General features: G+C 39.4%; 2 protein-coding genes and 2 long non-coding RNA genes across 4 annotated transcripts in view; 1 reads left to right on the plus strand and 3 right to left on the minus strand.

Moving 5' to 3' along the window:
* The first annotated feature begins 21,918 nt into the window (after window positions 1–21,918).
* Window positions 21,919–25,481, plus strand: LOC127082173 (uncharacterized). The gene is made up of 9 exons (XM_051022398.1): window positions 21,919–22,381; window positions 22,463–22,529; window positions 23,000–23,028; window positions 23,118–23,326; window positions 23,711–23,829; window positions 23,978–24,073; window positions 24,159–24,234; window positions 24,702–24,855; window positions 25,030–25,481. Exons 1-9 carry the CDS (start codon window positions 22,166–22,168, stop codon window positions 25,168–25,170), a joined length of 1,107 nt encoding a protein of 368 aa, XP_050878355.1. The 5' UTR covers window positions 21,919–22,165; the 3' UTR covers window positions 25,171–25,481.
* A 4,882-nt stretch (window positions 25,482–30,363) lies between these two features.
* On the minus strand, window positions 30,364–30,803 carry LOC127082174 (uncharacterized). The gene is made up of 3 exons (XR_007788157.1): window positions 30,787–30,803; window positions 30,510–30,617; window positions 30,364–30,432 (listed from the first exon to the last, which is right to left on the minus strand). It is a non-coding gene; the product is annotated as an uncharacterized LOC127082174 (long non-coding RNA).
* A 1,252-nt stretch (window positions 30,804–32,055) lies between these two features.
* On the minus strand, window positions 32,056–32,694 carry LOC127082175 (uncharacterized). Its single transcript, XR_007788158.1, has 3 exons — window positions 32,592–32,694; window positions 32,240–32,450; window positions 32,056–32,126 (listed from the first exon to the last, which is right to left on the minus strand). It is a non-coding gene; the product is annotated as an uncharacterized LOC127082175 (long non-coding RNA).
* A 36,569-nt stretch (window positions 32,695–69,263) lies between these two features.
* The window catches only part of LOC127079606 (zinc finger BED domain-containing protein RICESLEEPER 2-like), a 3,342-nt gene continuing 516 nt past the window's right edge, over window positions 69,264–72,089 (minus strand). The window contains exons 2-3 of the mRNA XM_051019985.1: window positions 69,436–71,484; window positions 69,264–69,349 (exon numbers count right to left, since the gene is read on the minus strand). Of these exons, the coding sequence (XP_050875942.1) occupies window positions 69,264–69,349; window positions 69,436–71,434 (2,085 nt within the window). The 5' untranslated portion in view covers window positions 71,435–71,484. The remainder of the gene's footprint in view (window positions 69,350–69,435; window positions 71,485–72,089) is intronic.

A 72,089-nucleotide genomic window follows, 5' to 3' on the forward strand; every position in this document is an offset into this window, starting at 1 on the left:
CTGAGCCCCAATTCTCTGATGAAATGGCTCAAGGATGAAACCCTAGCTTCCATAAGCTCAATAAAACCATATGATGATCCCCATATCCATTGTAGACCCCATCTCCTTGCTATGCCCTGATTGGCCCAATGTAACTGATTAGGGTTGACCAGTGGTCAAAACCCTAATCTCAAGGTATATGATCAAACTCTTGAATCTTCTGGATGATAACAAGACCATGATGATGATGATGTATCATTTCAACCAAGATAAAGATCAATCTCCTTGAGAAATCATGAAACCCTAATTCATAGCCCAATCCTCAGATGGCTAATGATCAGTCAATAAAACCCTAGGCTTGCATCTCCACCTCTTATCTTCTGACCAAGACTTAGGAGGATGATTTGCACAATGTAACCACATGATATGCAATATGCAATGACTAATGCCTTAAAATGATATGCAATATGTTAAGCTAGTCCCAAGAGAGGAGGGCAAATTTTGAGGTGTTACAGATGCAAACAAGCATCTGCAGAGGTTTCTGACTATGACTACATCATTGAAAATTGATGGGCATTCTGAAGAGGCAAAGAGATTGGTCATGTTCCCATTCACGTTATCTGAGGACGCTGAGGAATGGTTCTATTCCCTACCCGCAGGAAGCATTACTACATGGCAACAAATGGAAACAACATTCTTGAACGAGTATTTTCCTGCTTCTGTGTATATCCGTAAGAGGTATGACATTGTGAATTTTAAACAGAAAGACGGAGAGACACTTGGAGATGCATACAAAAGATTCAAGAGATGTTTAGTTGCATGTCCTACACATAATCTGGATGAAACTGAACAAATGCAGAATTTTGTAAACGGGCTGAAGATGAGAACTAAGCAACTCATTGATACAGCTGCTGGTGGCTCGTCTAATTTTTCAACAGCAACCGGTATCAAAAAAATCATCGAAGCTATTGCAGCGAATGAGCATTTGGAATTATATGACCGTACTGTAAATCAGCCGGAGGGAAAAATTGACTTGAAATTAGCAAATCAGGTAGTGAAAATGGAAGACCAGATTGCAGCTGAGGTTGAAAGAAGATTGAAAGCTATGGATTTAGGTACCCAGACTGTTGCTCAAGTTCAACCGGTTCCGACCATGATTTGTGAGATTTGTAGTGGACCACACTTTGCCATGCATTGTGTTGTAACCGCAGAACAAGTGCAAGCTATAAATTACCTGAGGCAGAATAATCCCTACTCAAATACATATAATCCGGGGTGGAAAAATCATCCTAATTTCTCTTGGAAAGATCAGCAAGGTAATGTTCAGAAGCAAGGACCTCCACAACAACAACCACCTTACCAACCACAATATCAGCCGCAACAACAACATTATCAGCAACAAGTACCAAAGAAAGCGGATTGGGAGATTGCTATAGAGAAGATGGAAACTCAGAGTATGCAATTTCAGGAAGAAACCAGGAATAATCAGAAGAGCACAAATGCATCCATTAAAAATCTGGAGATTCAATTGAGTCAGATAGCACAACAGATAACAAATTCCCAAACACCAGGCGCATTACCTAGTGCAACAGTGACAAATCCGAGGGAGCACAATAATGTGAGTGCGGTAACAACACGAAGCGGAAAATATGTTGAAGATCTTAAGAAGAAGGATGAAGAAGAAGATAAATTGCTTGAAGTGGACCTGGAAATCTTAGAAAACAAGACACCACCTGAGGAAGAAAGTGTGATACTGCCGGTGGTACAAGAAAAGCTACCTGAACCAAAACCCATCATTAAGCTTCCATTCCCACAAAGAAACAAAAAGAAGAAGCAAGATGAGAAAAAATTTCAGAAATTCATGGAGTTGTTCAGGAAATTAGAAATCAATATTCCATTCTCTGAGGCACTCGAGCAGATGCCTATCTATGCGAAATTCATGAAAGACATCATCTCCAAGAAGCGCACCACTGACACTGACCCTGTTATACTAACTGAAACTTGTAGTGCTATTTTGCAGGGTATGAAGATTCCAGTGAAGAAGCTAGATAGAGGTTCTGTGACCATCCCGTGTACCATTGGAGATAGGTCCTTTAAAAGGGCGCTGATTGATTTAGGGGCTAGTGTTAGCCTTATGCCTTTGTCTATTTACAGGAAGCTAGGAATTGGAAATGTTCAAGATACCAGAATGACACTTCAATTTGCTGACCACTCAGTGAAGAGACCTTTTGGGGTAGTTGAGGATGTTCTGGTCAAAGTTGATAAATTCGTTTTTCCTGTTGATTTTGTAATTTTGGAAATGCCAGAAGATGAAGAGATACCTCTGATTCTGGGCAGACCTTTCTTAGAAACAGGTAGATGCATGATAGACATTGAGGGAGGTACCTTGACCCTAAAGGTATATGATGAAGAGCTCAGAATTGATGTCCGAGATACTATGAAACATAAAGAGGATATGTGTACAAACCACTCTGTGGAAGTAATTGATCAAATGGTAACTAGCACAATGCAAAGAAAGTTTCCTGAATTACCGTTGGAAAGAGTTCGTAGTCTGTCGGTCAGAGAAGATGAAGAGAATGATGATGAAAAAGAAAAAGAAGTGCTTGCCATGCTGGATACACAACCCCTTTGGATGAAATCCAAACCACGCAGGTGGGAGGATCTGAGAACCTCACCGGAATTAGAAGATGAAAAGGTAAGTAAACCAGGTATAAATTTTGAATTAAAACAATTATCGGTAAACCTCAAATATGTATTTCTAGGATCTGGAACAAATTGTCCTGCTATTATCAGTTCTGAGCTAAATGCCATAGATGAAGAAAAGTTGATACAGGTACTGAAGAAACATAAAAGTGCTATTGGTTGGACTATTGAGGATTTAAAAGGGATTAGCCCCACAGTATGCATGCATAAGATACTGATAGAGGATAATCAGAAACCAGTAGTACAACCATAAAGGAGGTTAAACCCAACAATGAAAGAAGTGGTAAGGAAAGAGGTTGTAAAGTTGTTAGATTCGGGAATGATTTACCCCATCTCTGACAGCTCGTGGGTAAGTCATGTGCATGTGGTACCAAAGAAAGGAGGAACCACAGTAATTTTAAATGAAAAGAATGAATTGATCCCAACTCGCACAGTGACAGGGTGGCGAGTATGCATCGATTACAGAAGACTGAACACTGCAACAAGAAAGGATCATTTTCCTCTCCCTTTTATTGATCAAATGTTAGAAAGACTTGCAGGTCATGAGTATTATTGCTTTCTGGATGGATATTCGGGATACAATCAAATTGCTGTAGCCCCGGAAGATCAGGAGAAAACTGCATTTACATGTCCTTATGGTATTTTCGCTTACAGACGGATGCCATTTGGGCTATGTAATGCCCCAGCTACTTTTCAGAGGTGTATGACGTCTATATTCTCCGACATGCTTGAAAAGTATATGGAGGTGTTTATGGATGACTTCTCTGTGTTTAGTTCTTCTTTTGATAATTGTTTAGCTAACTTGTCTCTTGTTTTGCAAAGATGTCAGGAAACTAACCTTATTCTCAATTGGGAGAAATGTCATTTCATGGTGCAGGAAGGAATTGTGCTAGGACACAAAATTTCCCACAAAGGAATTGAAGTGGACAAAGCCAAAGTGGAGGTGATAGCTAACCTCCCTCCTCCGGTGAATGAAAAAGGGATAAGGAGTTTTTTGGGTCATGCAGGTTTTTATCGCAGGTTTATTAGAGACTTCTCAAAAGTTGCCAAACCATTGACTGATTTGCTAGTCAAGGACAAACAATTTAATTTTGATAAAAACTGCATGGTTGCTTTCGAGACTTTAAAGAGTAAGTTGATCAGTGCACCTGTTGTAATCGCCCCCGATTGGTCCTTACCTTTCAAAATAATGTGTGATGCAAGTGACCTTGCTGTGGGGGCTGTCCTAGGACAGAGAAAGGACAAATTATTGCATGTGATTTATTATGCTAGTCATGTCCTTAACCGGGCCCAAATGAATTATGCAACTACCGAAAAGGAGTTGTTGGCCGTGGTTTATGCTTTTGACAAATTTAGATCATATTTGCTTGGTTCAAAAGTCATTTTGTATACTGATCATGCTGCTTTAAAGTATTCGTTTGCTAAGCAGGAATCAAAGCCGAGACTTTTGAGATGGATCCTCCTTCTTCAGGAGTTTGATTTGGAAATCAAAGACAAAAAGGGGTGCGAGAACACGGTCGCGGACCACTTATCTCGCATGTCCCCAATCAAAGAAACTGAGGAGGAACATCCTATTCAGGACACATTCGCTGATGAGAAAATACTTGCTGTTTAGGAGATACCATGGTTTGCTGACTATGCGAACTATGTGGTAGGTGGGGTTATACCTGATGATTTTAATTCTCACCAAAAGAAAAAGTTTCTTTATGATTGCAGGTTATACCTATGGGATGATCCATTTCTCTATAAAAAGGGAGTGGATGGTTTGATCAGAAGATGTGTTCCAGAAAGAGAGCAAACCGACATTCTGAAAGCTTGTCATAATTCGGAGTATGGTGGACACTTCAGTGAAGATAGAACTGCAGCAAAAGTCCTCCAATCGGGTTTGTATTGGCCGTCGCTATTCAAGGATGCAAATTCTATAGTCCGAGAATGTGATAGGTGCCAACGAATAGGTAACATTACAAAGCGGAATCAGATGTCGCAAAACTCCATGCTAGAAGTGGAGCTGTTTGATGTGTGGGGTATTGATTTTATGGGACCGTTTCCACCATCATCTGTAAGAATTACATATTGGTTGCGGTCGATTATGTGTCAAAGTGGGTTGAGGCTGTGGCATTACCAACAAATGATGCTAAAGTGGTGGTGAAGTTCTTGAGGCATAACATCTTCTCCAGGTTTGGGGTACCACGGGCTTTAATTAGTGACCAGGGTACGCATTTTATAAATAAACTCATGGAGAATCTGTTGAAGAAGTATAATGTCAAACATAAGATAGCCACACCATATCACCCCCAGACGAGTGGGCAAGTGGAAGTATCCAACCGTCAAATAAAGCAGATCTTAGAAAAGACGGTAAGTGCTTCTCGGAAAGATTGGTCAGTAAAGCTGGATGATGCATTGTGGGCATACAGGACTGCATTTAAAACACCAATAGGTATGTCCCCCTATCAACTAGTTTACGGTAAGGCTTGTCATTTACCACTCGAACTCGAGCACAGAGCCTTCTGGGCCTCCAAATTCCTTAACTGTGATCTTTTCAAAGCTGGTGAGTCCCGAATTCTTCAACTTCATGAGTTGGAAGAGTTCAGGAATCAAGCTTATGAAAATGCCAAAATTTACAAAGAACAAACAAAAAAATGGCATGATCAAAAGATCCAGAAGAGGGAATTTCGGGAGGGACAACTCGTACTGTTGTTTAATTCCAGGTTGAAGTTGTTCCAAGGGAAATTGAGGTCAAGATGGTCTGGACCGTTCGTCATTAACAAAGTACTTCCTCATGGAGCAATAGAGCTTAAAAATGAGAAGAATGACGACACCTTCAAAGTTAATGGTCAGAGGTTGAAACCATACAATCCCGGTGAAGGGGGACCAATTGAAACTGTTAAACTCATCTGAGTATGAGGTGTCCCGTCGAGCCATGCGACGTTAAACGAAGCGCTGCTTGGGAGGCAACCCAAGGGAGGTTTGATTGGTTTTGTTATTTTATTTTTGCCGAGTCAGTTTTTTTTAAAAGAAAAGAAGAAAAAAATAAAATAGAAAAAAAAATGAAAATGAAAAATGAAAAAACTGCCAATACGCGTATGGACCTCATGATACGCGTATTGGACCACAATATTGCGCTCCTCTGGTGAAACGCGTATGATACGCGTACAAGAGAATAATACGCGTATGATACGCGTAGTGGACCAGGCAATACGCGTATCACATTCTGATACGTGATCTGTTACGCAAATCACTTTTTGCACTGGTTTAAGCAACGTATCATACGTGTAAGGCAGATTAATACGCGTATGGTACGCGTATGGGAGCCAGATACGCGTATTGGCTGCGTATCATACGCGTATCATTTTGTGGGCATGCTTATATAGTTTTTGTCCGTACGGACTTCATTTTCTCACTGCTTTCGTTACGTGTTTTGTGCGTATTGCTTTGATTTCTCTCTGTTTTCTTCTCTTTCACTCAGTCTACAGATCCTACAATGTCTCAATCACCAGAAGAGGTCAAGATATTCCGCACCTCCTACCATGAAGAAAGATATGATCAGATCAAGAGCCAAAATGTGGTTGAAGAGAAGCATTGGATGTATCAAAATGAAACATTTCCAGAAGTCACTAATCTTCTCAAAAAGCAGAAGTTAATCTTTTTTAATGATAAAATCCAAACTGTTGCGCTGGATTTGATTTGGGAATTTTATGCAAACGCGCAACGGGTGACCTCCGATGAAGAAGACCCAAAAGGGAATGAAGCTTTCGTTACATGGGTAAGAGGCAAGGTGATTAAATATGATTCGAAAACTATCAACAGTGTCTTGAAATGTAAATTCTATGATTTTGTTTGCCCTTTTGCTGAGTTGAAGCGTTCTGACAAAAACTACTGGCCATACAATGATATGAAAGAGTCACTGATTAGGCCAGGTCATGATTGGGCACCTACTTCAAAAATCTCTCCGGCGAAGATTATGGTTGTTGATCTAGCTCCGATTCCTAAGGCATTGGCATATTTCATTCATCACAATTTGAGCACTAATCGGAGCGGGTCGGAATTGATATCAGAGCGTGCCCTACTTCTTCATCAGATCCTACAAAAGAAGCAGGTGAATATTGGACGAATCATCGCTGCTGATATGGATGAGATTGCTCAGTCGCCAAAGAAATCATTAGGCCATGCGACTGTGATTTACCTGCTGTACAAGAAAGCTGGTGTTCCGGATTTCTCCGATTCACTGATGTTGCGACCGGCTGCACCGCTGAACGCCCATTGGATGAAGGAGAGGACGGTCACAAATGATCCGCCCCGACCTCTGAGGCGACCACATGACAGGGAGGGCAGCACCAGTGCTCCGCGCCAGGAGGCTTAGCCGACTACTACAGAGACACAGCCCCCTCCGATTGATGAGAACTCTCGGGAGTACCGGATGCAGATGTCACAATTTTGTGTTATGCAGGACTTCTGTTTTCAGTATGGACTGTCAGGGAGAGTTCTTACTCATCAGACAGATCTTTGGGAGGAGGCACATCGCTTTAGAGATAGATTCTCCGGACCGCCTCCAGCACCTCACTACGGACAGTTCACCTTTCCTTGGTGGAACCAGCCCGTTCAGATAGGGGGAGAGATTCCGCAGCAGCCACCGCAGCAGCCACCGCACCAGACACCACCTCAGCAGCAGCATACTCCATCGGGCCACACAGAGACGTTGACGCCTATCTCTGCCTTCGCACGGGGGCATACTCTGTTGGATCCGACAGATGAGATTGATTTTGACACTCATATGCAGGACGGTGGACTGGGTGATTGATTATGTTTTTTGTACTTTTGGTTTTCTCTGTGTATTTTTTTGTTTTTTTTAGGTTGATTCAGTTTTTTTTTCTTTTGCTTTGATGTAATCACCTATTATGGGTTGTCTTAATCTAATGAATTTGATTTTGTTTACCTCCAGTTTCCTGTTTATTTCGTTAGATATGTGACTATGTCTGGCTATTGGTTATCTTGATCACTTACACCAAATACTTGGGCGTCCTCTCTTTCAGTCCCCTGACTGTAGATACTGTTGTTTATGATTGGACGCACTGGTTAAGATTAACATCAGAACCACGAGCATGAGCTTTGAACTCAGAGGTATGATAGAACAAGTCAGCTTAACCCGTCCTGGTGAGATCCGAAAAAGCCAAACACTTATCATCATATGAGAGATATCAGGTATGTTTTTATCAATCTTGGTTTGCGTATGTTCTTTTGTTATTATTAGCTGTACGACTACACACACTGAGGCATGTTTTTGTTTATCACCTAGAGCCTTTCTAGCCATCCCATTATTATTATTATCCATTGTTTCACCCTGTTAAGCCTGTTAATCATTTATTTCTGCTATACCCATTTTTTTTCTCAACCCATGACCTTGTAACTATCCTACCCTGTTCAGAGTATGTGAGGATTAATTACGTCTCTACGTTTCTATCTAAGTTTGGGGTTGCTGTTGGAATAGCAACCTTTAAGTTTGGGGTAGCTTTGCAGTAAGTGAATGTAGTAAAAAAAAAAACCTTTGTTCCAATTTCATACCCTACCTAAACCAAAGCCCCGTTACAACCCAAAAGACCTCAAAAAGTGTGTGTGATTGTACATGTTGATAGGATGAGAGAATTTATTCAAACTTCTGATTTGATATTGCATATTGTGATTTGAGAGTGATAACATTTTAACCCAGAGAGACTTGGTGAGAGTGTGATATAAGCTGACAGGTAAAGTCATATCTCTAAGGGAAAGAGTTTCTAGCTCGTTGGCTATGTGGAAAAATCAGAAAACCTGAAAAAAAATCATCAAGAGGTCCAGTGCGAAAGATTTCAGCAGTATTGTGGCAAGAACTGTTTTACAGTAAGTTTAGGGTGACATGATCTTATGGTAATAAAATGTTACTTGAGGACAAGCAACAAGCTAAGTTTGGGGTTGTGATCAGTCACTATTTATGCTAGGTATTTCACTATTTAACCGTAAATAAGTCAGGTAAACTGCGTAAACTGAAGCATTTTTAGTTAGATATAAGCTCAATTCTATAATATGAAGTGTGTTGTTACTTATGAATTTCTTGAGGATATTTTACACTTTTGGGTATGTTAGCAGGTCAAAAAGTAGTCTGGAAGCTCAGGGAATCAAACGTCAGATGCGAAATTAAGCCCGAGCAAGAAAACGGAAGAAAAAACCAAATTCTTGTAGAACTTACTGTCCATACGCGTATGGCCTTACATGATACGCGTATGGACCCTCCCAGTACGCGTAGCATACGTATATGACCAGAGGGATGGAAAATCTAGCAAAAAGACAAGCTTCTGGTGATATGCGTACCAGACTGGGCAATACGCGTACCAGACTGGGCAATACGCGTATCAGAGGTTGTCTTACGTGTAGTACGCGTATCAGACTGGGCAATACGCGTATGGCCCCCAAAATCAGGAAAAGCCCAACTGCATAGCTATTTAGAGGGGAGAACACGATTTTCCGGGGGTGAGACAATTTTTAGAGAAAAAGAGACGCGTTGGAGACCTGGAGACTCTACGATTATCAGAGGATTCATATGTTCAAGAGTTTTCCGACGATTGAAGATTGATTCCTCACGAAATTCTGTAATGACAACACTGTTAATCTTTGTTTTTATTTCGATTATGAGTAGCTAAACCCCCCATTGCTAGGGGGTGACCCTGATTCTGAATGTGATAGATTTTATGTTTATGAGTGCATTGACTATTTCTTCTCTTCCATTGATTTATTCTTATTACCGTTCTTTATGATTTATTCGTCGGACCAACGAATGATGATTAATATGAATAGTTTAAGCTGGACAGCAATTATTCATTGATATGTATAAGAATTTTTGATAGTAAAAATAACCTAGGACTAGGGATTTTCTATCTGACCGGTAATTCTTGATATTCGAATGCTTGAGTATGAACTTAATTATTTATGGACATAGTAATTAGGTTACATAATCAAAGGTCTTTTCACTAAGGAATTAGGAATAGATACCCTTGAGGACCGGAATTAATTGGACAGGAATATTGTCTAAGCCTTCATAAATTATATCTGTTACAGGAAGTTTCATTCACCGAACCCTAGCAATCTTCTCTCATTTGTATCTCGTTCAACCTTTTTACTTGTTTTATTTATTTGCAATTGGTAGTATAATTACTCACAACACAAAAACCAAAGGCTTTTGTCTAATTGAAACAATCTATAAACTCTGTATCGTCAAGCAGTCCTTGAGATCGACAAGCGGGGAATTTCCCTTTTATTACTACAGTGAGAAAAATAGTACACTTGCTATTTTCCCATCATGCCTCTTAGTTTTGACCTAATTTTTATTTACTTTAATGTATGTTTACATGTTTATGTGCTTTGAACTTTTATTACTATGCCATAAACTTTTGTGTGCTTATTTTGCCATTGATCCATGATTCACATGTCATTCTTTCATGTCTTTTTGAACCTTTGTGTGCATGTGTTACCTTGTGTTTGCCTTTGTTTATGTGTTTACAAATGCTTTAAACTAGTAATAACATGTATGTATATGACTTGTATGCTTACATGTTCAAACCTTTTGTATGATGTTGAACCTTTGATTATGATCATATTGAACCATAATATGCATGTCTTGAATACCTTAACTTTTTTTCATGATTAAGTTGATGTTGTGTATAAACCATATCTTACTTCATGCATATACATGTTCATTCATACTTACTATGACATCCATATACATGTTCATGAATTGTTATGACATTCATCTTTGTTTCTTCATGATGATATATCCATGTCATTCATATTCATGTTAACTTTATACATCTTTGATTGATGTTGTTGTATCTTTGTTCATGTTCACATGTTGTACATATGTGTTTACATACCATGCTTGATATTATTATGATCATGCTTCCATATCTTTGTTTATGTCATGTATGAACGTCTTCTTCAGTTGTTTATCTTTGTAGATGTCATGATTGAACATATTATTTATCATGTACATATATTTGTTAATGTCATGTATGAACATCTTCTTCATTTGATTATCTTTGTGGATGTCATGTTTGAAGATCTTCTTCATCCTTGTTTGTCCTTGTTGATGTCATGCTTGAATATCTTCTTTACCATTTGCTTATCTTTGTTGATGTCATGCTTGAACATCTTCTTTATCATGTGCTTATATTTATTGATGTCATGCTTGAACATATTCTTCATTTTCTTATCTTTTGTTTATCTTTTTTCCCAAATCCAAGGTAAAGACCTCTTTATTGATATAATGTCATAGGTAGTTTAGCAATCCATAGTTCCCCTTTGACCTTGTTAGAGTCATTCTCACTTTCAACTTAGATTTAAGTAAGAGTTTTTAACTCTTGTAACTATGTTTGTTATGAACACTTACTTCCCCATTTGGAACCTTGATCACTACCAAGTGTTCTTTCACCCTTAGTTAGGTGAACTTCGGTTGCTTTGATTCCATCCTTATAAGGATACGTAGGCACATGACCGCGAAGTTTTGGCGAGCAAACTTAATAAAACCTTTAGGTCCTTCCCAAAAAATACATTTCCAAAAAATAGAAAACAAACAATAACATAACACAAATGCTTTCAAAAGGTTCCTATATGATACTATATATATTGAGGATGCTAATATCTTCCCTTAGTATAACCAACCCCCGAACTTTAGATCTTTTCGTATTATTTTTACATTGCACAATTAGGGTTTTATTCAATATTTTCCCTTTCCATTGGATAAATTAAAGTTCGGTGGTAAACATTTCAATGTTTTGTGATTCAAGTTAATACAATAGCTTGATATCCGATTCTCATCGCGACACAATCTATCACAAATTGGGTATTAAAAATGTCAGTGATATGAAGATGAATCTGAAGTTTGCGGATCACTCAAGAAAGGATTTATATGGGATAGCAAAAGATGTGCTAGTAAGAATAGAGGACTTGAGTTTTCCTGTTGATTTTGTAATCCTAGACATACCTGAAGATGAAGAGGCACCCATCATTCTGGGTCGACCTTTCATGCAAACAAGTCGATGCAATCTCGACATGGACAAGGTCACATTAACCTTGAAAGTATACAATAAAGAAATAAGACTAAATGCTATTGAAGACCAAGAGCTAGAGGAAGATACATAATCTCACTATCAAGTAGGCTTAATCAGGACAGAGGAGAGAAGGCAAAGTAACATACCAACATCAGATAAAGATACAGGAAAGCCCTCTCGACTCTCACCACTGCCATTAGCCACCCTGAATGGAAAGACTTCCATCTTCATTCCAAAAACCAAGAGAAAGAAAAGAAAACGAAAACAAGGTAAGAAGATGGAAGTTAAAAAGGACTTGTGGCACAAAGGAATCCATACTGATAAAAGAGACAGCTTCCTAGTTTTGAACAAGAGGTGCAACAAGGTTTGGAGGCTAACATACCCCCCATAATACGGGAAATGAATCGTCGAGCCATGCGACGTTAAAAACAACGCTTCGTGGGAGGCAACCCACACGTTTTTTTCTAATTATTGTTTGTGTTTTTATTGTAGGTTTACACAGTGCTCTGCACAAGAAGGGAAAGATACTCAAATAAATACATAAGTCGTATTGAAAGGAAGGACTATATCTAAGGAAAAGAGAATGAAAAGTCTGAAAATCAAGCATAATAGCAGCCTGACACGGTCGCTCGTGTCAGTTGACACGACCCGTGTCAGGGCCATGAAAAATATTGCAAATTGAGAAGAAACAGTATCCTGACACGACCACTCGTCCTAATCACGGTTTCAGTTTTTTCTAATTCCTATTTTGAAATTTCGACTTTTTTTTGCAGGTCCAAAATGCCCCCAAGAAGAATTTTGACAGGAAAGCAACAACTAGCTGAGACATCGAGGTCAAGAAAAAGACCCAATTGAAACCCAAATCCGCACAACATTGTCTTCGACAATCCAGAGCAGGAAAAACAGTATCAAGTGCATAGGAAGTGGAAGCTCACACCCACCAGGTATGTGTACGAGCAAACACTTAATGCTTTAGGTCTGAAAATTGAAGTGGATAGAATGTTTCACGTACTGGGGGTGCTGGAATTCATGAGCCTCGAAGCGTCGACTTATGAGCGCATCACACTCGAATTCCAACTCAAAAAAGTGGATTAACACGCCAAGGTATTATTTTGGTACTCTACGTTTTTGCCTTTTCAATAATTATCATGAACTGTCTGTTGAGGAGTTGGTTGGTATTCTCCGACTCCCGCTGTACGGACCGAGGGCGGTCCCGGATGGGTTTTCTCCAAAAGATTTTTGGATTGCCATTATTGGAAGGAAGGATTACACCTCAAAAGGTGCTAAGGCCTCCAGAATCCATAACCCGTGTTTTCGCTATGCCTAGAAAGGTTTGGCATACACCATGTTCGGACGGGGTGATAGCACAGATGTAACAACTCATCGAGAGTTGTTTTTCATGTACTCGATCGCGCAAAACCAGATCATCAATGTTGCTTCCTTTGCAGCTGATTACTTGGGTAGAGTTGGCCGGGAGGACTCTGAGGGTATCTCAGTTGGAGGCATGATTACCCAGATCGCAGAGCATTCCGGGTATCATGCGGTTTTGCTTGAAGACACCCCGGTGGCAAGTAAGACCAAAATTGATATGGCTGCTCTAATACAGCAAGGTGTGATTTATGTTGCACCGACTTACTATTTTGTTCTAATTCATAAGAGATTATTATTGCATTTCCCGATCCGGACAGACTAAGTATTACTGATTGTGCAATTTGGTTATATGTGAGTGCTGACCCCTATATGGAGGAAGGCTACAACGCTGAGAACTTTGATGCAGATGAGTAGTTTGCAGGTGAATAGGTTTCAGATGAAGCGGTAAACGAAGAGGATAAGCCTCAAGAGCGGTTTGTACCCCCGCCTTAGGAGGATTTCCATCAGGGCGCCCCGTCATCATCCATGCATCCCGACCAATGGACCTGGGTACAAACCGAGCAAACACGGCAAGGCATCGAGCAGGATCGACAAGGGGTGATGTTGGATGAAATGAACCTCATGATGTGATAATTGATGTTGCATTTTCCACCCCGACTCCTCATTAGTGCCGAGTGATAGTGCCTCATTCTACCTTATTCGAAAACATTGGGGCCAATGTTTAGTTCAAGTGGGGGAGGGGGGGTGTTATTTTGCTATTACTTTGCTATTTGTTTTGTTTTTAATTTTTATTATTTTACCATTGATATTGTTTTGCATTTGGTTTGTTTTTGTTTTTAGGATACTATGTGTTGCATGTATTTCAGGTTCTTGGTATCATTGTTGAATAAGGTGATGGCCACTAGTGGGAGTGGATGAAATGATCACTCCACTTACCATTGCTTGTTGTAAAGGATCTTCCCAGGAAGTTGATACTTCTGGAAAAAAAAAAGATCGGACGCAGTGTTTAGAGCTCAACTAGCATAAGTTCCTTGTGCATTTTGAAGTAAGTAAGAAGTCGTACCATGCTCGAAGTACTATGGATGCTATCATGCTTGACCTAATAGGGTGAGTTCATACAAAGCCAAACACATTGATCATCATGAGTGATATTCAGGTATGTCTTTATCACTCTGAATTTGCATAGGTTATCTGGGATTGTCACTACATATATACACACACTGAGACACGTTGTTTGAATATAGTCCTTGAGCCTTTCTAGACATCCCGTTAATTGTATCCTTTATTAACCCCATCTGAGTTTGTACCAATTGTTTGTTTAACCACGTAAATGTAACCCGTGACCCAAACACTTCTTTACCCTGTTCGGAGTCAATGTGATATTATTAAGTTGTGTTAAAATTTTAAGTTTGGGGTAAACCCCATAAGTATTGAAAACCAAGGTGAGTGCGAGAAAAAAATAGAATAAGAAAAAAAAATGATCATCGGAAGAAAAAAAAAAGAGAAAACGTAATGTACTTGATGGTTCGAAAGAAGCACTCACCGAAGGAAGAGCACTCGGTTGAAAAGAAAAAAAAGGAGAATATCAAAGAAAAAAACCGAGCGATTGAAAAAAGAAAAGAAGTAAAATGAGCTAAGTTTAAGGTTGTGATCAGACACCATTTTCACTATATTTTTGTTGCTTAGCTGATAAGAAACCAAGGATTTTGAGGCACTGTGCATGCATTATGGTACCTTTAAAGTCAATTTTCATTTTTGTAAGTTATTTTAGCATTTTTATTAATTGTCAATTTTATTTTATGTTTTCGCAATTTTATGCGTGGGTTGTCTGTGTTTTTGTCCTCCAAGTTCAGGTAGAAGAGCCGGGGGATTCGATGCGAGACCATGAGAAGTTTCGGCAAGCAAGGAAAGGAAGATACTCAACATATGAGGCCTGACACGACCACCCATGTCACCTGACACGACCGTGTCAGGCAAAAGGCAGATCATTTCAGGAAGGAAATAAAGACAGAAGCTTGACACAGTCGGACGTGTCAGATGACACAACCCGTGTCAGGTCAACTAGAGGTTGTGGTGAAGCGCCTTGGACGTGTCAGGCTGGACAAAGAGCTGACACGACCACCCGTGTTAGCTGACACACCCGTGTCAGCCCATGCACAAATTTTTCCTGTTTTTGGGCCTTTCACCGGGCTTGAGCTGCAGAGACGTTTTGGAGATTTACACCTTTTGCTTAGGGATCTTTCACTATATTAGGAGAGTTTCTACATGAGAAGAGATCATCTTGGAACGAGGCGAACACATCATTATTAGATGAGCAAGGATTACAGAGATCAAGGAATTCAGAGAGGGAAATGTTTTCATGAGCGAAAGCGATTGAAGATCCAAGTCATCTAATTACTTGTAATGCATATTTTTATCCTAAACTTGATTTGAACAATATGAGCAACTAAACCCCCATAATGCTAGGGGGTCGCTGATTTAGAATTGTAATGACTATGAGTTTACATTTGCATTTATAACATTATTTTTACGGTAATCTTTTGATGTGTTTAATGCTTTCTCTTTCGGACCAATCGAGATTGTTGTATGATTATCAATTAGGCTGGACCGCCATTGATAAGATTTTCATAACATTACTTTGTAGTAGATATCACCTGGGACTAGGGATATCCTGTATATATCAGAGCATTCTTGATATAATAAAGCTTAACCTCACCCTAATTGCCTATGGACATAGAAATTAGGGTTGACTGATTAAAAGTTTTCTCGCCGAGGACTTGGGATAAAATACCCTTGAGAACTGGTAGTAATTGATATTTGTTGATGCAATAGTGACTTAGAGTTGTTACAGGGACAAATCATACACCTTCCATGTAATTGTTCCTCATACCCTGTAAACCCTTAATTTTACAGTATTATTTTATTTTGCCTTTATTTTTATATATGAATCTAAAAAACCCCAACCATGGTTTTTGTTTAATTGAACGATAATTTGAACTCGATATTGACTTGTAGTCCTTGAGATCGACATTCGGGGAATTTCCCCTTTATTACTATAACATGCAAAATAATACACTTACTATTTTTCTGATCAGTTCAACTGTTTTGTCCCATCTATATAGTTCGTTGTGTAAAAATTCCCCCAAAAAATACTTGTAGGATTTATTCTTGCGCCTATTTTCTACAAGCATGAGATTGGTCAAGAATTTTGTCACTTGCCCCGGTCAACGAGAAGCCATTCACATTTCTCTATGCAACAAAGTAAGTTTATCTTAAATCTTCTAATTTGTTAGACTTTATATTACAACTAACTGTAACTAATATATTTTTAATCTTTTCAATCTAGGTGGTCAGTTAAGGGGATAAACTACACTAGGTGTCCCAAACACGCTGTAGTAGTCTATCGCAATCTTTTAGACCACATTGGATCAGACGATGTATTACTGCTAAACAACTCTACTTTTGATTTAAAAAAATTATCCAAATACATATCCTCTAATCATGTCAAATTCTTATGCAGTTTATCTGGAGGCCGTATCTGGGTCTTGATCATCAGGTTAACCATGATGATGTTGCAGTTTGGACAACAAAAACACCAATCATCTAGTTCACTATTGTGGAGATGCACCAGAGTGACCGTGTAAAACTGCAGTTTGGCATGCAACAATAAATTCCATAAGCTCTGCCGTATTTGGGAGATTGGCATCAACAAAGAGTCGATGGCCAATGGGATTATTCCGATTGGAGAGACTTCGCAAAAGAGATGTGTCGTCATTGGAGGAATCAACGACAACATATCTTAAACGAACCAGTCATACATGATGCTAGACCAACTCAACATTATATGGCATGGTTTAGGTCGGTTACAAATCCACAGTTTGTGTTTGAGCCAAGGTATTTGATTGATCCACTCCAATGAGCTTCGTCATCAAACGCCTAACAACAAATCCCCGCCCAACAACAATATCAACCCACCCAAATCCAACGACCAACCTCACACTATCACCCTACCATATACACATAACCACCAAACACCCAACCTCACAACCAATTCATGCCACACACTCAAACTCAAAATGATGAACCAAACCCTAATCACCAATACCCATACACAGCCACCACATTTGTCTATAGCCTGAATGATTCATTCGATTCAACCTCATGCCATTTTAGCCCCCCATTTTTGAACACTCAAACATCCCATCCCTAAAACATCAAACCATTGTTTGACTTTAATACACCACATGAACCATTTCTTTATTTCCAAAATGATTCAATGTCCTAATTCGGGAAACCATACCGTCCACAATCAACCCAACCACAACGACCCAACTACGGCAACATGGACAATGAACTCAAGTACCGCAACACCCTTGACGACAACACTCTCAACTATTGGGGAGAAATGATGACAAATTCGTCAAATACCGTTGGACTTTCCACCGGACCTTCACACTAGTCATCATTGCATCATGTCAGCACTCAAAGACCCCAAACACCTTAGAGAAATCGTGGGAGACCTCGAAGGCAGGCTAACACACCAGGATGTGGAACATGGGGCGTTTCAATCGAGCGAGTCATTGATTTTCTGGTCAAATTGTTATGTATTTTAAGTTTATATTATAATATTAATAATTTTTTTGAATTTTTTTACCAAAATAACCTATATTTAATAAAAAATCCCAAAATAACCCTGTTCTAAAAAAAATCTCAATCTACCCCATTTTTAGGAGGAGGCGCCAATCCAATTGGCGCCTCCTCTTAAACTTAGAGAGGAGGCGCCAATTGGATTGGCTAGGGCACATGGTGCAGTCAATTTAATTGGCGCCCATGTGTATAGGTTAAAGGGAGGCGCCAATTGGATTGACACCTCAGTGTGTTTTGTAATTTTTTTCAAAAGTAGTCTACATGATACATAATTTCGAAATCGAACCAATTCATATTAATATAAATTCTCGTTTACACAAAAAGACTAATGTTGATGACCGGGATCACCTAACCGACCTCCGGTCCCACATCCCCTAGCTACCCGAACTCGTGGCCCTAACCCACGTTGATGATTCACCATAGGTGTTTGAGCATCTGAGGGCCCAGGAACATCACTACCAACTGCAGGAGATTACATGTTGAGATAGTCAGACAAATCAGTGTAGTCTTGAGTATGCAACAAAGGTGTACCGTCATAGTTGAGTCTATGATTTATGCCAGAGTAGTTGGGTTGTGTTTGACTTATTGGTGGGTGATCAAAACGGTTGAAGGGAGACATTGGTGTTAATGATGCATCGAGGAAAGGTTGAAAATATTGTTGTGGTGTTTGGTAGAGATAGGGTTGTTGAAGGTTTCGATTTTTATATGTTTGGGCTTCTTGGCTATGGTAGGAGGAGGGACGGTTGGTGTTAAATGATCATTGAGTGTTTTGGATAAGGCGACTTTGGTAGGGTGATGTGTTGGGTGCGAAGCGATATTGGGTCTCTGGTTGATGATCTAGTTGTTGATGATGGTATGGAGTATGCTCTTGGTATTGTGGTTGGGTGTATGTCATGTTAGGGTTGTATGTTTGTGTGTTTGTGGAACAGAAAGTTTGACGGATATGGGGTTGTGTGTAGCTGGTCTGAAAATGTTATTGGGGGTTAGATGTTGAGGCATTTGGTGTGTAGGTTGCCTGACATGGGTCGTATAGGTACATATCCTCGACGATGAATTCAAAACCAACCGATCTTTACCAAGCCATATAAGTACGACTTGGTTTTTCTTCAGTTGGCATCACAGCGTCAGGTAAGACATTGTCATGGCGGTGCTTCCATTTGCGACACTTAGATCTAGCAAAGCTTTGCCATGGGTTAAAGTTCCAGTGGTCGTTAACTTTGCGTAGATGTCTTTCTCCTAGGTTTGCTGGGGGATCTGGGATGTGTTGAAGCATACCGAACTGCAATTTTACACGATCACTATCGTGCATCTCCACAGTGGTGAATCTTATGATCGATGTGCATGTAGTCCATACGGTTGCGTCTTCTTTGTTGATTTCATGGTCATGATCCAAATTTAGGTATGGACGCCAAATGAACTGAAATGTGAACGTATGTTAGATTATAAACTTGGTAGAAGAAATTAACAAATTATTACGAAATAATTAGGTTATTATCCATACATCTGTCGATCGAAGGTGATCCAAGAGATTGCGATACTAGGTAATATAGTGTCTAGGACACTTGTTATAACTCATACCATGTGCTGACCATCTGCACCATAAAGGTAAAAGTATTAGTTAGAGATGATAATTGGTAAAATAAGTAAATATATACCATTTTAAACAACTTACTTTTGTGCATACGGGAATGTGAAAGGGTTATTGTTGACGGGCGCTAGGGACGGTAGTCTTGACCAACCACATACTTGGAGTAAAACAGCACATCCAGAAAAGGTAGATGTGTCTTTGTGTGAATTTTTACACAAAGAGCTATAAAGATAGGCCAGACAAGCGGATCCCCAACTGTAACTTCCTATTCTATCTACATGTCTTAGTAAAGGTAAATACATAACATGCATACTAGAACCACTACCTTCGGGAAATAAAAAAGAACCAATTAAAAGCATAATATAACACCTAGTTTTTATTATTCGAGCCTCTTCGGTAGAATGCTCATCTAAGTGTAAGCTGTTATAGTACTCCTTAAGGCGTGAAAGGAGTATACCTTGACCTCTTGAGTTATCATCTAAAAAATCAGCATCCAAGAGGTCCATGCAAATTGAATTTGCATAGTTAGTTTTACCATTAACAGCTTTACCTTCGATAGGTAGTCCCAATAGCATGTAAACCTCTTCTAACGTCACGATACACTCACCGGTTGGAAACCAGAACGTGTGTGTCTCGGGACGCCATCTTTCACATAACGCAAGAATGAATTTATTATCCACCGACCAAGACGTGATTTTGCTTATATGTCCAAAAGCGGCGAGTTCGACATACTGTTGAATCATCGGGTCCATGTGTACATATTCGTGGACCCGAGTACGGAACCTTGAAACATCCTATAAAAGAAACAACAAAACACGTTACTAAGTTGATATGTTATTAAAATGTATTCTAGACAAATAACAAAAGAATTAAATGCTTACATAAGTTGCTATATTTACAGCTTTTCCTCTATGCGATTCGCTCATTATGAGGATAAACATCTTGTTGGAGATGAAAGAGGTTGGTGCAGATGAAAGAGGTTGTTGCAGATGAAAGATTTGATGTTGTTGAGGAAGTAGTGAGTGTTGGTGTGGGAGAAATGTGAGAATCTTTCTACAACAAGGTTCACAACAAACATCACTACAACATAAGCAAACATAAGACATAATCTTTATAACTGATTACAACAATCAAACTGATGTCATCTCGTCCAAACATCATTTCCCTAACATCCTTATCAGTTTTGATTCACACCCAACCAAATACACTGTCGAGTCTCTCAATACTTCTAATGTTTTCCCCATCAGGTATTTTTCCATCTAACCAACGAACTAGCTCCCTCTTCAGTTGATTGAAAGTAGTGATATTCCATAAGAACATCAACATCTGAGGTTTGTCTTTCGAATAAATCACCTTTCCATAGCGGCGACGAACACCAAACATGGTTGCAAAATGGTGAAATGAGATGTGAAAAAATGATGCACACAACACCTCTATTTATAACAAAAAAGTTGCACTTTGCACTGAGGCGCCAGACCAATTGACGCCTCCTCTCAAAAGTAACACATGGGCGCCAATTGAATTGGCTGCACCATATGCCCTAGCCAATCCAATTAATGCATCCTCTTTAACTTTAGGAGCTGTCGCCAATTGGTCTGGCGTCTCCTCTTAAAAGTGGGGTAGTTTGAGAATTTTGTTGAAATCATGATTATTTTAGATTTTTTTTTAAATTAGGGGTATTTGGGTAAAAAATTCAATTATTTTCCTTTACCTTTTTAATTTAATTATTTATAACTCTAAAATTTAAAATTAAAAAAAATATATATATAAAGAATGTGCCACATGCATTGACGCATACACACATGATGTATTGTATGCATACGCCAATTGTATTGGCTTCATTACATGTATGCGCTCATGCCATTGACATCTATGTTCAATGAAAAAATACATGCGACAGTCTAACTGACGCATCTTTGATAAAATATGGTTATTTCGATAAATATTTTTAAAAAAAATATCATTTTAAAATTTTAGTTTAAAAAATAATTATTTAAAAAAAATCTCACTAATAAAATAAACGGCTAGTTATACCTAAAAAATTATGATTATGAAAATATTATAAAGTTACATATGTTCTTTAATCTTACAATTAAAAAAGAAATATATATTTTACTTTTTAAAAAAATCTTAAGGTGTCCCACTTTTTCGACACCTCTTGTCATTTATTGGCCAAAGATATACTACTGATCATTTTAAAGAAGATTTTCAGCAGTCCATTGACCCCAATTTTTTTTTCTTCATTTTTATACGCCGCAAAAAAAGCTTTTATATTGTGAGAGTTTTAAATCATTTTAAAAAGGTTATTGATCTTCACAATATACTGTATCAGTTAAAATTTTTATATAATGTAGCAGTTTAAAACCTGCAAAATGACTTAAACATGAAAAATGAAAAAAAAAAATGAAAAAAATAAAAGACCTTGTTGAATGAATGGCTGAGGATCTTCTTTAAAATATCCTATAGTATATCCTTGACCAATAAGTGGCAGGGGTGTTGAAAAAGTAAGTTACATTAATTTTATTTTATTTTAAAAGTAGGATTTATTAGACATTTTTTTCAATTGTGACATTTTACCACCAAATATAATAATTTATGGAATTAACACTTTTAAATCAACACTATAGTTAACTATCTTAAAAAAAAGTTTAAATTAAGTCTAGATTTAGATTCATTAAATTCCACCGTGTAGACTATTTGTAAGCGAAGATTGGGGATTTTGTTCTTCCCCCATTAACTGCCATGATCAAGTGAATGAAGCTGAATTAAAATAACTCTCTCTCCCTCTCTCCGACGACGACGAATTATGATAATGGTAGTGATTAATCTGATAAAGGATTTGTGGCGGGGTCTCCATTTCGTTCTATCGATTCAATTCTGGAGAATGGCGTTGCTATGGTCACTTTCTGTTCTAGTTTCTCACTTCCAATTGCTTAAGGATTCGCTATTTTCTCACAAAATTGTATATCCAAGGTGTTCATCTTCCACGTTCCCTAATACTCCCGTTTGCGTCATCACCGGTGTAAATTTCAATCTCTTGCAGTTTTCATCATCATTATTATTACTATGAGAATTACATGATTTTTGGTTCTTGTTTTTGCAGGCAACATCTGGTTTGGGATTTTCTACTGCATGCAAGATTTCCAAGGAAGGATTTGTTGTCGTCATCGGTAATTTTTTATTCTTTTTTATCATCATGTTACAAATAGCACAAGTTCTAACTCAATTGGCTCAAACCAATACGGTTAGGGCGTGAGTTTCTAGTGGTTATTAGTGACCAAAGGAAGAAATACCAAAATAGCTTAGGTCTAATTACTATGTGAAAATATTTTTTACTGATATTTCTTAAAATTTTGTGTTATTTTTTTTTTTGTATCAAGGAGATACTAGATTTTTTTTGGTTAAATTGCGATACGATTACTTTTATTTTCTCAAATTTTATCTGTATCAGTGCCGCGTGTCTGTGTTGGTGCTTTATAGATTGGGCTAGGTTTATTAGTGGAATAAATTTACTAGTGATTTATCCGATAAAAGAGTGTTCAAAAGACTATATGAAAAAAAAATGAATTGCTACTTGCTGGCATTCTTCTTCTAGTTTGAGCAATGTATATACCTAAGATTCCAGTTGTGGATTATGCAGTTGGAAGATCAGAGCAGTTGTTATCAGAGGTATTTTTCTACATTAATTATTAGCATCATGGTAACATGATTCTGTGCATTATGAATCTCTTATCGGTGTTCTTCATATTGTTCGATAGACCATAAGAAAGATCAAAGATTTGAATGAGGATGCCCAACTCAAAGCTTTTCAGGCTGACCTTTCATCGGTTGAGTCCATTATAAAGTTCAAAGATTCTCTGCGGCAGTGGCTTCTGGACTCCAATTTGCACTGCTCGGTGCAAATACTGATAAACAATGCTGGAATACTTGCTACATCTCCTAGAGTCACGGCTGAGGGATACGATCAGTAATTACTTTTTTCGTAAATCTCGTGTGGTAGTGTTAACAAATTCTATCTTTATTATTGGACCTTCCATGCTCATGCTTGCGTTGCATAACACAACAAAAGGCGCATAGGACACCTATGATAGAACATTAACTTTCAAATAATATTATTTTCTACTGTTAATAATTTATTTAAGCTTTGGGGATATGGTAATAGGTATCTGTTAAATGTCAAAAAATTGAGACAATGTTGACTAGAATGATCACCATGAATTTATGAAACTGGAAATTGAGAAACACAGATAGCATTGTTTGTATGTACAGTTGATGCGTTTTTTATGGGAGCCTTTGATACAAGATTATTTATCTGTTTTAAAATCCACACATCTTACACTTTTTCTCCCAGGATGATCGGCACAAATTATGTCGGCGCATTTGTTTTGACCAAGCTTCTATTACCACTTCTTGAAAACAGTTCCGTGTCTTCCAAAATTGTGAATGTAACATCCTTTACTCACCGAGCTGGTAGGGTAATCATTTTAGTCCTTACTTTTTTATTTATATTATTGTCCGTGATTCCTATTCTTTGGGTTTTACTGTCTTATATAAAATATTTATCAGAATTTCTCTAGAATAGCGCTCCTAAAGAACATTCTCAAGCTCTTTTCTTCAGTTACTAATCTGCAGGTTGATGAGGGAATTGTATCTGGAAAGAAATTTTTAAGTTCAAAGCATTATCCATATGCTCAGGTCTATGAGTACTCGAAACGTAAGCTGCATATTCTGGATGAACTTGTACAGGCTACATTGTATCTTTAGTCCTAATTCCTAATTAGCATTTAATTTTGTTGAAGTATGCGTACTTCTCTTCTCATTTGAGCTCCACCGACAGCTTACCCAAATGGGTAAATCTCATCAGATATTTGTCAAGTATGTTTATTAAATCAACTTTTATTTCCTTTTGCTTCTTGTTTCTAAGTGCTGTGTATATTTGTTTTTGTATAGGTCAACTAACTAATGTATTACTGTCATCTTTGTTGCTCGAATATCTTTGTCTGAATGCTTCCGTGACTTTCCTACATAATCATTCAATTAGTTTGACAGAAAAATGTTTAAGCGGGAGCACCTACAGTCTCACTTGGGCACTTGTGGTTGGGTTTAGACATAGTGTTGCATAAATAGCACCAATAAGAGTGAATTTGGGTTTGAGCTAGTGTTGCAAGGAGAATCAACATAAATAAAAATTAGAGAGGAAAATTAAAGTTACAACTTACAAGAAAAAGAGAGAGATGCAAAATGTTTTTAACTTTTGTAGATCAAGCTTTATTCTATTTTGGGTTATAACCATGGATTCTACTCCACTTTTAACATTCATTTTCTGTATTGTTATGCATCAGTGTTGCAGATCCTGGAATTGTAAGAACTAACATCATGCGAGAAGTTCCAGCATGCCTGTCTTGGTTTGCATACTTTGTACTGAAACGCCTACGCCTATTGCAATCCCCTGACCGGGGGAAAGATTCGATTATTGATGCTGCTTTTGCTCCACCTGTGAGTACATTTTTAGCGGTCTTTGTTGATATCTGTTTCATATTTTCAGCTGTAGTCATGTCTAAGGTTTCATCTAATATCTCCTGATGGCTTATCCTCGATGACTGGTATTTCATATGAATTAGTCTTGACTGGAGCCATTGGGTTCAAAATGTAACTCTTCAATTTTTCCAGGGAACATCAGGAGCTTACTTTTTTGGGGGGAAAGGTAGAACTATAAACCCTTCAGCACTTTCACGAAACGCCAAATTAGCACACGAGCTTTGGGAAACTACATGCAATATGCTATCGGCGACTCCCTTTGGTAATGAGTGAAACAGTTTTTAGCATTGGATTGCATGTCAAGTCATGTAACAAAGAGACTCAGTGGCACACTTACCTGATGTAGATGTGTAATAAGTGATAACATATGCAGTTTTGAGCTTTCTAATGCATGTTAAGCTATCGCTTAGCTGAAGCAAAATTTATTGGCATTTCTAAAATCACTGGTCAACAAGGATCTCAATTAATTTGCACGTTTGTTTTATGATTTCAACAACTACTACTACTTGAAGAAATAAGGAAACACTGCAATGAAATTATTGTCAGTGATTATTGCATGAAATTGTTCACCCTTGATATCACAAGATTATGTTTGTAAATTTAGTTAGAATCAGGTTATATTCATTTTTAAAATCCAATTGATTAAAAATAAGTTTGATGAGTGGTTTTTAGTTACCTATCTTCTTTTAAAAGTTATTTCATAGTTTGATTTAAGTATGTATTTTCACTCTATCCAATTTCAAATTACTCAACAGGTGATGAATAAGTTTGTCAGCAAAAAAAATAAAAATCAAACACATGATTAATAAAAATTAGGATCTAGTTGGAAAAGTAGGCTGAATTCAGAGATATATTTTTTGGATGTAGGAATTTTTCATAAAATTAAATTCAAAAGAATGAGTCATTTATATTATACTTAATTTTAGAGATACGTATTTATATTATACTTAATTTTAGAGATACGTGTTTAGATACGCAATTTTTCGTTTAAAAAAATGGTATTTTCGGGTAGGCAAAGTTTTACGAAAAGTTATGTTTTTGGATATGCATATCAGCAAAGTGTCATGATATATATATATATATATATATATATATATATATATATATATATATATATATATATATATATATATATATATATATATATATATATATATATATATATATATATATATATATATATATATATATATATATATATATATATATATATATATATATATATATATATATATATATATATATATATATATATATATATATATATATATATATATATATATATATATATATTAGTCATGCATTGAAAATGAAACAAATATGTAAATATCAATAATGTCTCTATTGAGAAAAACAATTAAAATAAAATTATAAAAATATGAAAATACAACTAAAACTCAAATGAAATGAAATTAAGAGTCTATAATTTCCCCCCGATTTTTCGAAAATGCATATTTGAATTAATCTTAAAAAATTTCGGAGATGCATTTCCGAATCATTTTTTTATTGATAAAAATAGGATGACTGTTTGATTTTTTTTAAAAAAAATGAAGTGATTTAATATGCGTCCAAAAAATATATCTTCGAAAATACCTAAAAACAATTATAAATTTTCAGAGATGTGAACCACATCCTAATTTTATCTTTAAATTATAAAATATTTACAAAGGCTAAATAAGAAATAGGTTAATTATATATCTTAAGAAAGATAGATAGATATAATCTCCCAACATTATTCTTATATTATAAAATATTTACACTTACAAAAGGCTAACAACTTTAAGCATTGTTTTTCCACTATAGTGAAAAATTAAAACAAGATCTATATTTCGGAAACATATTTTTGAATGCATCCCAAACACATTCGTTCTTGAATCAGACCCTAAGACTATGTTAAAAAAATTACATAAATGCATTTTCGTGTAGCCTACGGAGATACATCTCTGAATGTTGTTTTAATCAAAAATGCGTCAGACCCTTCTCCCTCCTCACTTCTCAAAATACTCACTCAAAATACTCACTCAAAACACAATTTTTAAATCTCAGACCCTCTCGACTCACATTCTCTCAAACTCATTCAACTCACTTCAAAGCTTCTGCTATCAACACCTAATCGATCAAAGAGCTCACTAAACATCAAACAAAATTCATATTTGGAAAGTATTTTAGTTTTGTAAATTTTTTTGATTTCTATATACATTTGTAGAAATTGAGCATTAAGTTATGTAATAGGTAGTTTAAATATGTTATTTAAATGAGTAATGTGTTTGATAGGTGGTTTAAACGATCAATGCATTATTTTCGATGTTGGAATGGACTGCATTTTTGTCATTGTTGTTCATCTGAGTTATAGAATATTATAGAGATGCATCTCCGAAATATTACAACATTTTGATTTTCAGAATCAAGAGATGCATCTCTGAAATTTATCAGTCTGCATTGTTTGGCTTGACCTCATTGTGTTTCATCTGTATAATGAAGCGAGATAGATTGAGGCACGACAGATTTGCATAACATGCATTGATTTAGAGGGAAATAGCTCAATCATCGCAGACACATATCGTTTCTATCCTAATTGATGCAGAGGCGTCAACTTCTGAGACTATTGTATCTCCTCCTCCGTCTTTCCGTATGAGACAAGTTTCACCTACTCAGGCACCCGAGGCTTTCGAGACTCCACAAGCACCAGAGGCTCCGCAGGCACCAAGGCATCCGAGGGGTTTCGAGAAGGCTCATCCGAGTTATCGATGTTGCCTCTATACACGGACCATGTTGTCATACATATCTGGGACGAAGTGGTAAAATTAAATTGTATACATTCTTTGAAAACATGTTTTTTTAATATTCAATATTTCTGACGATGGTTTACTATTTTGCAGGATTGCGATACTTTAAAATGTATCAACCATCACCGAAAGATTATCGGTCTGCCGAAGCCTGATGAGAAGAGGTCTCGGGATGTGACTCATTAAAACACGCCCCTACTAAGTCACACTCAAGACTTTTTCCAAAATTTAGTCTAAAGATGCATCTCCGGAACTACTCCACGTACACCTAATGCATTCTTCACTGAAATCCCATTTTTTAAACATAAATTGACTTGGAGATGCATCTTCGTATTCACACCATACAAAATTCGGAGATGCATTCTCGTATTCACACCAGGCAACAAAATTTTAACTTTATTTTAGAGATGCACTGCTGAAAATCATGATGTATTATGACTATACTATCGTATTCAATTTTATATGAATTAAACCATACACTTTCAGAATAATCTGAAATATATATATATATATATATATATATATATATATATATATATATATATATATATATATATATATATATATATATATATATATATATATATATATATATATTAATCTCGAGTACACAATAATGTCAAAATAAAAATAAACCGATAATAGTGCTCTTAATACAAATATTATATATTACTGTGTATGACAGACTCGGTCCCCCATGTTCCTACATTGTTTCCTATATTGCATTCCCTTCTGTGCCTTCCCCATGATTGCATCTAGAACGCCTCTCACCTCAGAATCATACAAAAAGAGTCCTCTATCTATACCCTCTTGCCCAAGCTTCATGATACGGTGACATCTAGGCAACACATCAACAAAATGATTTGTCATATCCTGCTCCTCCTCTAGTATCTCTTGATGAGTTGGCCTAGGTGGATCTTCGGGAGTATTCGGTGTCATATAAGGATGTGACACTCTAAAATACCACTAGATGTAATCGTGTGCAACACTCAAGTCAGCATGAGATATGGTACTTTGTGCCTCATCAGTATCATATGATTAAGTTACTCATCATACATGACACCCATATCTCTATGTGTCATAACGAGAGGAACATACTCGGAAGGGTCTATGGAAACCATATGTAGTCGGACTGTTGCATGACACACTAAAAAAGGTATGAAAATATCATACATGAGCTACATACTAACCATCTAGAGTAGAATGTTATGTCGTCAAAGGGACGCATTTAACGGTTGCATACCATTAGTTCTTCACACCAAGTTGCTGTTATTGCACTCAAGATACACTATGTATGACTTTGTCGCCTGATTCCCTCTGAGCAGGATGAATGCAGAAGCACGTGGCATACTACCAAAGAGTTAATTGATATGTTCACAGAGACATTCGATGCCTAATATATGGAAAAGATGGTGGGAGATAGCTTCCTAACCTTCTTTGAAGTTGTCATTGTCGGAGAAATTATTGAGAATCAAGTGAAGAAGGGGAAGCTACCTTGTGTTGTTGATGCCTCAAATGAAGGGAAGAAGCCTTATTCCAATTTTTAGAAGAAGAGGGAAGGAGAAACCAATATCGTTATGAAAGGATGGAAGAATTAAGTCTCAACATGTTCCTATACCATACCACCAAGTTGTTGTTATTGCATTTGTACCATATCAGCAGCCGATCCAACAGCAACCATATAAGTATCCAACTTATCAACAATAGCATCATCAAAATTCCCCTCCACAATGTTAGTTCAAGCAAATAGGACAACAAAAACATTACGACCCTCTTCATATACCATACATTCAAATATTTCGATACTTGTTCAAAGGCGGACTTTTGACCTTGAAAGAACTGAGTCTGACTACTACCCCGTACCCACCGGATTATGATGTCAATGCTCATTGTGAGTTTCATATGGGTGTCCCTGAGCACACCATAGAGAATTTCTATGCTTTCAAGAATTGTGTACAAGACTCGATTGAGCCATACCTTCATACCAACATGACCGAATGTTACAACAAATCTCGTGTCGGTGCAAGTCTAGATTTATGATTTGACCCCTCTATTATTTTTTTTGCGTCCTATTTTTTTTTGAACTTTTGGAGTGCATACCTAAACATGGCCTAATTAATTATTTTTGATAAGTCATCCTAACCAAAACTATAATTAACATATTAGTTTAACAATAATGTATTATTAAATTACTAGTTATAGAGAATCTCGTCGAAGTTTGATGTGATTCCCTCGGTTCATCATAACTATGACTAGGGCTGGACAACGGGCCGGGCCGGGCGGTTTCGGGCCCAAAACCCTCACCCAGTCCAACCCACAGTTCATATATGAAGGCTCATTTCCGCCCAATATCAACATGGTTTGGACGGGTTCGGTTTGTGCGGATTGCGGGTTTGTTTTAGCGGTTTATTTGGGTTAAAAACAAACTTATATATGCAGTTATTACCACTTGCTAGTCTTTCAATCTATAGAGCACATTCCAAGAATCAAGTGTACACAAAATCTTATAAAACATCACAGCTGAGAATTTTAAGAATGCAGCCTAATGAATCCATTAATGTACGACAAGTAATTAAACTCAATCTTACAGACACACAACTTAGAGGAAAGATGAGTGAAATGGAAAGTAGAAAATAATACATAGACATTGAGCTATCAACAGCTACGTGTTTAATGACTATTTAAGCTCTTTAATCTTCTGCTGTGTCATTTCTCCTCTCGAAAAATCAAAAACCTCTTCACTCAAAAGCTGAACAACCATTTTTTAGGTTAGTCATTGACATTGACATAAGAAACATAATTTAATGAAAAGTGAGATAGACTTACTTTCAATATAGCCATGCAATTCTCACAGATTGTTTCACTAGTTTTAGCTGCTGAGACAAGATCAGGAATAAAGCTTCGCCATCTTGCTGGCCACTCGTGCTTCAAAATCTGCATGTGAGACACCCACCATTACATAAAGCCTTTAAGTACAAATTGTCCTAAGATGAATGAATGTGTGTATAAATGGAAAGCATAAAAATTAACCATAGAAACGTGGGTTTCAGAACTTAAAAAACACAGGAATTACTAGTCAATGTTAAGAAACTGTGTTGTTTACCTGAACTAATATAATGTTAAGTTTGCTGACATACAACCTTTCCGCTCGAAATGAGGCCTCATTGCTGGAAAGCTATGCAAGAAAAACCAACAATAAGATCCATGATGCGGGAAAAACCAAGTACTAAAAAAGAAAAACTATGTATGCCTGACTAGCTCAACACAAATAACTACTTTTGCGAAATACAGCTGATACCTGTACAATGATATCAGAGATGAAATTCTTCATCCCGTCTCGCTGCTCAACAGGTAATGCATTCCATCTATATTTAATCACACCTTCAAGAACCTGAATATAATGTACAAGAATAGAAAAAACATAAACTAAGAAAGGCAGCTGATATATTATTCTCATTCGAGATGAAAAACTTGTTTGACATTTAATAAGCATTGTTTCCAAAGGCAGAGCTCCAAAAGAAGTAAGTAGACTGCAGAGGACGAAACTAAGTAATCCATTTAAAACAAATATGAAAACATAAACACAGTAGTCAAACGAATATTGAGTCAATAGGTCGATCAAACAAAGTGATGTGGCATGAACATTTTTGTCATAAGCCAGCCTCTTGGCAAAATGGCTACAAAAAGAAGTTTCAGATAATATAAGCTATATATTCAAGACCTCTGACAAAGCAAATTCAGTTACACCTTCGCATGAACAAGCTTTAACTTCAAGCATAATAGCAAACAAAGTGATGTTGCAAAACACACAAACCAACTACATAAAGCCCATCAAAGTGTCGTCAAACTTCCAGTTCTATTAAGCTATCATTTCCATCTTAACGCTACAAATGTTTGTGTCTAAGTCATTGTGTGGTATATTATTATTGAGCAAAAGACAAAACAACAAATGTCCCCAAAATGCTGATTTTGATAAACTTCATATAATAATATGATAAGATGCAAAGATAGTAACTGTTTTGGTCATATACTTAGTTGTAGCGAGACATAACATAATAACCACAAGACATAAGAGGCGGAGTGAAGACGAAGTGAAACCTTGTCAGCATGTCAGGGTCAACATCTTCCCATTTCACCTCTTCAATAATTTCCACAATATGCTTCGTCCTCTTTTTAAGCTCTATCGATTCAAGAAGATGCAGATCAACACTCAAAAATGTGCCCTCGTCAATAGGACAAGTAACCTGTAAAACATATATGCTAAGGTTAACACAGGGAGGACTTGCAGGGATTCTTTGAAAAACCCAATCAAATATGAATACACACATAAATAACTGAGACAAAAAATATGGCAGGAGATAAAGACAGATTTACCCTTCCATTAGTAAAGATAGCATTGACACCAGATTCAGACCCAAGGGTTGTAGACAAAAACTTCTCTGCCTGATAACAAGAAGTCTCATTAGTGCAAACTTTCACGGTTACTGAACAATAAAAAATGTCACCGAAAGGCTGATATTTAGTTTAGAAAAGGGAAAAGCAGCCAGAAGAAGTACCTCACTCAAATGGCTTCTCACTTCATCAGCAGAAAATTCTGAGAGGGAAGATCTAAAGCTCTCAGATGGTAACCCGTTAGACTCGGCAAGCTTGTAGATCTCATCAATAAATGCTTGGGTCCCATCAACACCCATAGGAGATGTAAGGATGTATTTCTGCCGATAGACTGAGGACAGCTGATCCAAAAAGTTTAATGCATTCTTTTTATGGCTGCATAAAACCATGCATTCATACAATAGCTATAAAACCGTGCATAAACTTAGAAAAGAAATGCATAAAACTGCAGAATCAAATAGACAAATGCCAATCAATCTATTATTAAAAGTAAACTTTAAAAATTATAAAGCAAACCTATATGAGGATGTAGTAATTTCAAAAACCTTCACAAAAAGGAGGCTAAATAAATTTGTAGTATGATTGCCACTAAACAGAAGACCTACACGAGCATCTTTGGACCCTTATATCTGTAGAATAATGTTCAAATAAAAAAATACAAGTACTGAATAAGTGGCCCAACACTCCAACCAATGACAGTCATCAGGCTAAAAGATAGAAGAATATTTAAAAGAAATGCAAATCAGTATTAACCAGATAATTGAAGCCTTGGCGAAGTAACTTAATCCCACTCGCTAAAGTGATGTCAACGGCAAAAAGATGTGTCACGGGCTTCAAATCATCCATTGCTGCATTGGATAAAAACAGTCCAAATGATAAGACAAAAGACCAGTGTGTAGGAATGAACCTGTTTATTTTAACATATCAAACAACTTACATCAGTGTGAGATTTTATTTGTCCAAAATATACTTGTTCTTGTAATCTCTGAGTCTCATCATTCAAGGCATTTAGTAGAGCTTCCTGTTAAAATCAATTTCAAATATAATTATTAGAGTAATTAAAGTAATACCAAATTTTAGTTTATGAAACTAAAAGTTGAGCACATAAAGCAGACTGAAAGTTAAACAGGACATCGAGCACAGTAATAAAATGAATTGAATCCTCTACAGTTCAGGATGTACATTATATACTAATGTGAAAGTGGTTAATCATTGGCAATTAAACAAGGAGCATGTTCAGGGTGTACATTATATACTAATGGGAAAAAACCATGCACTATCAATCACATTAGAACGAAAGCAAGAAAATGATAAAACGATCAAAAGAGTGAAATACCAATGCTCAATGACGACAACAGTTTGGGCAGTCTCTTCTTTAACAGCTCCAGAGCCTTCACCTTCTTCTTTCACTTCCCAAACGGATGGTGTAACACCCCGATTATCGTTAGAATAATTTAAATATTATTTAATATGATTATTTGAAGGTAAAAAGGAATTATTAAATAATATTGGGAATTATTATTATTATTATTATAAGTGTTATTTATTTTAATAATAATTAAATAATAAAATAAGTGGAATATGAAGAGTGGAAGGGTAAAAGTGGAAAGGGGATAAAAGATTCCAAAGGAGAACTCAGAGTTGGTTTTTCACGTATTGTGTCCCAGAGTCAGAGGAAAAGGGAAAAGCTGAAGAGAAAGAGAAGGAAGAGGAAAAGGCCAAAGATTGCTCAGAGCTTCCTTCAATCCAAAGAGGTAAGGGGTCTGAACCTTATTAAACAATAATATGCTGAAAATGGTGAAATATTGGATAAACGAAATTGGGATTTTTTTATCGAAGGAATTCGTAGAGATTTTATGTAATGATGTTAGAATTTGTAAAATCGAATAGGGGAATGATTCGTGTTAGATGATATGAGTGATTTTGTGTGAAATTGGGACTGTGAACGGTTGAATTGGACAGGTTCGTAGCAGAGAAAACCCATAGCAGATCTGGAAGACTGGATTCTGGTCATACGTGTATGGCACTAGGCAATACGCGTATGGGATGGCTTAGAAAAAGGGGTTTTGGCGCTGGTACGCGCCATACGCGTGTGATACGCGTATTCCTGGAGTGGTACACGTATGGCGTATGCCATACGCGTATGAGTGAAAGAGATGGAATTTTGAACGTGAAATGGTCTCTGGTGGTACGCGTATGGGGAAGTGATACGCGTAGCATACGCGTACGGGAATGGCCAATACGCGTATGGATTTGGCCAAGCGTGGGCAATACGCGTATGAGCATGGGCAATACGCGTATGGGCAGACTTGTGGTCTTTCCTAGCTGTTGTTGTGCAGTTTCGGTTGTTTAGGCTGAGCGAGGTAACTTAGCTGATGCATAGTATACGAGGGATCAATTCCCGTTGCTTGAGTGGTATAGATATTAGTAGAGTGCGATAATACTATGTTTGATTATGTGGCATGATGTGATATGCTCTTATGATAGAATGTGTTAATGATGATGATAACATGACTATATGATGCTGTTGTTGCTATGTGTAGCACCTCAAATTTGCACCTATCATTGCACATATCATTTCATGTTAGGTCATAGCATATCATAATCCATTGCACAGCATTTGCATTGTTCTCAGTTGCCTCAAGAGCCAGCAAGCAAGAATTAGGTCAAACTGATCAGGAGATCAGTCCACCAATCAAGCAAAGTTGTTTCCCAAGCAAGCAAAGGCCTTAAGGTTTGTCCAACAAGTTCACATGCCTTGGGGGTCTTTTTGAAGTGTTCAAGTCAAGGGTTGAAGGCTCAGAGGTCAGCAGTCAATGCACAGGCAGGCACAAAACCCTAGATAATCAACAGTCAATCAAAACAGTGGATGGTGGCCATTCTTTTGGAATTTGGGCACCATGATCAATCATCAAGAGTTCATATGTCTTGGGACATCATTTGAAGTCAAGATTTCCAGGAACTAGGGTTTGGAATTCATCAGAAGAAGTTCAATCAGTCCAAAACCCTAGAAAGTCAAAGTTGGTCAACTGTGGTTGATTCTTTGGATTTGATGGATAGAAATGGTTTGAAGGAGCTTATTCATGTCCTAATAGGCCTCATATATCATGGCAATCAATATCATTGAAGAATTTGAAGCAAATCAGAAAATTTCCCAAAATAGAAACTGGACCTGTAATTTCAACTGCCAAAAATAGAAACTTCTTGATCCTCAACTTACATCATGATACAAGCTTCAAATGAATTTTTGCCCAACATGAAAGTTGAAGATCTTGTTCTCCCATTTTCAAAAAGTCCAAGAACATCAAAATCCCATGTGTGGTTGTCAAGATATGATCAAATCATTTTCATCAATTTGTGAACTTCAAAGGGCCATATCTCCCAAACCATAAGGCCAAATTTGGTGGGGTTTTTTCTACAAACCACATTTTTCATCCTCTTTCCAAAAATATAAATTTCATGACCTAAAACCTTGCCAATCAAAATGGCATTTTTGGACCTTTTGCATTTTAATGCAAAGTTTGACCAAACTTTGACTTTTTGAGTTTTTGACTTTTTCTCATTTTTACCAATTGGAAAATGTTCTAAACCACATTTGTGACTTGTCTCAAGCCCTAAACCATGTTCATTTCACTATTTCACTACCATTTTGGACAAAATTCAAAGTTGGCATTTTTATGCATTTTTGTTCATTGAGTAAAAGCAAGTACAGCAGTACATGTACAAACCACAAACAGCAATTTGGAAAGTTTTTTCTGCTCATTTCAGGCCCATTCAACCAAGTATTGCACCTCCATTTTCCACATTTTTCAAATTGGCAAATTGTACTATTGGTTTCAATAAGCAAGGACATGTTAACATTTGATGTGCAGACCACAAATAGCAACTTAGTTGGTCATTTGCTGTATGTACCAAGGCCCATTTGAGCAGCCTACACACCTCCATTCCTATTTGCTCCACTTAGCAATTTTTGCAAATAGGTTCATTAAGTCAAAATCAGATTACCATTTGATTAACTAACTCTAAACAGTCACATAAAAGGATTTGCTCAGCTCATTCCACAACCCTAGCAAGCAGACTCAGCAGCCACACGACCAAATTCCTCCTTTTGCTTTCAATTGATTTTTCACCAAATAGCAAAATCCTGCTAAAACACTCAAAAACCCTGGAATCCCCTTCATTGTTTCTCCACAAAAACACCTTGGTGAGCTCTCTTGAACCATCAAATATCATCTGTCTAGCCTTCATCATTTCCTGTTTTCCAAAGCATCTCAAATGGCAGTTAGAGCTGTGAGGTTTTCCATGCACCATTGAGCCAAAAGACCTCAAGCTTCCATCATTGCAAAGCATTGTGGACATCTGTATCGGGCTGCAACATCAAAACCAGCACTGCATCTCACTTGACTTCAAAATCAAGTAAGTAATTGACCCTTTCCTTTCACCAAATCATGCTAGGTTTAGGATAGAACATGGTATGCTAGTGTTATTACAACTGGAATCGTGGCAAATGGTTGTGTGTGTTTGAAGATATGCTGACCTGAAGTTTTGTACACCATTGTTTCTTTGCTCGAATATCACTCTATAGTGTAATATACTGAAAACCATTGCTGGATTTGTGTTGATGGATGTTTAATGATGATGTTAGTATGTGTGATTTTGTTTTCTGAGCATCTCGAATTTACGAGCTCAGAATGATGTTGTTGCTGCTGTTCATGAAAACTAATATATTTTCCCAGAAAACCATATGATTTATGTTGACTGCTTGCTAATACCATGCTGATGTATGTTTGGTCAAGTTATTTTGTTCTAATGTTGGTGACAACATGAATGTGCCCTGCTGCAGTTTGTTCTTAAACCTTAAACTGTCCAGGAATTATACTTGTTGGTTGATTATTTGTTGCTGAATAATGTATTGTATGTTGGGTCAAGTCACTTTGTTTTGATGTTGGTGATACCATGTTGAGCACCATGCTATTTGATTGCTGTTGTTTGGATGATTACATGATGATGATGAATATGCCTTGCTGTCTATTTGTTGGTGTTGGCTGCAATTGCCCCATTTCTAAAAACCTACCACTGATGTTGCCTACTGCTGTTATTACCCTGCTGATATTTTGAACCTTATAATATCTGTCCTAGAAATCTCATGAGTATGATGTATGCTGTTTGTTCATGATTGGTTTTTGAATGCAAATTAGTGATGAATACATGAATGCTATGGCTGCATAAACCCTGCTGCAGATTTAAAACAGGTTATGTGTTGTTGTGTTGTTTATTTGTTTAAATTTGCTTGGATGCTGTTAAACCTTAAACTGTCCAGTGATTTTCCATGCTGTTTGGCTTTTGGCATTTGAATGTTTGTTTTGAAGTTGAACATGAGTATATCCCCTGCTGTTGTGTATGAATCATAAACTTGCCTAGAGTTTCTCATGCTGCTGTATTGGTATTGGCATGATCACTTGCACTGCTATGCTGTATGTTGTGGACTGTTTGCTGTGAGAACCTTGCCAAATGCCCTGCTATTAAACCTCAGGACCATGCTAGTTAAATCCTGCTACTGCTATGCTGACAGCCATGCTATAGATTGATGGTGATTTTGATGAACATGACTTTCAAACCTTGCTGCTATTAAACTACTTTATCCTGTCCAGAATTTTGCTCGAATGTTGTATTGGTGTGTTGCTGAATGATGTTGCTATATCAGTACAATGCTGTTTGTTTGGTTGTTTGTCTATTGGTATTCCAACTGATGATGATTGATGAACACATGAAATTAATGCTGCAAATGCCCTGCTGCTGTTATGTTTATTTTGGTTGATTGTTGTTGGTTTGTTGTCCATGAGGTGATTGGTATGAGGGACATGCTATTGGCCATGACTGTAGGATCTATTCTATTTGGAAAGTTGTTGATTGAATGTTGAACATTGATGCTGATTGTTTGCAATGCCCTGCTGCTGTTTGGAAGATCCATGTGAACCATGTTTAATTGCCTGTTGTTTGGTTGTTTGTTTGTTGAAATGTCAATTAATAATGATGTTGATAATAACATGAATGCCCTGCTGTTTTGCTATTTTTAAGCTGCCCAGAAATTCATATGATTCGTGGTTGTTGTGTGTGGTTTGTGGCTACGTGATTGTTGCATAACGGTTATTATATGCTGCTGTTCATTAATTGTTTTTTGATCAAATGCTGAATGCCATTGCCCAAACCCTAAGGCTGCATGAGAGCCCAGAAAAATTAAAGGTGATTGGTTGTTATGGCTTTGTTTACTGTTTTATTGGGGCAAGCCAATCAGGACATTTCCTGGGCGCCCTTGAAACGATGTCGTTTCAATTAGTGGCACGCAGAATTACATCTTTGCCACGCCTTTGACTTTGGTTTGACCACTTTGCCTTGCATTTTGTTTATGTTTCACCAATTATTTCACTCAACTTAAATAATTATTTTCTCATTCATTTTTCACCCAAAAATTATGAAATTTTTTACACATGATCACAAATGAGTCTAGAATTTTATGGTGAATTTTAATTAATTTTTGGTTGGCTGGATTTTTATTGATAATTATTTTCTTGACATGTATGCCAAAATGATGCATTGTGCCATTCTCTTTGTGAAATTATCATATTGCATCCAATGAGCTTGAAATTTTTTGTGATGAAACTAGACACTTTGACCTTTGTCTCCATATAGACTTTGTGCATTTATCATTTGTGGATTGGGAGTTATGATTTTTTGAAGTCATGTGTTACAATTGTTGCTATACCATGAACATGCATCTTCACAAATTTTGTTCACATGCTTCCCCACATCCAATTGACTCCAAATTTTGCATGAATGATCCCTTGTATGTCTAGTTGATGTATGAATTTTCTTGGAATTAATCTTGCTGTTTTCCATTTGATTGTGAATTTTCTTCCCTGCCTAGTCAATGGTTGACTTTTTGTGCCATGCCTTGCCAAATCCTTTGTGAAATTCTCAAATCATATTGTATGTCCATGAAATTTCATATGTGATAATTAGACTCTTTGAGCTTTGCATTGGTGTTAATCTCATTCATTTCTCTTCTGTTTTCAATTTGATATGGATTTTTGAAGTTGACCCATGTTTGTTGACTTTCACCATGCCTACTTGAATTTGATTTGACTTCATGAATTTCATTGACTGCCTTCCTCTCATCCAAATGCCATGAAATTTTACATGTATACCATGTTAGATGTTAGGATTGAGTGTGATTTATTTCATGATTTTTGAGATTGCTTAGGTTGACTTTTGATGCAAGTCATTCTGTTGACTTTTGTATGCTTTCCTTTGCCTTGTTTTGATTTCAAATATTCATGAAATGACAATGATGCATGATTTGAATGTGGGCCCAAGTGTGTTAGCTTCCCAAATGTTTGACTTTGACTTTGAGTTGACTTTTCCTTGCTGCCTTGACTTTTTCTTTCATGTTTGACCCTAGGCTAGTCCTAGTGGTCCTTGGGACTTATGTTGAGTTCATCTGTTTCAGGTTGAGCACAATGCTTCAAAGATCACTCAAACTTGTTTGAATTTGATTTGTTTATCCTATGCTAACCTTTGTTTTGCAGATGGTTGGACTCATAACTTGAGTCTTATGCTTTGCTCAGTTGATCCCCTGTGTTGACTGTTTGCCATTTCTTTTGATTTAAACTTTTGACTTGTTTACTAATAAGTTTGACTTTTTCAGGTACTTTAGTTGCTTAAGTTCTCTGAACTTGCTTGCTTTGCTATTTTAGCATTTGCTTTTGAGGTATAAACCTTTCTTTCTTCATGTAGTCTGGAGACCCGGTCTGTTATTTGACCGGGCAAACTGTCTGAAGTCCTCCTTAAGAGGCAATGCCTGTGTTTGTTTAAAATTGTCCCAAGCAGGAAAAGTCCTCATTTGAGGCAATTGGTGGAAGGTAGGGATAAGCAATCTATCCCCCACTATTCAGTGTGTCCTCTCTCTGCTCCCATTACATGGTTGAAGCATCGAGATAAAAACCCAAGATCTATCGAGTCAATAATGGGGAAAGAGTTCCATCTTTCTGAACTCCCCCACTCTCTATTATTTGATGCTCTCCCTGATTAGGGATAGAAGCAATGAGGCACACCCCTCATCTCCTTTCATCTGCTTCACCTTAGCCTCTCAATGGCAAGGTTAAGAGCACACTTACCCCATTCCAGTTGGCCCTAGTGCCTAACCTTTGATGTTTGAGCCCCCTTGTTGGTGTGTTTATTTTCATGCTATATGTGTTTGTGTTTGCCTGCTTGCTTTGCCTCTCTAGGTTTAGTTTAGGTTTGCCCTTGTGCAATAGGTTTGTGCTTGACTTGCTTCCTGTGCAAGTCAAGTCTGTGTGGCTTAACCCTTGTGTGAGCCACACTTAGAACTGTAAGGCCGAACTACGGCAACTCTGATTCTCATGTTCAGATGAGATACGTAGGCACGAGACGCGATGTCTTGCCGAGTTTGACTAACCACTAACACTGATCTCTTTTCTCTCACCCCTGTTGTGATTGAGATATCCCTTTCTCTTGCCCTAGTTGCAATCGAGACTTTGCTTTTTCCTGTGTCTGTTCAGGATAGGTTGGCCCGCGTGCCATTTAGCTAGAAACCTTAACTTAGGGTGGATTTTTGCATGACAACATCTAGGCTCGAGTCGTAGTCTCCCTAGAGTTGTGTCTCCCTCTGTTATCTGGTTAGGCTAGATCCTTGTCCCTGCGTAGGGGAACTACATCGCCCTGATCTTCACACCAGATGAAGTATGTAGGCAGGAGATTGAGCTGATCTCTCCGGGCGCCTTTTCTTTCTTTCGTGTTTGTTTGACAGTTATAGGCTGAGTCCCCGACTCCCTATCTATCTGTTGTGTTGTTTAGGTTCGGATGTCAATGTAAGTCCAGTGATTGGCATTTGGGCTCCACGTTTGCCTCTTTGCGTGTGTTTAGGTTCGGATGCTGACATAAGTCCAGCGATTGGCAGTCGGGCTCCACGTTTGCCTTTGTCTTGTTTTGTTTGTGTGCGTGTTAGCCGAGCTACGAATGCTCTGATTCTTCTCTCGTCCGAGAAGATACGTATGCATAGGATGCGACATCCTAGCGAGCATGTTTCGTTTCCCCAGTCCGAACTACTTCGACTCTGATGTCTATGCCTGATAGACTAAGTAGGCCCAGGATGCGACATCCTGCCGAGTCAGTTTCAGTCAGTCTCTTGCGTTTCTTTCAGCCATTGTGTGAGTGTTTGAGCAGTGTTTAGCAACCAATTTTCCTTTCTAGTGTGCGTGGATCCCGTAGAGTACTACGGATGCGTAGGGTGCCTAACACCTTCCCTTCGCACAACCGACTCCCGAACCCATCCTCTTTGGTCGCGAGACCATGTTCTTTCCTAGGTTTACTCTGAGCGTTTCCTTTCCCTCTTTTGGGATAAATAACGCACGGTGGCGGCTCTGTTGTTTCTTTCTTTTCCCGCCGGTTTTTCGCGCAATGCGACAGCTGGCGACTCTGCTGGGGACATAGAGAAGTTGACCTATGCTGGTCCATCTTCCCTAAGCGAGTCTCTCCTAGCGCTCTCTAGGTTAGGGTTTTGGTTGCTTTTTGCTGTGTTTATTTATTGCATTCATTATTTACTGTTTGCATTCATTGTCTATTGTTTGCATTTATGTTTGTAATTATGTTTGCATTCATTCATATTCATCTGCTGGTTGCCTGTTTGTTGGGATGGGATATTTTGTGAGAAATAAGCCCACTACCCAGGCTTGAGTGCACACATAGGTGTTAGAGTGGATAGTCATGAGGCTTGCGTGGCATGTTGCTACGTTAAGTCGTTCATGAGACCCACATTCCAGACGAGGTTTCTGTTGGATATATTTTGTCCTATGGATGTTCCATAACGACAAATATTCCTTTAGAAATCGTCGACTCTGGTGACCATTTCCCGAGAACCCAGTCGAGGCCTCTCCTCCGAGATGTGATTATGTTAGCTCTGGTGGGCGCATTCTCGCTGCTCAATCCGAGGACCCCGAGACTGGGAACTTGCTATAGGATATCCTGTTGAGGGGAGTCAGCAGAGGTCTTTCATCCCGTAATAATACCAAACCTTCAGTGGTAAACGTATTATTCTCGACTGAAGGGCTGAAACTGACAAACTTCTGTTCTTAGAACCTACAAGTGAGGGGCGGGCTAAATTCAGGAAACCTTAACTTCCAACCAACCCGGTTTTCTGGAGCATAGTTGTGGTCTTGTATTTTATTCCTCAGTGGGTTTTTTTCTTCAGACAGTGCAACCCGGCAGATGTTTAAGCAGATCCAGCGGTCCTGGTTTCCATATCATTGCATTGCATCACATCATTTTGCATCCATATCATCTAACACATGTTTATCCATTTCTAGGGGGTTTACATCTTCTTCTTGATTCCGGTCGGGGTTTCCTGGTTCTCCTGAGATGGATGTTGGCAGAAAGAGACATGTCGCTTACAAGTTTCCAGTGGTTTGTTTGGAGCCTATTCAACAGCTGATGAAGTCGATGGATCACGATTCTTTAGAAGGATTCCGGAAAGATTATGGTTTGATTCTGAGTTTCGTCACAGTTCTCTCCAAGAATCAACACGATGCTCTCTTTACACTGCTGCAGTTCTATGACCCTCCTTTGAGGTGTTTCACATTCCCGGATTATATTTTGGTCCCTACTTTGGAGGAGATTTCCAATTTTCTCAGAGTTCCTATCAAGTCACAATTGTTGTTCTACAGTTCTGAGCTTCTGCCCGATCTCAGCTTGGTAGCTTCGGCCACATATTTGGGGAAGTCGGTCTTGAAGGAAAATATATGTCAGAAGGGAGGAGTCAATGGTTTTCATTTGAGTTTCTTGCTGGGAGAGGCAAGGAAGAAACTTGAAGATGGTGACCAGAGGGGTTTCAATGCTGTGTTGGCTCTCTGTGTGTATGGGATTGTCCTGTTCCCTAATGTTGCAAAATTTGTGGACACGGACGCAGTACGCCTTTTTGTGTTGGGAAATCCGGTGCCAACCTTACTAGGGGATTTCTTTCATTCGGTGCATCATAGGAACGAGAATAGAAAAGGAGGATTGGTGAATTGTTGTGCGCCTTTGTTCTACAAGTGGTTCAGTTCACACCTACCCAAATCAGGAGCGTTCATTGATGTCGAAGACTCGTTGAGTTGGTCGAAGAGATTGATGGGGTTGAGAGCTGAAGATATTTCTTGGTGGTCTGATCGGAGTTTGCTTAGGGCAGATGTCATTCACAGTTGTGGAAATTTCCCAAATGTACCGTTGGTGGGAAGAAGAGGAGGAATCAACTATAATCCTTCTCTAGCAGTTAGACAGTTTGGGTATGCCTTAAGAACTCCGCCTTTCGAGAGGGACGTGGAAGAATCTCTGTTTTTCCATTCTTCGCCTGATCTGACTGTATCTCGTAAAGCAGCTGAGGCTTGGCTCAAGATGATCAAGCGAGGAGGAGTTGTACTTGGAAAAGGAGATTGTAGGACTTATCCTCTGTATGAAGAGTGGCTTCAAGGAAGAGTTAAAGAGTTTGGTCTGCCGTTTCCTGTAGAAGAACCTTTGTATCCGCCGACTCCTGCACAGTCAACAGTGGTGAGCCGGGAGGAATATGACAGATTGAAAAAAGCCATGGAGAAGCTTCAAATCGAAAACTCGGAGCTAAACGTGAAATTGCAAGACTATATGCATCAATTCCATGAGGCAGAATATCAGAAGGCGGAAGCTGTCAGACTGCGAGAGGAAGCAGAGGGAAAATTAGCTGTGGAGGTGGACTTCTTCAGGAAGACGGACAAGGCCTTGGGATCATCCAGCTCCGAGTTGAGGCGAGTCAAACAACAATTAATGGATGCTCAGGGTAAATTAGCCGGGTGGCAAGAACGATGGGATGCATTTTCAATTTCCCGGAAGGCAAAGGAGGAGGAGATGGTGACCGAACTGACTGGTCAGATAGAGAAGTTGAAGACTTTGTTGAAAGAGAAGAACCATGAGCTTCTGTGTGCCCGTTCTACCAATGGGTACATCACCGATCAACTCAATGAGGCTCGGGGACAGATTGAAGAACTTAAAGAGTTAGCAGGTTTGAAGAAATCCAGACTTGCAGAGGTATTCGGAGAGGATGACGAGAGTTACTACAGAGAGCACATCAACAAGATGGATGAAGTCATTTACCAGAGGAATCTGCTTATCCGGCGTTTGATAGAGTCTCCAGATCATCCCGACACGATGGCATTACTGGACGAAGTGAAGAGAAGTCCTCATGGTTTGCACACAGGGGGCTGAATCCTGTTTATTGCTTTTTACTCATTGCTTTGTTGTTGTAGTGACGATCCACAGGCTTGTTGTGGAAGTCCTCTTTTGATGTACTATTGGCTAAGACCTTTTCTTTTTGAATTTATCTGTATGAAGACCTTTTCTCTATTGTATCTTAATCTCCGAATTTTATCTATGGCTCGATTTTCTCGTGAGACTGGAATCAAGGATGTAGAATACTCTCTTGAAATGATAAACATGTCATTGCATTAACATTTCACTTTTGCATCATCTTTGCATAACAGGTATTCTCAGGCCGTCTTCTCACTTTGATTCCTGTGTCCAGACAGGATAGCTGATCCAAGGCCGCACCGCTACTCAACGAGGCTCAACCATCAACGCAACATGGATCAAGTACAAGCCGAGTTGGCAGAGATGAGGGCTAGCATGGCCCAATTCATTCACATGATGCAAGGGGTCGCACAAGGCCAAGAAGAGCTCCGAGCAATGGTCCAGAGGCAAGAAGCTACATTGCCACCGCCCAACCAGCCTCTGCAAGAAGGAAACCCAGTTCCTGAGGTCCCTGCCGCTGCTATTCCCGTCAACAACTACGCTGTGGGTGAAGAGTTGAGAGGTATCCGAGTCGACGGTCAACCGATTGCTCCGGATGTTGTTAGTCCCAGAGTCATCCATGCTCCGGTCCGTAACAGAATTCCAATTGTTGACAGACAGGAGGATTTGTTTACTATGCTCAGTGAAGACGACAACATGTTGGGTAGAAATGATGCGAGAGATCGCAAAGTTGAGGCCCTTGCTGAGAAGATCAGAGCAATGGAATGTCAAAACTCCCTCGGTTTTGACGTTACGAACATGGGATTGGTTGAAGGACTCAGAATCCCGCACAAATTCAAGGCGCCGTCATTTGACAAATACAACGGTACCTCCTGCCCTCGCACCCACGTGCAGGCATATTACCGAAAGATATCCGCATACACTGATGATGAGAAGATGTGGATGTATTTCTTCCAGGATAGTCTATCTGGGGCATCCTTGGATTGGTATATGGAATTGAAGCGGGATTCAATTCGGTGCTGGAGAGACCTGGGTGAGGCGTTCCTCAGGCAGTATAAGCACAACATGGACATGGCTCCAACCAGAACTCAGTTACAAAGCTTATGTCAGAAGAACAACGAGAGCTTCAAAGAGTACGCCCAGAGATGGCGCGAACTAGCTGCGAGAGTTCAACCCCCTATGCTGGAAAGGGAGTTGACTGACATGTTCATTAGCACTCTGCAAGGTGTCTACATGGACCGGATGGGAAGCTGCCCATTCGGAAGTTTTTCCGACGTCGTGATCTGCGGCGAAAGAACTGAGAGCTTGATCAAAGCTGGGAGGATCCACGATACTGGTTCTTCGTCTTCCTCCAAGAAACCCTTCTCTGGGGCACCTCGCTGTAGAGAAGGAGAAACCAATGCTGTACAGCACAGAGGGAGTGCTTACAGAGCCAACAACAGGGACCAGTATCGTCCAATCGCCGCAGTGACCATTCCTGCGCCTCAACCGCGTCCACAACAACAAAGGGTTCAGCAACAACAACCGCAACGACCTCAACAACAGCAACAACAACAACGTCCTTTCCAGCCTCAGCAGAGACAGAGGTTGAATCCTGATAGAAGATTTGATCCTTTACCTATGTCTTACGCAGAGCTACTACCCGAACTACTCCGGTTAGGGTTTGTAGAGTTGCGTACGATGGCAACTCCTACTGTGCTGCCACCCGGCTATGATGCCAATGTAAGATGTGACTTTCACTCTGGGGCACCAGGCCACCATACTGAAAGATGCCGGGCGTTTCAGCACAAGGTCCAGGACTTGATTGATTCCAAGACAATCAACTTCTCTCCGGTTCCGAATGTGGTAAACAATCCTATGCCGCAACATGGGGGGCATAGGGTTAATAACATTGAAGATGGGGAAGCTGAAGACCTGATAGTGAATGTCGAAGATGTTCAGACGTCTCTGTTGGTCGTCAAGGGCCGATTGTTAAAGGGGGGTGTTGACCCAGGTTGTTCAGAAGGTTGTTTGGGCTGTTCAGAGGCCATGGATGGTTGTGACCAGCTGAAGACTGGTGTTCAGAGGTTAATGGACGAAGGCTGTCTACAGTTTAGCCGTGCTACCAGAGATAATGGGGCAGTGTCTACTGTCACCATTTTTTATAAGCCGGCTGAAGGAAGAGGACGTGGGGCTGTCAGTACGCCCACTACCAGCAATACTCCGGTTACCATTTCTGCTCCGGTAACCATCCGTGCACCAGTTACTATTGTTGCGCCTGGCAGAAGGCAGAATGAAAATAGTAGGGCCGTGCCCTGGAGTTATGACAACGCCTATCGCCGAGATAGGAGGGCTGGTAACCAGACAAGGCCAATTGTTCAAACACCAGTTACGATCAGTGCTCCTGTGAGGATCCCTGCTGTTACAAGTCCTGTGGTGGACAATGTTGGAGGACAGGGAGGTTTCACAAGGAGTGGACGACTGTTTGCTCCTCAGCCTGTGAGAGATGCTGCTGCTGAGTCATCTGCAAGGGCTAAGGGCAAGCAAACAATGGTTGATGAAGAACCGGCTCAGAAGGAGGCTGAGGGTTCTTTCCAGAAAGATGTCGAGGAGTTCATGAAGATCATCAAAAAGAGTGACTACAAAATTGTGGATCAGCTCAACCAAACTCCGTCAAAAATCTCGATACTCTCCTTGCTGATGTGTTCTGAGGCACATCGGGACGCTCTGTTGAAGATGTTGAACATGGCATACGTCCCGCAAGAGATATCCGTCAACCAGCTGGAGGGTGTTCTAGCAAATGTGAGTACCAGGCACGGTGTAGGTTTCACTGACCTAGACTTGACGCCTGAGGGTCGTAATCACAACAAGGCCTTGCACATCACTATGGAGTGCAAGGGCGCAGTATTATCTCACGTGCTAGTGGACACCGGGTCGTCCCTGAATGTCCTTCCGAAGCAGATTCTAAAGAAAATCGATGTCGAGGGAGTTGTGCTCACTCCCAGTGACCTGATAGTTCGTGCATTTGATGGATCCAAGCGTTCTGTCTTTGGTGAAGTCATATTGCCGGTGAAGATAGGTCCTGAGACCTTTGACATCGTATTTTATGTGATGGACATTCAGCCTGCTTATAGCTGTTTGTTGGGGCGTCCTTGGATTCACGCCGCTGGAGCAGTCTCGTCAACTCTCCATCAGAAGCTCAAGTATGTCTGGAACGGTCAGATTGTGACCGTCTGCGGTGAAGAGGAGATTCTGGTGAGTCATCTTTCCTCTTTCAAATATGTTGAGGTGGATGGCGAGATCCACGAAACCCTATGCCAGGCATTCGAGACTGTGGCATTAGAAGGTGTAGCTTGTGCAGAGCAGAGGAAGCCAGGTGCTTCAATATCATCGTACAAGCAAGCCAAAGAGGTTGTTGACTCCGGTAGGGCTGAAGGCTGGGGCAAGATGGTTGACTTGCCTGTAAAAGAAGACAAATTCGGCATTGGGTACGAGCCTCTCGCAGCAGAGCAGCAGGTACAAGCAGGTCCGAGCACCTTCACCAGCGCTGGGCTGATGAACCACGGAGATGTCTTTGCTACTGATGGTGAAGACAGTGATCATGATTTGGATGTCTGGGTCCGCCCTTGTGCACCAGGCGAGATTATCAACAATTGGACGGCTGAAGAAGTGGTCCAAGTTACTCTACTGACAGAGTAATTTTCTTTTGTTTTTATCATTTTGCATGAAAACCCTACGTTCTGCCCAAGGCGTAGTGGTTCATTGTAGGGCCACATCATGTTCACAATGTTTATAAATAAAGGACGTTTTTCAATCAAATTTTGAGATCTCTGTCTTTCTATTTTCTGTTTTCCACTTTTTCAAAACAATAAAAATGGCAATGTTTTTGTTTTTGTGACTTTATTGAAATCTTTTTCTAAAAAAAAACAAAACATTAAACATGCAGAAATGATCTTTTGGCATCCACTGTGAACGACTCTGTTATGGCTCAGTATGATTTCAACAATCCCATCTACCAAGCTGAAGAGGAGAGTGAGGAAGACTGTGAACTCCCTGCAGAATTGGTCAGACTACTGAAGCAAGAGGAAAGGGTCATCCAACCTCACCAGGAAGAGCTGGAAATTGTCAATCTGGGTACTGAGGACGCCAGAAAAGAGATCAAGATTGGAGCTGCTTTAGAAGACTCTGTCAAGAGGAGGCTAATCGAGATGCTGAAAGAATATGTGGAAATATTCGCCTGGTCATACCAAGATATGCCTGGGTTGGATACAGACATCGTGGTGCATCGGTTACCTCTTAGGGAAGAGTGTCCGTCGGTTAAGCAGAAGCTTCGCAGAACTAGTCCTGATATGGCTGTCAAGATCAAAGAAGAGGTTCAAAAGCAGTGGGACGCAGGTTTCCTAGCTGTCACCAGTTACCCACCTTGGGTTGCCAACATTGTTCCTGTGCCGAAGAAGGATGGCAAAGTCAGAATGTGTGTCGATTACCGAGATCTGAATAGGGCGAGTCCGAAAGATGATTTCCCATTACCTCACATCGATGTGTTGGTGGATAATACGGCTCAGTCCTCGGTATTCTCTTTCATGGACGGTTTCTCAGGCTACAACCAGATCAAGATGGCGCCAGAGGACATGGAAAAGACGACATTCATTACACCTTGGGGCACGTTCTGCTATAAGGTTATGCCATTTGGGCTGAAGAATGCCGGTGCTACCTATCAGAGGGCAATGACGACTCTCTTTCATGACATGATGCACAACGAAATCGAAGTGTACGTGGATGATATGATTGCGAAGTCGCAGACGGAAGAGGAGCACCTGGTAAATTTGCAGAAGTTGTTTGACAGACTGGTCAAGTTCAAACTGAGGCTGAATCCGAACAAGTGCACGTTTGGGGTAAGATCCGGGAAGCTCTTAGGCTTCATTGTCAGTGAAAAAGGGATTGAGGTCGATCCAGCTAAAGTCAAAGCTATTCAAGAGATGCCTGAACCGAAGACGGAAAAGCAAGTCCGTGGGTTTTTAGGGAGATTGAACTACATTGCAAGGTTCATATCTCATCTAACTGCTACATGTGAACCAATTTTCAAACTACTCAGAAAGAATCAGGCGATCAAATGGAATGATGACTGTCAGGAAGCTTTTGACAAAATCAAAGAATACTTGCAAAACCCTCCAATCCTGATTCCTCCAGTTCCTGGGAGACCACTGATCATGTACCTATCAGTCACCGAGACTTCGATGGGGTGTGTATTGGGTCAGCATGACGAGTCTGGTCGAAAAGAGCATGCCATATACTACCTAAGCAAAAAGTTTACCGACTGTGAAACAAGATATTCACTGCTCGAGAAAACTTGCTGTGCTTTGGCCTGGGCTGCTCGCCGGCTAAGGCAGTATATGTTGAACCATACCACGCTGTTGATTTCTAGGATGGATCCTGTGAAATATATCTTTGAGAAACCTGCTCTCACGGGACGTGTTGCCCGTTGGCAAATGATTTTAACAGAGTACGACATTCAGTACACGTCGCAGAAGGCCATCAAAGGTAGTATTTTGTCAGATTATCTCGCCGAACAACCGATCGACGATTATCAGCCTATGATGTTTGAATTCCCTGATGAAGACATCATGTATCTGAAGACGAAAGTCTGTGAAGAGCCGCTTGTCGAGGAAGGACCGGATCCTGATGACAAGTGGACACTGATGTTCGATGGGGCTGTGAATATGAACGGTAACGGTGTTGGTGCAGTGTTGATCAATCCCAAAGGTGCTCATATACCTTTTTCTGCCAGACTGACATTCGACGTCACCAACAATGAAGCTGAGTATGAGGCTTGTATCATGGGAATAGAAGAAGCCATTGATCTGAGGATCAAAACACTTGACATATTTGGAGATTCTGCTCTAGTGATCAATCAGGTCAATGGAGATTGGAATACAAACCAGCCACATCTGATTCCTTATAGAGATTACACCAGAAGAATACTGACGTTCTTCAAGAAAGTGAAGTTGTATCATGTCCCGCGAGACGAGAATCAGATGGCTGATGCCTTGGCTACTTTATCTTCCATGATAAAGGTTCATTGGTGGAACCATGTGCCACATGTTGCTGTGAATCGACTCGAGAGGCCTGCGTATGTGTTTGCAGCCGAGTCTGTTAATGCTATTGATGATAAGCCGTGGTATTATGACATCAAGAACTTCCTCAAGACTCAAGAGTATCCTGAGGGTGCGTCGAAGAACGATAAGAAGACCCTGAGAAGGCTAGCTGGAAGCTTTTATCTGAATCAGGATGATGTGCTATACAAGAGGAACTTTGACATGGTTCTGCTCAGATACGTGGATAGACACGAAGCAGACATGTTAATGCAAGAAGTGCACGAGGGTTCGTTTGGTACCCATGCTGGTGGTCATGCAATGTCGAAGAAATTGCTTAGAGCCGGATATTATTGGATGACTATGGAATCCGATTGCTTCAAATATGCTCGGAAATGCCATAAGTGTCAAATTTATGCTGACAAGGTGCATGTACCACCAAGCCCGTTGAATGTCATGAACTCGCCTTGGCCGTTCGCCATGTGGGGCATTGACATGATTGGAAGGATTGAGCCTACTGCTTCTAATGGACATCGCTTCATCTTGGTCGCGATTGATTACTTCACCAAGTGGGTGGAAGCAGCTTCCTATGCCAACGTCACCAAACAAGTGGTTGCCCGGTTCATCAAGAAGGAAATCATCTGTCGTTATGGAGTTCCCGAGAGAATCATCACTGACAATGGTTCGAATCTCAATAACAAAATGATGAAAGACTTATGCAGAGATTTCAAGATTGAACATCACAATTCTTCTCCTTACAGACCAAAGATGAACGGTGCTGTAGAGGCGGCTAACAAAAACATCAAGAAGATTGTGCAGAAAATGGTCGTTACGTACAAGGATTGGCACGAGATGTTGCCTTTCGCTTTGCATGGATACCGTACCTCTGTACGTACGTCGACCGGGGCAACCCCCTACTCCCTTGTGTATGGTATGGAAGCAGTCCTACCAATTGAAGTGGAGATCCCTTCTCTGAGGGTATTATTAGATGTCAAGCTGGACGAAGCCGAGTGGATTCGTACAAGGTTTAATGAGTTAAGCCTTATCGAAGAGAGACGGTTAGCAGCTGTTTGCCATGGGCAGTTGTATCAGAGAAGGATGAAACGAGCCTTTGATCAGAAAGTGCGTCCTCGAACATTTCAAACTGGCGATCTAGTTTTGAAGAGGATCCTTCCTCCCGGTACAGATAACAGGGGCAAGTGGACTCCTAATTACGAAGGTCCATATGTTGTGAAGAAGGTTTTCTCCGGTGGAGCCTTGATGCTTACAACTATGGACGGTGAAGACTTTCCTTCCCCTGTCAACTCAGATGTAGTCAAAAAATACTTCGCGTAAATTGACCCGCTGGACAAAAAGAATAAAAGAGTCCAGGCAAAAATGGGCATCCCGGCGAACCAAAAAACAGAAAGAAAAGGTTCGGGCAAAAGTTAGGGATAAAAATGGAAAAATTGTACACCCGGTAAGTCGAAAACCCGCAAGGGCGGCTTAGGCAAAAATGGGTATCCCGGTGGATTGAAAACCCGAAAGGGCGATCCAGGCAAAAGAGGGATTAAAGCGAAGACTACAGTCTGAGTTATCTGTACTTCGTCATGCTTCGTCAGCTACCATCTCGACAGATGTGATCGGTCCAGTCAGTCTTCTCAGAAAGCAAGGAATTGGGAGGAAACTGATGAGCTATGAGTTATAACAGAGTTGGGAAATAGTGGATGCCGTGTTCACATTGCCATTAGGATAGTTTATTTTCCTTTTGTGCGCAATTACCTCTTTCTAGGAATTGCTTCCCAATGTATTTGCCTCTTCAGGCACATTTTCAATCAATAAAAGTCGTTATTCAGATAAATTACTCTCCTGTTTTTACTTTTACTGTTTTGTTTGCAAAAAACGTCCGAATTTTTGATAAACATTGCATCTAAAAACATGAAGGCTAAACAATGACGTGCAGAAAGATTAAAACATTTGAAAATCATTTTGAATGTTGAGGACACTTGAGCGTATCTTGTCCATGTACTCCCTGGGGCATCTGTCGTTCCGATTCGCAGGTCGTCACCTGTGAGTATTCTCCCCGGTAAGGTCGTCGCCTGTGAGCATTCCCCAGCAATGCTTTCCCCAGACAGAATCATTCTCCTAACTTTGGATTGTTTAAGCCTTCCCCAGCGAAGCAGTTACCTCTCCAGCAGAGTTTATCCCGCCAGAGGATTGGATGAGTTATCGTGGCAGATCGGTATCCGCATCCCCAGCTAAGTTGATTTCTACTTGTGATTATTGCGGGTCGTCCCCGACGGAGTAGCAGTTATTCCCCAAGGCAGTCTATTTTATCTGAGGTTTGCATGAAGCCTCATCCCCAAAGAGTCGCATGATTTAGCTTCCCCAGCGGAGTTTTGTTTTTCCCCAAGTGGAATTTTTCATGGATTGATTGGGCTATCCCCAGCAGGTTTCCTTTTGCTTTCCCCTAGCAGGTTTGATTCATTTCTCCCCAACAGAGTTGCTTCATTACTCCCCAGCGAGCTGCCTTATCTTCCCCTAGTGGAATGGTATTGTTGGTTCCCCAGCAGTTGTTTTTCCCCAGTGGATTTATCTGGAAGATCCCTCAGCACAGTCGTCTTGTGTATCTCTCCCCGCAGAATTCTCATCATGCTGCATTGCATATAGTAAATCATCGCATCCTCAAAAATGCGTAGCATTTCCATCCAATATGGAGCATTACGCCATAGAAAAATTCAAACATATGCATTCATGTGTTCGAAATCACATCAGACTGTATCCCCCGGCAGAGGCGGACCAGTTTGTTCAGCATCAGCAAGACTGCTACAGTTGCTTTGACAGCATTCAGAATTGATTATCCCCGCAGAGGTTTATTTCCTCACCCGATGGTGACAGGAAGTTTGTTTCTCCCCCAGTGAGACCCCCAGCAAGTGATCAGCCTTGCTTCAACTTATCCCAGATTCTATTCTTGTGATATCAGTAAGTGTCACGTCAACACCCGCGTGTGTCTTCTTTGTTTTGGTGTCGGTAAACGCCATTGTTTCGGTGTCGGTAAACATCGAGTTCCACCCAGTCATCGGTAAATGTCTGGTCATTTTTTGGTGTCGGTAAACGCCATTGCTTCGGTGTCAGTAAACATCGAGTCTTTCCTTCAGTCATCGGTAAATGTCTGATAATTCCCCAACTAGAGATCCCCAGTAGAGTCATCTGTAAATGTCCTATCTGTTTTTCAGTTGCAAATATTTGTCTGTCTCACCAATAAATTTCTCATCCCAGTCATCGGTAAATGTCTGGTCATTTCTTTTGATGTCGGTAAACATCATCTTTCGATGTCGGTAGACATCGTTTCTCATCCCAGTCATCGGTAAATGTCTGGTCATTCTTTTTGATGTCGGTAAACATCATCTTTCGATGTCGGTAAACATCGTGTCTCACCCCAGTCATCGGTAAATGTCTGGTCATTTCTTTGTTCCCTTGTTAATAAAATCAGGATCCCCAGAAGTCGTCGGTAAACGTCTCGTCTGGTATCACCACGAAGATTTTGTTTCTCCCCAAGCGGAGATGCTATCGGTAAATGGCCCAGCTTTCTTCGATATCGGTAAATATCGAGCTCCCAGTTGCAGCAGCCATCGGTAAATGGTCTTGCTAAGTTTGACATCGGTAAATGTCAAGTTTCTTTGAAGCCACCATCGGTAAATGGTTTTGCTTCCTTTTCAACATCAAACTATTTCCCAGTAGCCATCGGTAAATGGTCGTGCAGAAGTTGATATCGGTAAATATCAAAGTTTTAACCATCGGTAAATGGTTTGTTTTTTTCAGAAGTTATTTTCCCAGCAGCCATCGGTAAATGGTCGTGCTGAAGTTGATATCGGTAAATATCAAAGTTTTAACCATCGGTAAATGGTTTTGTTTTTCAGAAATTTGTTTTCCCCAGCAGCCATCGGTAAATGGTCTGGCTGAAGTTGATATCGGTAAATATCAAGGTCCCAGTTTGTAACCATCGGTAAATGGTTTGTTTTTCAGAGGTTTGTTCTCCCCAGCCACCATCGGTAAATGGTCGGGCTGAAGCTGATATCGGTAAATATCGAGATTCCCGTTCTTCCACCATCAGTAAATGGTTTTGCTTTTCTGAAGCTGTCATGCAGTTTGTCATCGGTAAATGACGTGGTTTTTTCTGTATTACATCCGGTCGGTGCAAATTTCTACGGTTCTTTGGTATTCAATCCCTGTTTACCCTGAAAGTCTGACAGCAATTGCTATCATCCGTTCGGGTTCCCAGCTGATTGAATAGGGGCAGCTGTAGCACCTCAAATTTGCACCTATCATTGCACATATCATTTCATGTTAGGTCATAGCATATCATAATCCATTGCACAGCATTTGCATTGTTCTCAGTTGCCTCAAGAGCCAGCAAGCAAGAATTAGGTCAAACTGATCAGGAGATCAGTCCACCAATCAAGCAAAGTTGTTTCCCAAGCAAGCAAAGGCCTTAAGGTTTGTCCAACAAGTTCACATGCCTTGGGGGTCTTTTTGAAGTGTTCAAGTCAAGGGTTGAAGGCTCAGAGGTCAGCAGTCAATGCACAGGCAGGCACAAAACCCTAGATAATCAACAGTCAATCAAAACAGTGGATGGTGGCCATTCTTTTGGAATTTGGGCACCATGATCAATCATCAAGAGTTCATATGTCTTGGGACATCATTTGAAGTCAAGATTTCCAGGAACTAGGGTTTGGAATTCATCAGAAGAAGTTCAATCAGTCCAAAACCCTAGAAAGTCAAAGTTGGTCAACTGTGGTTGATTCTTTGGATTTGATGGATAGAAATGGTTTGAAGGAGCTTATTCATGTCCTAATAGGCCTCATATATCATGGCAATCAATATCATTGAAGAATTTGAAGCAAATCAGAAAATTTCCCAAAATAGAAACTGGACCTGTAATTTCAACTGCCAAAAATAGAAACTTCTTGATCCTCAACTTACATCATGATACAAGCTTCAAATGAATTTTTGCCCAACATGAAAGTTGAAGATCTTGTTCTCCCATTTTCAAAAAGTCCAAGAACATCAAAATCCCATGTGTGGTTGTCAAGATATGATCAAATCATTTTCATCAATTTGTGAACTTCAAAGGGCCATATCTCCCAAACCATAAGGCCAAATTTGGTGGGGTTTTTTCCTACAAACCACATTTTTCATCCTCTTTCCAAAAATATAAATTTCATGACCTAAAACCTTGCCAATCAAAATGGCATTTTTGGACCTTTTGCATTTTAATGCAAAGTTTGACCAAACTTTGACTTTTTGAGTTTTTGACTTTTTCTCATTTTTACCAATTGGAAAATGTTCTAAACCACATTTGTGACTTGTCTCAAGCCCTAAACCATGTTCATTTCACTATTTCACTACCATTTTGGACAAAATTCAAAGTTGGCATTTTTATGCATTTTTGTTCATTGAGTAAAAGCAAGTACAGCAGTACATGTACAAACCACAAACAGCAATTTGGAAAGTTTTTTCTGCTCATTTCAGGCCCATTCAACCAAGTATTGCACCTCCATTTTCCACATTTTTCAAATTGGCAAATTGTACTATTGGTTTCAATAAGCAAGGACATGTTAACATTTGATGTGCAGACCACAAATAGCAACTTAGTTGGTCATTTGCTGTATGTACCAAGGCCCATTTGAGCAGCCTACACACCTCCATTCCTATTTGCTCCACTTAGCAATTTTTGCAAATAGGTTCATTAAGTCAAAATCAGATTACCATTTGATTAACTAACTCTAAACAGTCACATAAAAGGATTTGCTCAGCTCATTCCACAACCCTAGCAAGCAGACTCAGCAGCCACACGACCAAATTCCTCCTTTTGCTTTCAATTGATTTTTCACCAAATAGCAAAATCCTGCTAAAACACTCAAAAACCCTGGAATCCCCTTCATTGTTTCTCCACAAAAACACCTTGGTGAGCTCTCTTGAACCATCAAATATCATCTGTCTAGCCTTCATCATTTCCTGTTTTCCAAAGCATCTCAAATGGCAGTTAGAGCTGTGAGGTTTTCCATGCACCATTGAGCCAAAAGACCTCAAGCTTCCATCATTGCAAAGCATTGTGGACATCTGTATCGGGCTGCAACATCAAAACCAGCACTGCATCTCACTTGACTTCAAAATCAAGTAAGTAATTGACCCTTTCCTTTCACCAAATCATGCTAGGTTTAGGATAGAACATGGTATGCTAGTGTTATTACAACTGGAATCGTGGCAAATGGTTGTGTGTGTTTGAAGATATGCTGACCTGAAGTTTTGTACACCATTGTTTCTTTGCTCGAATATCACTCTATAGTGTAATATACTGAAAACCATTGCTGGATTTGTGTTGATGGATGTTTAATGATGATGTTAGTATGTGTGATTTTGTTTTCTGAGCATCTCGAATTTACGAGCTCAGAATGATGTTGTTGCTGCTGTTCATGAAAACTAATATATTTTCCCAGAAAACCATATGATTTATGTTGACTGCTTGCTAATACCATGCTGATGTATGTTTGGTCAAGTTATTTTGTTCTAATGTTGGTGACAACATGAATGTGCCCTGCTGCAGTTTGTTCTTAAACCTTAAACTGTCCAGGAATTATACTTGTTGGTTGATTATTTGTTGCTGAATAATGTATTGTATGTTGGGTCAAGTCACTTTGTTTTGATGTTGGTGATACCATGTTGAGCACCATGCTATTTGATTGCTGTTGTTTGGATGATTACATGATGATGATGAATATGCCTTGCTGTCTATTTGTTGGTGTTGGCTGCAATTGCCCCATTTCTAAAAACCTACCACTGATGTTGCCTACTGCTGTTATTACCCTGCTGATATTTTGAACCTTATAATATCTGTCCTAGAAATCTCATGAGTATGATGTATGCTGTTTGTTCATGATTGGTTTTTGAATGCAAATTAGTGATGAATACATGAATGCTATGGCTGCATAAACCCTGCTGCAGATTTAAAACAGGTTATGTGTTGTTGTGTTGTTTATTTGTTTAAATTTGCTTGGATGCTGTTAAACCTTAAACTGTCCAGTGATTTTCCATGCTGTTTGGCTTTTGGCATTTGAATGTTTGTTTTGAAGTTGAACATGAGTATATCCCCTGCTGTTGTGTATGAATCATAAACTTGCCTAGAGTTTCTCATGCTGCTGTATTGGTATTGGCATGATCACTTGCACTGCTATGCTGTATGTTGTGGACTGTTTGCTGTGAGAACCTTGCCAAATGCCCTGCTATTAAACCTCAGGACCATGCTAGTTAAATCCTGCTACTGCTATGCTGACAGCCATGCTATAGATTGATGGTGATTTTGATGAACATGACTTTCAAACCTTGCTGCTATTAAACTACTTTATCCTGTCCAGAATTTTGCTCGAATGTTGTATTGGTGTGTTGCTGAATGATGTTGCTATATCAGTACAATGCTGTTTGTTTGGTTGTTTGTCTATTGGTATTCCAACTGATGATGATTGATGAACACATGAAATTAATGCTGCAAATGCCCTGCTGCTGTTATGTTTATTTTGGTTGATTGTTGTTGGTTTGTTGTCCATGAGGTGATTGGTATGAGGGACATGCTATTGGCCATGACTGTAGGATCTATTCTATTTGGAAAGTTGTTGATTGAATGTTGAACATTGATGCTGATTGTTTGCAATGCCCTGCTGCTGTTTGGAAGATCCATGTGAACCATGTTTAATTGCCTGTTGTTTGGTTGTTTGTTTGTTGAAATGTCAATTAATAATGATGTTGATAATAACATGAATGCCCTGCTGTTTTGCTATTTTTAAGCTGCCCAGAAATTCATATGATTCGTGGTTGTTGTGTGTGGTTTGTGGCTACGTGATTGTTGCATAACGGTTATTATATGCTGCTGTTCATTAATTGTTTTTTGATCAAATGCTGAATGCCATTGCCCAAACCCTAAGGCTGCATGAGAGCCCAGAAAAATTAAAGGTGATTGGTTGTTATGGCTTTGTTTACTGTTTTATTGGGGCAAGCCAATCAGGACATTTCCTGGGCGCCCTTGAAACGATGTCGTTTCAATTAGTGGCACGCAGAATTACATCTTTGCCACGCCTTTGACTTTGGTTTGACCACTTTGCCTTGCATTTTGTTTATGTTTCACCAATTATTTCACTCAACTTAAATAATTATTTTCTCATTCATTTTTCACCCAAAAATTATGAAATTTTTTACACATGATCACAAATGAGTCTAGAATTTTATGGTGAATTTTAATTAATTTTTGGTTGGCTGGATTTTTATTGATAATTATTTTCTTGACATGTATGCCAAAATGATGCATTGTGCCATTCTCTTTGTGAAATTATCATATTGCATCCAATGAGCTTGAAATTTTTTGTGATGAAACTAGACACTTTGACCTTTGTCTCCATATAGACTTTGTGCATTTATCATTTGTGGATTGGGAGTTATGATTTTTTGAAGTCATGTGTTACAATTGTTGCTATACCATGAACATGCATCTTCACAAATTTTGTTCACATGCTTCCCCACATCCAATTGACTCCAAATTTTGCATGAATGATCCCTTGTATGTCTAGTTGATGTATGAATTTTCTTGGAATTAATCTTGCTGTTTTCCATTTGATTGTGAATTTTCTTCCCTGCCTAGTCAATGGTTGACTTTTTGTGCCATGCCTTGCCAAATCCTTTGTGAAATTCTCAAATCATATTGTATGTCCATGAAATTTCATATGTGATAATTAGACTCTTTGAGCTTTGCATTGGTGTTAATCTCATTCATTTCTCTTCTGTTTTCAATTTGATATGGATTTTTGAAGTTGACCCATGTTTGTTGACTTTCACCATGCCTACTTGAATTTGATTTGACTTCATGAATTTCATTGACTGCCTTCCTCTCATCCAAATGCCATGAAATTTTACATGTATACCATGTTAGATGTTAGGATTGAGTGTGATTTATTTCATGATTTTTGAGATTGCTTAGGTTGACTTTTGATGCAAGTCATTCTGTTGACTTTTGTATGCTTTCCTTTGCCTTGTTTTGATTTCAAATATTCATGAAATGACAATGATGCATGATTTGAATGTGGGCCCAAGTGTGTTAGCTTCCCAAATGTTTGACTTTGACTTTGAGTTGACTTTTCCTTGCTGCCTTGACTTTTTCTTTCATGTTTGACCCTAGGCTAGTCCTAGTGGTCCTTGGGACTTATGTTGAGTTCATCTGTTTCAGGTTGAGCACAATGCTTCAAAGATCACTCAAACTTGTTTGAATTTGATTTGTTTATCCTATGCTAACCTTTGTTTTGCAGATGGTTGGACTCATAACTTGAGTCTTATGCTTTGCTCAGTTGATCCCCTGTGTTGACTGTTTGCCATTTCTTTTGATTTAAACTTTTGACTTGTTTACTAATAAGTTTGACTTTTTCAGGTACTTTAGTTGCTTAAGTTCTCTGAACTTGCTTGCTTTGCTATTTTAGCATTTGCTTTTGAGGTATAAACCTTTCTTTCTTCATGTAGTCTGGAGACCCGGTCTGTTATTTGACCGGGCAAACTGTCTGAAGTCCTCCTTAAGAGGCAATGCCTGTGTTTGTTTAAAATTGTCCCAAGCAGGAAAAGTCCTCATTTGAGGCAATTGGTGGAAGGTAGGGATAAGCAATCTATCCCCCACTATTCAGTGTGTCCTCTCTCTGCTCCCATTACATGGTTGAAGCATCGAGATAAAAACCCAAGATCTATCGAGTCAATAATGGGGAAAGAGTTCCATCTTTCTGAACTCCCCCACTCTCTATTATTTGATGCTCTCCCTGATTAGGGATAGAAGCAATGAGGCACACCCCTCATCTCCTTTCATCTGCTTCACCTTAGCCTCTCAATGGCAAGGTTAAGAGCACACTTACCCCATTCCAGTTGGCCCTAGTGCCTAACCTTTGATGTTTGAGCCCCCTTGTTGGTGTGTTTATTTTCATGCTATATGTGTTTGTGTTTGCCTGCTTGCTTTGCCTCTCTAGGTTTAGTTTAGGTTTGCCCTTGTGCAATAGGTTTGTGCTTGACTTGCTTCCTGTGCAAGTCAAGTCTGTGTGGCTTAACCCTTGTGTGAGCCACACTTAGAACTGTAAGGCCGAACTACGGCAACTCTGATTCTCATGTTCAGATGAGATACGTAGGCACGAGACGCGATGTCTTGCCGAGTTTGACTAACCACTAACACTGATCTCTTTTCTCTCACCCCTGTTGTGATTGAGATATCCCCTTTCTCTTGCCCTAGTTGCAATCGAGACTTTGCTTTTTCCTGTGTCTGTTCAGGATAGGTTGGCCCGCGTGCCATTTAGCTAGAAACCTTAACTTAGGGTGGATTTTTGCATGACAACATCTAGGCTCGAGTCGTAGTCTCCCTAGAGTTGTGTCTCCCTCTGTTATCTGGTTAGGCTAGATCCTTGTCCCTGCGTAGGGGAACTACATCGCCCTGATCTTCACACCAGATGAAGTATGTAGGCAGGAGATTGAGCTGATCTCTCCGGGCGCCTTTTCTTTTCTTTCGTGTTTGTTTGACAGTTATAGGCTGAGTCCCCGACTCCCTATCTATCTGTTGTGTTGTTTAGGTTCGGATGTCAATGTAAGTCCAGTGATTGGCATTTGGGCTCCACGTTTGCCTCTTTGCGTGTGTTTAGGTTCGGATGCTGACATAAGTCCAGCGATTGGCAGTCGGGCTCCACGTTTGCCTTTGTCTTGTTTTGTTTGTGTGCGTGTTAGCCGAGCTACGAATGCTCTGATTCTTCTCTCGTCCGAGAAGATACGTATGCATAGGATGCGACATCCTAGCGAGCATGTTTCGTTTCCCCAGTCCGAACTACTTCGACTCTGATGTCTATGCCTGATAGACTAAGTAGGCCCAGGATGCGACATCCTGCCGAGTCAGTTTCAGTCAGTCTCTTGCGTTTCTTTCAGCCATTGTGTGAGTGTTTGAGCAGTGTTTAGCAACCAATTTTCCTTTCTAGTGTGCGTGGATCCCGTAGAGTACTACGGATGCGTAGGGTGCCTAACACCTTCCCTTCGCACAACCGACTCCCGAACCCATCCTCTTTGGTCGCGAGACCATGTTCTTTCCTAGGTTTACTCTGAGCGTTTCCTTTCCCTCTTTTGGGATAAATAACGCACGGTGGCGGCTCTGTTGTTTCTTTCTTTTCCCGCCGGTTTTTCGCGCAATGCGACACTATGTTGATTATGATGAATGCTTGGTGTGCATGCATTCATGAAAGGCCGATGCCTAGTGATGAACGGACTGAGTTCCAATGATGTTGTTGACTCCGGGCTTGTTGAGAGGCTTGGTTCCTTGCGGGGAACTCGGATTCTATGGTGATGAATCTGGGAGTGGTGATCCTATAGTTGGTCACAAAATGGGTATACCGAGTCGTGTTGAGTCATGCATGGGTGCGTGCATTGCATTTGATGTGTTGTGTTGTTGATGTTCATAAGTTTATGGATTATGATGATTATGATGAATGGCGTTGGCATGTGTGAATTATAATTATGTTTATATTTCTGTCGTTATATTATTATTTAATAATGTAATTCTCACCCCTTCTGCATGTGTTTATGTTCATCTATGATGAGCAATGTGCAGATAAAGTGGAGTAGCTATTGTTGAGGTTCGAAGAACAAGTGTAGAGTTATTCTACAGAGTCGAGTCAAATGCTCTGGTCATGTGACACCGGGGATTATGGGATTCGATAGCTAAATTATTATTATTATTTACGTTGTTTATGATGACTAATTGTTGAGATAATGTTGAAACATTTTTATAATAATTATGTTGTTGTCCGCTGCGAAGTTTTAACTAAAATAAATATTATGATTTATGTTGTGATGCGATAGGTGTTATGTTTTAAGAAATGTAAACTCTTCTACATGTTGTACTCTGATAATCTATTTAAATATGTCGTTTGGGGTAGAAGGGTGTTACATTAGTGGTATCAGAGCATTGTCAGTCCAGTCGAGTCATAATGTGAGGTTTTCCCTGTTGGTCGATTAGTGTAAATGACACTGTTGATATTTAACGGTTGTGGTTATGTTGTGCAGAGTATGGCTGGAGAAAATGACCGTGCGATTGCTGAGGCTCTGACGGCTATGGCGCAGGCTATGCAGGCGCAGCAGAATCCGCCGGTCGACGAGTTTAGGAATTTGGGAAGGTTTCTGAAGAATAACCCTCCTACATTCAAAGGGCGCTATGATCCAGATGGTGCTCAGATTTGGCTGAAGGAAATTGAGAAGATTTTCTGGGTGATGACGTGTACTGAAGCACAGAAGGTGCAGTTTGGTACGCATATGTTATCTGAAGAGGCTGAACACTGGTGGGATAACACTCGTCAGAGGATTGAAGTACCAGGTGCTGAGATGACTTGGGAAAGGTTCAAGACGGCCTTTCTGGAGAAATATTTTCCTGCTGATGTGCGATGTAAGAAGGAGATGGAATTTCTAGAACTGAAGCAGGGTAACATGTCTGTTGCTGATTACGCTTCGAAGTTTGAAGAGCTGGTGCAGTATTGTCCTCACTACAATAATGCTGATGCTGAGGGATCCAAGTGTGTCAAGTTTGAGAACGGGTTGCGTCCCGAGATCAAACAAGGCATTGGTTACCAGGAGATTCGTAGGTTTCCTACATTGGTTAACAAGTGCAGGATATTTGATGAAGATAGCAAGGCTAGGACTGCTCATTACAAGAGTCTTAGTGAGAAGAAGAATAAGGATCGTGGTAGTCCTTATGCATCTCCGAATGGTAAAGGTAAACAGAAAGTAGTAGATGAGAAGAAGCCAAGTGGGGGAGGATCTCCCATAGCTGGTAAATGTTTCAAGTGTGGCGAGCCAGGCCACCGTGCTGATAGTTGTACCAAGAAAGTGCTGAGATGTTTCCGATGCGGTCAGGCTGGTCATAGAGTTACTGAATGTAAGGATGCTGGTCCGACATGTTTTAATTGTGGCGAGAAAGGCCATATCAGTTCGCAGTGCTCGAAACCGAAGAAGGCGGCTACTGCAGCTCATACTACTGGTAGGGTGTTTGCTCTGAGTGGGGCTGAAGCTCCTAAGGAAGATAATCTGATTAAAGGTACTTGCTTGATTAATAATGTTGAATTGCTGGCTATTGTTGACACTGGTGCTACTCATTCGTTTATTTCGTATGAGTGTGCGACTAGGATTGGTGTGATTATGTCGTCCTTAGGCGGAAGTATGGTGATAGATACTCCTGCTAATGGTTCTGTGAAGACTTCTGTTGTCTGTCGAGGTTGTCATTTGACGATCTTTGAGAGAGAGTTCGTGGTGGATTTGGTGTGCTTACCCTTGCACCAAATTGATATTATTCTGGGAATGAATTGGCTAGAATTCTATGGCGTGTTTATCGACTGCTATAGGAAGACGGTACGGTTTTCTGAAGTTGGTGAGAATGATGAGGCAAGATTTCTATCTGCTAGGCAGGTGGGGGATTTTGTGAAAGATGAAGCTCAGATATTCGCTTTATTTGCGTCTCTGCAAGCGGATAAGAAAGTGGTGAGTGTAGATTTGCCTGTCGTTTGTGAATTTCAGGATGTGTTCCCGGAGGATGTAAGTGATTTACCTCCAGAACGTGAAGTCGAATTTACCATTGACTTAGTACCAGGTACGAGTCCGGTGTCGATGTCTCCTTATAGAATGTCGGCAACTGAATTAGTTGAATTGAAGAAGCAACTTGAAGAATTGCTTGAGAAGAAGTTTGTGCGTCCAAGTGTTTCTCCTTGGGGTGCACCAGTATTGTTAGTGAAGAAGAAAGAAGGTACGATGAGGTTGTGTGTCGATTATCGGCAGTTAAATAAGGTGACTATCAAGAATCGGTATCCATTGCCGAGGATTGATGATTTGATGGACCAGTTGGTTGGAGCTCATGTTTTCAGTAAGATTGATTTGCGGTCGGGTTATCATCAGATCCGAGTGAAGTCAGATGATATTGCGAAGACTGCTTTCCGTACGAGGTATGGTCATTATGAATACACTGTGATGCCGTTCGGTGTGTCTAATGCTCCAGGTGTGTTTATGGAATATATGAATCGTATATTTCATCCGTACCTTGATAATTTTGTTGTGGTGTTCATAGATGACATATTGATATATTCTAAGACGAGAGAAGAGCATACAGGACATCTGAGAATTGTTTTGCAGGTGTTAAGGGAAAAGAAATTATATGCAAAGTTATCTAAATGTGAGTTCTGGTTGAAGGAAGTGAGTTTCCTTGGCCATGTGATTTCGAGTGGTGGAATTTCTGTTGATCCTGATAAAGTGGATGCTGTATTACAGTGGGAGACTCCGAAGTCTGCTACTGAGATACGCAGTTTTCTGGGGTTAGCTGGTTATTATCGCAGATTTATTGAGGGCTTCTCTAAGTTGGCATTGCCGTTGACGCAGTTGACTAAGAAGGGTCAAGTGTATGTGTGGGATGCAGCTTGTGAAGCCAGTTTTGTTGAGTTGAAGAGGCGGTTGACCAGTGCTCCAGTGTTGATCTTGCCTAATCCTGGTGAGTCCTTCGTTGTTTATTGTGATGCTTCGTTGATGGGTCTTGGTGGTGTTTTGATGCAGAATGGTAAAGTTGTAGCTTATGCTTCTAGACAGTTGAGAGTTCATGAGAAGAATTATCCTACGCATGATCTAGAACTTGCAGCTGTTGTATTTGTGTTGAAAATGTGGAGGCATTATCTGTATGGTTCCAGATTCGAAGTGTTCAGTGATCACAAGAGTCTGAAGTATCTGTTTGATCAGAAAGAGTTAAATATGAGACAGAGAAGGTGGTTAGAATTACTGAAGGATTTTGACTTCGAATTGAGTTATCATCCCGGTAAGGCTAATGTAGTTGCAGATGCGTTGAGTAGGAAGTCTCTACATATGTCTATGATGATGGTTCGAGAACTTGAGTTAATTGAACAGTTCCGTGATATGAGTTTGGGTTGTGAAGTTTCCGCTGATAGTGTAAAGTTGGGTATGCTGAAGTTGACTAGTGGAATTCTGGAAGATATTCGGAATGGTCAACAAGTTGATGTCGCTCTAGTTGATCATATTACTATGGTTAACCAGGGTAATGGTGGTAATTTTGAGATTGATGAGAATGGCATCCTACGATTTAAAGGTAGAGTTTGTGTTCCTGAGGTGTCTGAATTGAGAAAGAGTATTCTTGAAGAGGGCCATAGGAGTGGGTTGAGTATCCACCCAGGTGCAACTAAAATGTATCAAGATTTGAAGAAGTTGTTTTGGTGGGCTGGTATGAAAAGAGATGTTGCTAAGTTTGTGTATGCCTGTTTGACTTGTCAGAAGTCAAAGATTGAACATCAGAAACCGGCAGGTATGATGCAACCTTTGAAGATTCCTGAATGGAAGTGGGATAGCATTTCCATGGATTTTGTGACGGGATTGCCGAGGACGGTGAAAGGTAATGATTCTATTTGGGTGATTGTGGATCGATTGACTAAGTCGGCGCATTTCTTGCCGATGAGGATTAATCACTCTTTAGAGAAGTTGGCGGAGTTGTATATTGAAGAGATAGTGAGGCTGCACGGTATTCCATCCAGTATTGTGTCTGATAGAGATCCCAGATTTACTTCTAGATTTTGGGAAAGTTTGCAAAAAGCGTTGGGGACTAAGTTGAGGTTGAGTTCAGCTTATCATCCTCAGACTGATGGTCAGACTGAAAGAACTATCCAATCCTTAGAGGATTTATTGAGGGCTTGTGTGTTGGAGCAGGGTGGTTCTTGGGATAGTTATTTGCCGTTGGTGGAGTTTACTTATAATAATAGTTTTCATGCTAGTATCGGTATGGCTCCATATGAAGCATTGTATGGTAGGAGGTGTAGAACTCCATTGTGTTGGTATGAATCAGGTGAGAGTGTTGTACTCGGACCTGAGATTGTGCAGCAGACGACTGAAAAGGTTAAGATGATTCAGGAGAAAATGAAGATTTCTCAGAGTCGTCAGAAGAGTTATCATGATAAGAGGAGAAAGGCACTTGAGTTCCAAGAGGGAGATCATGTGTTCTTGAGAGTTACTCCGACGACAGGTGTGGGTAGAGCTTTAAAGTCTAAAAAGCTTACTCCGAGGTTTGTAGGTCCGTATCAGATTTTGAAGAGAGTTGGGGAAGTGGCGTATCGAATAGCCTTACCGCCGTCGCTTTCTAATCTGCATGATGTGTTTCATGTATCTCAGTTGAGAAAATATATTGTGGATCCTTCGCATGTTGTTCGGTTAGATGATATCCAGGTGAGGGATAATTTGACCGTTGAGGTGTTGCCAATTCGGATAGATGACCGAGAAGAGAAGACCCTGAGAGGTAAGAAGATCGCTCTAGTGAAAGTTGTTTGGGGAGGTCCAGCTGGTGAGAGCTTGACTTGGGAGCGTGAAGATCAGATGAAGGAGTCGTATCCGGCTCTATTTGCTTGAGGTATGTTTTCGAGGACGAAAACTCTTTTAGTGGGGGAGAGTTGTAACACCCCGATTATCGTTAGAATAATTTAAATATTATTTAATATGATTATTTGAAGGTAAAAAGGAATTATTAAATAATATTGGGAATTATTATTATTATTATTATTATTATAAGTGTTATTTATTTTAATAATAATTAAATAATAAAATAAGTGGAATATGAAGAGTGGAAGGGTAAAAGTGGAAAGGGGATAAAAGATTCCAAAGGAGAACTCAGAGTTGGTTTTTCACGTATTGTGTCCCAGAGTCAGAGGAAAAGGGAAAAGCTGAAGAGAAAGAGAAGGAAGAGGAAAAGGCCAAAGATTGCTCAGAGCTTCCTTCAATCCAAAGAGGTAAGGGGTCTGAACCTTATTAAACAATAATATGCTGAAAATGGTGAAATATTGGATAAACGAAATTGGGATTTTTTATCGAAGGAATTCGTAGAGATTTTATGTAATGATGTTAGAATTTGTAAAATCGAATAGGGGAATGATTCGTGTTAGATGATATGAGTGATTTTGTGTGAAATTGGGACTGTGAACGGTTGAATTGGACAGGTTCGTAGCAGAGAAAACCCATAGCAGATCTGGAAGACTGGATTCTGGTCATACGCGTATGGCACTAGGCAATACGCGTATGGGATGGCTTAGAAAAAGGGGTTTTGGCGCTGGTACGCGCCATACGCGTGTGATACGCGTATTCCTGGAGTGGTACGCGTATGGCGTATGCCATACGCGTATGAGTGAAAGAGATGGAATTTTGAACGTGAAATGGTCTCTGGTGGTACGCGTATGGGGAAGTGATACGCGTAGCATACGCGTACGGGAATGGCCAATACGCGTATGGATTTGGCCAAGCGTGGGCAATACGCGTATGAGCATGGGCAATACGCGTATGGGCAGACTTGTGGTCTTTCCTAGCTGTTGTTGTGCAGTTTCGGTTGTTTAGGCTGAGCGAGGTAACTTAGCTGATGCATAGTATACGAGGGATCAATTCCCGTTGCTTGAGTGGTATAGATATTAGTAGAGTGCGATAATACTATGTTTGATTATGTGGCATGATGTGATATGCTCTTATGATAGAATGTGTTAATGATGATGATAACATGACTATATGATGCTGTTGTTGCTATGTTGATTATGATGAATGCTTGGTGTGCATGCATTCATGAAAGGCCGATGCCTAGTGATGAACGGACTGAGTTCCAATGATGTTGTTGACTCCGGGCTTGTTGAGAGGCTTGGTTCCTTGCGGGGAACTCGGATTCTATGGTGATGAATCTGGGAGTGGTGATCCTATAGTTGGTCACAAAATGGGTATACCGAGTCGTGTTGAGTCATGCATGGGTGCGTGCATTGCATTTGATGTGTTGTGTTGTTGATGTTCATAAGTTTATGGATTATGATGATTATGATGAATGGCGTTGGCATGTGTGAATTATAATTATGTTTATATTTCTGTCGTTATATTATTATTTAATAATGTAATTCTCACCCCTTCTGCATGTGTTTATGTTCATCTATGATGAGCAATGTGCAGATAAAGTGGAGTAGCTATTGTTGAGGTTCGAAGAACAAGTGTAGAGTTATTCTACAGAGTCGAGTCAAATGCTCTGGTCATGTGACACCGGGGATTATGGGATTCGATAGCTAAATTATTATTATTATTTACGTTGTTTATGATGACTAATTGTTGAGATAATGTTGAAACATTTTTATAATAATTATGTTGTTGTCCGCTGCGAAGTTTTAACTAAAATAAATATTATGATTTATGTTGTGATGCGATAGGTGTTATGTTTTAAGAAATGTAAACTCTTCTACATGTTGTACTCTGATAATCTATATAAATATGTCGTTTGGGGTAGAAGGGTGTTACAGATGGAGTGATGGGGAAAAAACTTAAATATAAAGCAAAATAAAACCTGTAGAAACTTTCACAGGCTCCAATGGCAACCAACCAATCGGCATTGGTAACTTTCACAAGCTCATATATATAGGTCATGCATGACTCCAAAAAATCAAAAATCATAGCCTAACTATTTTTCATTCGGCCATTGAGTAGTGAAATATATATATATATATATATATATATATATATATATATATATATATATATATATATATATATATATATATATATATATATATATATATATAGATAGATAGATCATGCATGCATGACTCCAAAAAACGCAAAAAAAACATAGTTGACCTGGAAAATTGGACAACATAAACATTAGTTAACAAAAATAATAATAAAGTAATAAGTAAGTAATGATATACATACATCCATTTCAAGCACAACCCAAAGGTTGTGGCTGAGACTGTGATGATGAGACACCTGATACTCGTTTTGCTGCTAAAGACATTTGTTGAAACTCTAAAATAATTAAATAAACAATTTTTAATAAGGCATAATTATACAACATTACATCATATTTATTAGAAATTCAGTAATAAATTTACCTGTTACAATATCTTCTGAAAGCTCAAAATCTTCCATGAGATTCATATCTTTGAAATAGGTAAAAGAAGGCCTTAACCAATTCTGGGTGCAAATTAAAGCCTCGGCCATTTCAGCAGTTAGAGAACTCCTATAGGTTTCTATGACTCTCCCTCCTGTGCTAAAAGCACTTTCAGAAGCAACAGTAGACACTGGTGTGGCTAAAATATCTTTAGCCATTGTAGATAAAATAGGATATTCGATTGAATTACGTTTCCACCACACAAGAATGTCAAAGTTAGGATCCCTTTTGACACACTTACTAGAATTATACACCTCAAGCTCATTTTGTTGATCAATCGAGTCTTGCTCCTCTAAATGTTGCTCAAAAGCATCAGCTCTAGCCATAAGTGATGAACGGGCAGCAGATGCATTTGTTTCATCATTGGAGACATTATTTCCACCACTACCAAGAAGCTGTATGGAATTATGTTCTTGGTCATAAGCTTGCTTATACCAATCATACAACTTTTGTAAATTCTCTTTTATAGATTTTACCAATTCACTACCAAACTTTGATCCAACTCCATACATGTCCTTAAACGCCCACTCAATGTAACTCAACTTGTATCTTGGATCAAGAATAATACCAAAATATATCATCTTGTTCATCTTATCAGGACTTCCCCAATATCTATTATATTTTTCCATCATATCTCCACCCACACTTGCAAAAAAATCATTTAAGTTCAAAGTAGCTTGCTTTAACTCACAATAAATGACAGACACTTGGTGAAAACAAGTATGCAAACTCACATTTTGAGAGGTGGAAAAAGTCTTAGTTTCTTCATAGAATAACTTTAGGAAAGCGCTAAAAGCGCTAGCAATGTCCCAATCATCATTACTAGGGGGATTACCTTTTCCAAAGAACTCCCTATAGCTCGACTCTTCATCCTCAAGCTTTTCAAAAGCGAGTTGAAACTTCTCCGCAGCCTCTAGCATTAAATATGTCACGTTCCAACGAGTTGAAACATCAAGACATACTAATTTTTTGCAAGTTATTCCAGCAAATTCAATGCATTCTTTAAACTTGGCTGCCCTGTGAGGTGAGGACTTAACAAATCTAACAACATCTCTAACACTAGTTACAGATAAATGTTTATCTTTCAAACCCTCATTTACCACCAAGTTCAAAATGTGAGTTGAACACCTCATATGAAAACACTCTCCATCCCCCATTAACCCATTCATATTTGCTATTTTTCTCTTTAGATATGTCACAGCAACATCATTTGAAGTGGCATTATCAACAGTTATGGTTGACACATTCCTAATTCCCCAATCCTTTAACACTTCTTCAATCTTCCTACCTACAGTTTCACCTTTGTGGTTTGGAATTACGGTAAAGCTTATAATTCTTTTTTGATACTTCCATTCGTTATCCACAAAGTGTGCCGTAAGGGTCAAGTAGTTGAGATTTTGTATAGAAGTCCAGCAATCAGTAGTAAGTGCTACCCTATTGCAATCAGACTTAAAAAAGGCCTTTAACTTTTGTTTTTCATCCAAGTATAGCTGAAAACAGTCCCTAGCTACCGTACGCCTAGATGGGATGGTAAATTGGGGCTGCATTACTTTGGAATAAAATTTAAACCCTTCACCCTCTACTGCACTAAATGGCTGCTCATCTAGAACTACAAAAACTGACAAAGCACTTCTACAAGCTTTCTTGTCAAATCTAGAGCTAACTTGAACCAATTTACCATCTACACTTGGGTATGTTAGAATAGTTTGTGTGGAGTCAGTTGACACGACAAGGGGCTTCTTAGAACATTTTAAAATATGGTGGTTCAAATTAGTGGTTCCGTGAGTCCTAGGGTCACACAAGTATTTTTTATGGCAGTGTTTGCAGGCTGCAGTGGGTGCATCAACTAGGTCATCGGGTAATCTAATAAAATGTTCCCAGCAAGCAGATGTTTGCCTAGAACCACTTGCACTAGATTTCCTCTTCTTTATAGGTTGCATAGCTGAACCTACTTCATTAATTGGTAGATTTTGATTAGGCTCACCAGTCACTGAAATAACGAAGGAGCCAATCAAGAACTACCAATCAACAAATAACGGTTCCAATTCATAAAACAGAGACAACAATAGCAGTGCTGGCAAATAACAGTGATAGCACAGTGCTGGCAAATAGCAGTTATAGCAATGTTATAGCAATAGCAGTTATAGCACAGTGCTGGCAAATAGCAGTTATAGCACAGTGCTGGCTAGGGCTGGACAAGGTTATGAATAAAGTTTATAAAATCCATTCATTGAACGATGACAATGTATACATAGCAGTGTTGGCAAGATGCATAAAAGTTAGTAATTTTTTAACAGAACAGTATACATAGCAGTGCTGGCAAGATGCATAAAATCCACATGAATCCACATTTTTTTTATAAATAATTAATTTACAAAGTTGAAATCCTTGACACTCAACCCCCTAAATCCACATGAATCCATTAAACTGAAGGACGTGTACTGAAGAATGGCTTAGTTTCGTATCTTGTTTCTATGAATGAAAATTATTTAAATATCTCATGTTTTAAATTTTAAATCTAATCATGCATATCCTCATTTTCAACTTATACCATCTCAATGTTTTTTATGACTTTGAAAAATCATGCAATGCACG

This window comes from Lathyrus oleraceus, chromosome 5, assembly GCF_024323335.1.
Source record: "Lathyrus oleraceus cultivar Zhongwan6 chromosome 5, CAAS_Psat_ZW6_1.0, whole genome shotgun sequence".
In the NCBI taxonomy this organism is placed as follows: Eukaryota; Viridiplantae; Streptophyta; class Magnoliopsida; order Fabales; family Fabaceae; genus Lathyrus; species Lathyrus oleraceus.

Excerpts from the sequence above, each read along its gene's own strand:
- LOC127082173 (XM_051022398.1), top strand. The coding sequence starts at position 22,166 with ATGATAATGGTAGTGATTAATCTGATAAAGGATTTGTGGCGGGGTCTC. Across the intron at positions 22,530-22,999 it reads AGGATTTGTTGTCGTCATCG|TTGGAAGATCAGAGCAGTTG; the intron begins GTAATTTTTTAT and ends TGGATTATGCAG. Across the intron at positions 24,235-24,701 it reads TCTCATCAGATATTTGTCAA|TGTTGCAGATCCTGGAATTG; the intron begins GTATGTTTATTA and ends GTTATGCATCAG.